Source organism: Rhinolophus sinicus, chromosome 10 (genome assembly GCF_057876585.1).
Source record: "Rhinolophus sinicus isolate RSI-liver-muscle chromosome 10, RSI-T2T, whole genome shotgun sequence".
NCBI lineage: Eukaryota > Metazoa > Chordata > Mammalia > Chiroptera > Rhinolophidae > Rhinolophus > Rhinolophus sinicus.
This window is the reverse complement of record NC_142510.1, coordinates 9970992-10043080: the sequence shown is the minus strand read 5'-3', so window position 1 is coordinate 10043080 and position 72089 is coordinate 9970992.

Here is a 72089-nt window from a genome sequence, read left to right as displayed (position 1 = left end):
TTTTTATTTACCTGTTTGTCCCAGTTTATTAATCTGAACATTTCTGAGTTTAAAACTTTTTTTACTCAAAAAAAAAAAAAAAACACAAAACAAACAAAACAAAGAAAAACTTCTGAACTGAAAAGAAGTCCCATTGACATAATGTGCTGAGATAGGTAATCACAAGTCCCTCCCTATTTTAAAATATCTCCTCCAGCTCATTTTCTTGATGCCTAAAATTCCCGCTTCTGACAGCTGTCCTTCTTCTGTGTCCCACGGTGGATATGCAGCAACCACGTGTAGCATAAATGAATAAATCCCAGATTCTCCTCGGGCTGATGCCACCCACTGTGTCCTCCCACAATTTCCCTTGGGTCCACATTTACATTAGCATAGCTGTATCTGCTTTCTTTTGAATAGCGTTTGCATGGCACATCCTTTCCATGCCTTTATTTTCAATATCGATTTACCCTCACATCTACAGAGTGTTTTTGTAAGCAGAATACGTCTCTATATCTATATTTTCAATTCTGACAATCTTTGTCTTTTAATTGGATTAATTCACCTATTTACATATAATATAATTTGTGACCTATTTAGCTAAAACTTCACTACTTTACTATGTTTTCTCTAGCTTATTGTTCTGTCTCTTTTCTGTCTTTTACTTCACTTCGGTTGGGATATTTTTTTGTTACATATGCCCCCTTCTACTGATATAGTAATTATGCATAATTTTACTATTCCTTTAATAATTGGAGATTACAGCATGAGTTCTTGACCACAGTACATGAGATACTGCTTTTACTCCTTTCCTGATATTAGAACTTCAGATTAGACCCTCACATTACAACCGTAAATCCACGTACTCCTTCCTGCCTTTTGTTATATCATTGTCACATATTTTATCTACACGTACTTTAAATCACATAAGACAATGTTATTTTTCTTTACAGTCAATAGATACACATTTTATACACATGTCTATTCAAATACATTCAACTTTTCCCACCATTCTTCATTCCTTTCTACTTCCATCGGGAATAATTTTTCCTGAGCCTGAAGAACTTTAATTTTTAAGTATTTCTTTTAGTGTAGGTCGACTATAAATTATCTCAGGTTTTGCTTTTTTGAAACTGTCTTTATTTTGCCTTCACACTTAAACATATATTTGCTGTGTGGAATTCTATGTTGACAGTTACTTTTATTCAATGTTGCATTCGGGTTTTCATCTTTTCCTGAGAATCAGCTGTCATATTTATTATAATTTATCTGAATATGATTCTTTTTCCTCTGTCTGCTTTTAAGGTTTTCAATGGTTTTACTATAATGCAGTTTTCTTTGTATGTATCTTACCTGAGTTTGCAGTGCTCCTTGAATCTGTGGGTTGATGTCTTTCATCAGTTATAGAAAATTATCAGTCACTTTTTCTTCAAATATTGCTTCTGTCCCTTTCTGTGTGTCATCCAATTCTGATATTCCAGATACATGCATGTTAGATCAAAACACTGTGTCCAAGTTAGCCACCTAAGTGCCCATCGATTGATGATTGGATGAAGAGGATGTGGTACATTTATACAATGGAATATTACTTGGCCATAAAAAAGAATAAAATCTTTCCATTTGTGACAACATGGATAGACCTAGAAGGTATTATGCTAACTGAAATATGTCAGACAAAGACAAATACCATATGATTTCATGTCTATGTGGAATATAAAGAACAGTATAAAAGAACAAACAAAACAGAAACAGATTCATAAACATAGATAACAAACTGATGCTTACTAGATGGGAGGGCAGGATAGGAGTCTGAGTGAAAAAGATAAAAGGGAATAAGAAGTACAATTGGTAGTTGCAAAATATTCAGGGGGATGTAAAGTACAGCACAGGGAATATAGTCAATAATATTGTAATAACTATATATGGTGTCGGGTGGGTACCACATTTAATGGGGAATCACTTAGTAAATTATATAAATGTCTAAGCACTATGCTATACACCTGAAACTAATATAAAATAATATTTAATGTTAACTGTAATTGAAAAAAATATATATAAAAAAATATGTAACTATGATTAGGGAAAAAAAGCACTGTGACTCATATGCCACTTTTCTTTTCTTCTTTTCTGAGCTTCCACCTGGAGGCTTTACTGATTTATCTTCCAGTTCAGTAAAGTTCTCTTCATATATGACTGTGGTGTGAGCTAAACATTATTGTAATGTGAATTTCATCATTTTCCAGCCTAGGGTTTTCCTTAGTTTCTCTACATTTCAGTTATCTTTCTAGATTTTCTATTTTGGCTTTCATTCTTTGAACATATTAATCATTGGTTTTTTCAGTCCATGTTTGATGTACTCTCCAGTACGTGGATCCCTCCTGGTTCCATTTCCATCGACTCTCTTTTCTGCTGGGCTTCTCTCTTAATATGCGTGGTAATTTGGGCGTGAATGCTACACAACACATATTCGGAAAGAACTTGAGAGTCTCTGGATACTGTTGTCTTTCTCCTGGAAGTGTTTATTTAGCTTCTAGGGGGAAGTTCAAGTGGTAGCAGATCATCAAAATGCAATCCAGAATGAATATGGTTCAAGGTATGTGTGAACCTTGTAAGAATATTTCTGTTTCATTTGAGCTCTCCTGGGGCGGTAAGTCTTCAGCTGGCCAGCCATGTTTACTAGACCTCTACTCTGGTGATTCCTATACCCCAGTCCTTATCTTCTTTCAACGTTTTAGCTTCTCAGCCTCCCAGCAATGACTTTCTGCCTCTCATCCTGTCCTCCACTTACAAATCAATAAAGAATTCAAGGGGAAAAACAGCTTAGACAATCAGGCGCCATTTCTGTACTTCTTTCTGGGTCTTGCCCACTTGGGTCTGGGTATTCTGGATAGCTTTGAGTGTTGTATTTGCTTTTTGGGTTTGGCTTCCGCAAGCCTATGAGACTGATGAAAGTTCTGGTCAGTTTGCCTCTTAGCAGATGCTTCCTGCTTAGGTTCTTGAGCTTACCAGGCTCACCTCAGTCAGTTTCCTTTCTCGCTAGAGCTTTGCCCTTCCACTCCCAAGTCACAGCTGCTCGGACCGCTATCGAGTGCTTTCTATTATAACACAGTATTTTTAGTTGATCCTAGTGGGAGTGTTAGTCTAATTTAAACTGGTTTGTCAGGACTGCTAGTGAATATTTTGGGCTGTATTTCAAGCTGTGGAATTTGTTAGCATGTCGAATTTCTAGCAAGGACACAATTGTCTGGGTCTCCAAACGGAGCCCCAGAAACCTGGTAGGTAATGGACTTAGAAGGTTTTCTAAGTCTTGTGGTTTCACTTAGGAACCCCTCTGATGAAACCCCATTCTGCTGCAGCAGTGGAAACACGGAGGAAGCCTCTGATTTTCAAGAATGCCGTCTGGGCCCCTGGCAGCTTTGTATCTCTCACACCCTTTCTTCTTCGGAGAGAGTGCCTCGTCCCATATGTTCTCCCAGACGGCAAGCTCTGTCCCGGGCCCCTTTCCAAAAGCAAGAGCATTTTCCCACATGGATAGTTTGGGAGTTTTGCTTCTTTGGGCTTTACTGTGAGTCATTCAAGGTCAGCTCTAGGGTTTACCTATAGTGTCTCTATATTTCAGTTATCTTTCTGAAACTGGAACCTGACATTCCAGATCTGCTCCTTTCCCTTCAGACCTACCAGTCAGGCATAGTTTTTGCAACGTGGTTCACAATAAAGACTGGAAAAACCCCAAATCATTAATTGATGCTGTTTAAATAAATCATGCTGACCGTAGCAAGAATTCCATGTGGCTCTTTTTGAAAAAGCATAAGGTAAAAAAAAAAAAGGAAAGAAAGAAAAAGCATAAGGTGGACACTTAAATGCTTTAGGGAGCAGTTTGCCAAGATATCTTTTTAAGTGAAAAGATAAAAAAGCAGGCCATAGCACAGAAGAGTGTAAACAGGGTCATTCTTTATACGTACATTTTAAAAGTGACAGGAAGATACGTTATACATTTCTTTATGTGTCGTCTGCCTTTCCACTCTAACACGTGACCTCCACGAGTACAAAGACTCTGCCTTTTCCGTGCTCTGTCCCCGGAATCTAGAAATAAGAAGTCCTCATTAAAACCTGTCGTCCCCTATATCAGAGAAAAGGGCCTGGGTGATTGGGGGCCTGTGGGGAGAGAGAGACTTGCTTTTCACTCTTTGCCCCACCTCTGTCCTAGAGGGGACAAGTTCCTGTCAGACTCATTTCCCATCCCCCACCGTGCACTCTGACCTCTGGCGACCTCAGCCTGTTCACTCTGTCCTGAACACACAGGGCGCATCGAGAGGGGGACACGCGAGCATCTGTACACTCGGTTTTCTCTGCCTTGGGCAGCCCTCTCAGCTCTTCACTGAATTCAAACTTACCCAGCCTTAATCACTGACGTGCCCTGAGTTGCAAATATACGTATTTCTTCCTCTGGATTTCTTTAGTCCTTTTCTTCAGCACCTCTCAGGTCCTCTAGACCCGAACTATAAACCTCTCCCTGAAGTGTGCAATCTTCTACCTGGACCAAGACCAACTCTCACTTATCTTCACATAAGGAGCCCAGAATGGTGCTCACCCAGCACACAGTAGGTGCCAATCAATGTTTAAGCATGAATGAATTTCATAAAAGCCCCCAAATGAAAACAACCCAAGTGACCGTCACCTGAATGGATAAGGAAAACATGGTACATCCATACAATGGAAGGTGTGAAAAGTGAACTAGCATCTTAAGATGCTTAACCGTAGAGCTGGGAGGACTGTGGGGTGAAGCTCTTGTTGACTCTCTAGCCTTGACCTCCTGTGGAACTTTATGGTAACCTCTGAGGGGAGGGATGTCAGTAAAAGGGGGAGACATGTTGGGCTCAGAGGTTTTTGCCACAGAAGACTGCCCTCCGGGCACGAGCGTGTTTTGCCCTCCGTGGTGGTTCCGTTTTTCTTTTCTTGTTCCTAACAAACTGTTTTTCTTTTGGTGGATTCTCTGGAGAATTATTTTGGCCAGTCGACAAAGGTTAGTTGGCAATACAAATAAATTAACTACCAAATACATAGTGCAGTGACGATGAACCTTGAAATCATGATGCCAAGAGAAAAGAACCAGTCGCAAAGGACCACGTATTATGTGATTTCATGTATACGAAATGTCCAGAATAGGGAAGTCCATAGAGACAGACAGTAGACTGGTGGGTTTCTAGGGTTGGGGAGGACGAGGGGTTGTGGCAAGGTGGGGGGCGTGGTGACAGCTAAGGGGTGTGGAGTTCCTTCTCAGGAGATGACAACATTCGAAAAGTTGATGGTGGTGATGGCTACACCGCTCTGTAAATATACTAAAAGCTTGGAATCGTGCCCTTCGAATGGGTGAATTGTTTGGTATGTGAATTATATCTCAATAAAGCTGTTTAAAAAATTGAAAAGGAAAAAAAAATGAGAGAGTGAAGGAGTGAATCTTGAAGCAGCTTCCAGGTAATGAGGCAGCTGAGCAGGTGAAAATCTCTCTCATCCAACTCCCTAAATTACGGAATTACTTACGCAACAAGTAGCATCACGTTTGTTACGCTTGGTCCTGGGGACGCAGGAGTGAATAAAACAGAAATCTTCTTCTCTACCATCCCAGAGCTAATTGCTTAGGATGCTAGCCTGATATTTAATGACGTATTACCCAAACAGGTATATTATTATTGCTATTGTTGTTGTTAATATTATTGCAGTTGTGTTAAATCCTAGAAAGGAAAAAGGTCCAAAGCCCCAGTAGCGAGTAGAAGAATATTGCTTGTCCAAACTCAACAGGACCCCCCCCCCCCCAAGTTCAGGTAATTTTCATGCCTAATACCACCCCCGCGTCTGGGCATTTTGTGAACACTGTTTGGCCTCTCCTTCTCACAAACTAACTGAGCTTTTAGGAAAAGAATGCGGAGCCAGGCAGTGTCTTTGGAGTCGCTTGCCCTGCCATGGTTGGGATGGACAGCCCTACCAGGGCCGCCGAGGAGCACCCAGGCCTGCGGCTGTGCCAGCCGTTCTTCAGTGCAAACCTCCATGTCCAGCTTTCCAGGCCTGAAAACATGGATAGATAGCTTTAATTACAGCAGCCCTTGAGGACACTTGCAGGCCTTTGCTGATGCATTTCATTTCCTCTTGCTGCGGGCCTCTGATGCCAGCTGATATAACTCAACAGAAGATTTCCCTGGGAGGGATTTCGAAAACTAAGCCTCCAACTTTGCTGACACTGCAAGAATTGTCTGAGCTGAGCCCACGTTGCCTCCTGTCTTAGAGCTGGTGATTCAGTGCTCCAGGAGCTCAGGAAAATCTGATCGGCCAGGCTTGGACAGAAACTCCCGTACTCCCCACTGTCTCCAGGATGGCATCCAAATTCTGACTGTTGTATCCACAGCCCTTTGAATTCGGTCGTCTGCCACTCCCTCCAACCACCCTCCTGAACGGTGCTATCTGGCCTCATCTCCACCACTAGCACTAACGCGTCCTTACCTGACACGACACATGGCACTTATCCCTGTGCCTGAATTATCTCATCTCATCCTCCCAACAGCCCTCCGAGGCCGAGAATGTTCTTATCTCCATTTTATAGATGAAAAAAACGGGGCTGAAATAACTTCCCCGAGTCTTACAGCTAATAAGGGGTAACATCGGCATTTCAACCCAGGCAGGCCGACTGCGATTTTAATCACGCCTCGATTTCGCATGGGCAATACCAAATTATGTGCAGTTCCCCCCAGTGTGCAGTTCTCTCCTGCCTCTGTGCAGGAATGGATCTGTTTTTTTGTAGGGCCGAAAGCTTATACAGTTTCGGAGGCCCTCTTTTAAGAAAGAAAAAAAAGTACCAGTAAAAATTTAGATACTAAAGGGGATACTTATTTTGAATAATAAAATGATGGCAAATTACACATTTTTAAATGCTGAAAAACACTACAAAGTTTTTTAAAATCCAGAAAATAACTGTTTCTATAATCTGTCTGACACATACGTCCATAATACATTTTTCTTACATTTTTTTGTTTGTATGTAACAATCACTTCTTTATATGTCCCAGATTTTGTAATGTCATTTTCTAGAAATTGAATGGAAAGATAACTCAGCCTTCCCCCCACCCAAGGGCAGAGGTGGTAAACTGAGTCCTGAGCCCAGCTGCTATTTTTGTAAATGAAGTTTGACTGGAATGCAGCCACACTTATTTACCTATTGTCTATGGCCCCTTTCTTGCTATAAGGAGACAGAGTTGAATGCTTGTAATAGAGAAGGTGTGACTACAAAGTCTAAAATAGGCAGTTTCGGCCTCTTTTACATAACAATTTTGCCAACTGTGCTCTAGGGAAAAGGTCTGAAGGGGAACCTTTAAGAAGGGAGCTCTGAAACTTACTCTTCGTACTTTGTCGCCTCTGGGCCAGAAATGTACCTGTGCTCTGGATGCTTCCTTTAGGATGTAGCTCAAACATGTCTTCCCCCAGAAATTGTTCTCTGAGCCCACCACACTAGCCCACACCACGGGCCTCTCCTGTGTGCTCCTACAATCTCTTTTAAACCCCCTTTCGGTTATTCTGGGTAAAAACCATTTCTCTAAGCTCCCCTCCGTTCAAGGTTGAGAAGATAATGGTGAGGTTTGACCAGGGTTGAGTTCCCCAACACTAAGAGGGTCCACACTCCTTTGAAAAGACTGACAGAAAAAATAAATAAATAAATAAAAATAAAAAATAAAAAATAAAAAAAAGAAGAAAAGACTGACAGAAAAAAAATAAAGAAAGAAAGAAAGAAAGAAAGAAAGAAAGAAAGAAAGAAAGAAAGAAAGAAGAAAGAAAGAAAAGACTGACAGACACTGTTGGCTGCCCACCTCATGTCCATTCTCCTCTTCTTACTTAGTTAGCAGAATTTGATTCTATTCAGAATATGGTTGTGTCAAGTTCAGAGATCACATTTTCCAGCCTCATTTATAGGTCTGGTCCATGAGATATAAATGGACGTGTTGTGTGGCATTTTGAAAAAAGTTACTGCGAAGAACTGTCACCACCCTTTCTCTTTTGGGCTTCTCATAACATGGACACAATGGCTGGAACCCCAGCAGCCATCTTGGACTATGAGGAGAGTTTGGGGATAGATATCAGTGTTAAGATTAGCAAAACATAAATGTAGAAAATAGTCTATTTGCAGGCTGACCCTGTGGAGGCACCATAAGAGCCCTGAACTATCTACCTTCAGACTACTCTTGTGTTAATGAATAAATCCTTGTGTGTTTAAGACATTGTAAGTGACTCTTTGCTCCTAGTAGCCAAATACAATTCCTAAGGGAGACTTAGAAAAATGTAGACTAGTATAACTAGATAGTGTAGGATTATCCATAGCCACTAAATAGCTGGTAAGATTTTATCGTTTTATTTTCTCAAGTGGGCTGGATACAAATACCAAATTTCTATGAGAGCCTTAGCTTCCAAGCTCCTTTATGTAATAATTACTGACTTCTTGTTTATAAGCAGGCCTGAAAGTTATGTCTCTTTTTAATTAGTTTCCTGATGACTTTCTTTTTCTTTTTTAATTAAAACAATGCCACAGACAAATTTTGAAGCTAAAGACACTTTAATGGATATGATCTGTCTGCCTTTCTTTTCCTGACTGTATTCATTATAGGCAAATCAATGAAAATTGATAAACTCGTGATGGAGAAAAGGAATGTATTTGTATTCATTACAGGGGATTGGAGATAGTAATAAAATGAAATGTTGTTATAGTGAGATATAAACCCAACCTACGGAATTGTTCAATATGAGAATAGCTAGATACATTTCATTACCATGATAGGGGGAAGCTCAGAAGCGAAAGCCAATAATTTTAAAAGTCTTGAGCACAGGGTATGCTGACTATACAGTTCAATACGTTAATTGACAATAAATCCTGCTTGCCTCCAAAAGGCATTTGACTAGTCATTTTCAAGATGGTCATGATTTTTTATGATGCGGAACTTTTAATTTACAGGGATGATAAAAATAGATTTACTTTCAGCCACTTGTATTTGATTTAATTACCTAATCAACTATAAATCGTCTACTATTGAAAAAGTAGTTTAACATAGGTGATATTTGGCTGTCATATTTTGGGGTTAGTGCAAGGGAGAATTTGGTGAGTGGAGAGGAAAGAGGCAGCGTAAACCTTCTACACTTTCCTCCAAAGTCTAAAAGAACTCAGCAGAGTTGAAATTAGATGGTTTGGCTCCACCTTCAAAAACACTCAGCATGTTACCTATTTATTTCTTAACCAGATAACCTTGCAGGGTTGTGATGGTGTGTCATCATAGCGGGAAAACCACGACTTTATTATTTTTCAGCTCTTTTCCAGCTCTTATATGCTATCCTATTGACTCTAGTGACAAGTTTGGTGTGAATCTAAAATGGTAGTTAAGATTAACTGTGGAAAAGAGAGGCTCAGCTCAGCAGAAGCTTTATATTAAATGTCTGATTGAAAGGTGATGGTTATGTATGATTAAAGAAGAAAGGCGTGGTTTTCTGAAATAATTGGAGGTTCTGAAGCCCCAGTGTCAGAACACCTGCTAGAATGTCTCTCTCCCAACTTGGTCAGACAACTCAGACACTCCCCTTTTCTATTTGCCTCTCCAGGAAATCAAAGTCTGCAGCCCTTTTTGTGACCATATGCTAATTACTAGCCACTTGCTTCTAAAAGGCAAATCTCACCTTGTCTCTTGTCTGCTCAGAATTCTTCAGTGGTTTCCTATCATGCTCAGGATAAACTTCAAACTTTTCAGCAAAGAATCTCCTTAACTCTTCCGACTCTTTGTCAGTAACCCCCAATTTGTATGTATGTTCCAAACATTCTTGGTCTTGCAAGAATTTTCTGCAAAATTATGATTTATTGGGTGGATGATGGGTGGGTGGGTAGGTGGGTGGGTGGATGAATGGATGGATGGATAGATGGATGGATAGGTGGATGGCTAGCTGTCTGGCTGGATAAGTAGATGGATGGATGCAAGAATAAATGGTTGGGAGAGTGGATAGATTGATGAATACATTAATTAATGCATTGATTTTCCTTCTCATTCCGAGAGGTGTTTAGCCCTCGTTCCTAAAAATCTTCCCTTGCTCTAAGACATTCTTCTCCATTCTCTATTTCAGACATGTGAGTGTGTCTGAATCATATTTACTTGCCAGGTACTAAGGTGTTATGCCCTTTGGTGAAGTTTAACCTTACTCATAGTTCTAACCTGCCATCTTGGTATAGTCTCTGAGGGCCTGGAAATCTTGGTGGGGGACACCATTTTCCGTGAACCGTGTTACACTTAATTGTCTCTCTCTCTCACAACCAGGCACACGATTCTTAGCTTTTTTCTGTTCCCAAACATCTATTTTCATTGGTGTCAACCCTTAATCCTCTTCACTGGAGATGGCCGCAGGTCTCGGCTCACCTGTAGGACCAAGAGGAGCGATGCATTCTGAGTGGAGTCAGTCAACAGATTTTCAACTTCTACCATGAAACGTTTCCCCAGGTTTTGTGATGATCTCCAAAGTTAATTTCTCCCAAACCTCATGTTAATTTTGCAATAATGCAAATGCCTTATGCAAAAAAAAAAGGTTAATGATTTTCAAAGCTGTATAATGGATAAATGGATTCGTTATTCTATTCCATTTGCATGGATACATGAAATGTATTCTTTTATCTGGTTGAGCTCTCTATATTAAAATGAGCAAAGATGTGAGCCATATCTAAAAAAGATGTGTGTGTTTACGTCTGTTGAAGGGAAGCTATACTAGCCCATTATATTTCAGTACAAAAATTTTATCCAAAACAAGAGTTATTTTCATTTCTATATGCCCTACCCCAGTCCAGTGGCATGGGCCCAGATTTTCACAGAAGGGCATTAATATTGCCCCAAATTGTCATTTCGTGTTCTGCCTTATTCATTTCATAGTTGATCAAAAAAACGTATTCCATATTTGCACACAGGTTTCATAATAATCATTTTTAATATCTGCAGAATATCTTATCCTGTTAATGGAACTTCATTTAGTTTATCATTCCCCTATGGATGGACATTTTTATTATTTCTATGTTTTTGTTGTCATTGAAATAATGTTGCAAAGACTAATAAAAGATGTTGAATGTAGAAAGTCTGATTAAAATTTCTCATCCATTTTTCCCTTCTCCAAAGCATATCTGATTATCTCAGAGCTCATTATGGCCTTAATTTCTATTTTTCATTTTTCCCCCCACAATTTTCATACCTATTAGTCGCCTCTCTTAATATTTTATAATCCCCCCTTTTCTCTAGCTTTAACCTTCAGAAACATATTAAATGCTGTTTGCACAATAACACAGGCTTGGAGTCAAACCAACCTGAATTTAAATGTTCCATCCACCATTTAATAGCTGTGAGAACTCAGAGCGGTGATTAAATATTTTTAGCCTTCAATGTTCTCATCTGCAAAATGAGAACAGTATCTACATTATAAGTTTATTATAGAGCAAACTTCAAGAAACTTTTTGACAAAAGTATTCTTACTATTTCGATGATCATTTTGTTTGAATAGGTTTAAAAGGTTGAACTCAGGGAGAGTAAGGGGAGGTCTGAACATTGCAGTGGAGAATTTCCTTCCTTCCTTCCATTTTTTTTTTTTTTTTTTTTTTTTTGGTTTGGTTTATTTGTCTGCTTGTTTTTGTCCTCCTTTCCATTTAAATAACCATCTAGAACACTGCTGGCAATAGAACAATCGTAGGGGGTCTCTAACTAGTGATCATAATAATCTTTCTCTGAGATGTCTCCCCATGTTATTACATAATAGTCATAAAAAATAAAGTTGGGAATAAATGGTAGCAGTTTGCCCCCAATGAATGGGTAGTTCACATTTTTCGTAACCATGGTGATTCGTTGAGAAGGTTTTAAAGTTGTTACTATTGTAAATAACATTGTGGTCAACAACTTTGAGTACAAAATATTTTCTTCAAATCAGTATCATTTCCATAGGAGGAATTCCTGCCTTTGGAATTGCTATGTCAGACAATGTAAAACATTTGAAACTTGATTCATCTTGAAATGTTTTTCCGAAGTCTTGTACTAATTTTTTTCTCCCTGCTAAACCCTCTTAGGTTCAGTAATCTGATACGAGAGGAAGAGAGTAGGAAACCTCAAAGAAACAAACTCGTCTGGTTCAATAATACAAGACTCATGTTCAGGAAGATGTCATGTGTATTTCTTTTTAGAACATTTTGTCGTGTCAGACTCTGTTGGTGTGTGAAATAACCAAATAAATATCGTTTTCATAGTGAAAAATACTGTAACTTATACAATATTTAAGCAGAGATGTACGTTAACCTGGAAAGGGCTTTATGACAGGAGAAATCAAAAGGACATTTACTTGACTAAAAACTCCCTAGATTGGGCGGGAATACAATCAGTCGTGATCAGCTTCAGTATAATTTTATCTTCCTTTGTGTGTCTCGAAAATGTCAGCCCAAGAGTCAGTGGCTTGAAAGGATGGTCTGTGGTTATACTTTTTGGTTCATGAAAATGTTTGCTTGTGGTGGTTATTAAGAAACAGTGGCTTTCCTTTGTCCATGGTAATGAAGTTTTTCCAGCGTAGTCAAAGCATGGAGGGGCCTAAGCTTAGCACGCCGCGCCCCCAACTTTCTCTCCCCCTTTCTCCCTTCTTCCCTCTCCCCCTCTCCGCTTCTCCCCATCTCTCCTTCTCTCTCTCTCCCTCTCCCATTCCCCACCTCTCTCTCGTAACCAGGCAGATCATTCCTCACTTCTATTCCATGAAATGTTCACCTTTGCTAATGAGTAGCTAATGGGTTTTAGCATCCTTGGAGGCACAGCGCAAACAGGGCTGTTGGACCATGGGTGGCCTGGGGTACGGTAACTGCACATATGGGAACCTCCAATCCAGCCTCTGCGCCATTTCCTAGTTTCCCCAATAGGTTCCGGGAGCCTAGAGTGTTTAGAAATACAGCTCTATTTTAAAACCACTTTCTCTGGCTGCACCCTCTCCTCTTGGAATTGATAACGTGTTAACTCAGAGTCATAATGCTAACTTTCTCGTGAACAGCTGACGTGAAATTAACAAAGACAAGAACTCCCCAACTGTTGAAACCAAGAAATGAATTATAAAAATGTACTTCAGTCACAATACCAGAGAGAATCCAGTTATGAATTAGTAACAGATGGGAAAGTACTGTTCACTTCCAGTTTTACATAAATGCCTTTAATGTTTGTTCTGATCGTAAGTTTTTATTTTTTTCCAGACCTTCATTATGGTTCTAGCAAGATTTGCCATTAAAAAATAATAAGAAGAAAAAACTTGGGGTGGGTAGATACTTTTTCTCTCTCTCTCTCTCCTCTCTGTTAAGTTTTTGAAAAGGTAAATAATAATTCAGGTGAAAGATAACACATATCATTTCATTGCTTCTTGTACTGCAATACAAGTGATTGTACAGTCCCCTAAACCATTTAGTCAAGGGTATTTTTTTTTTTTTAGATTAGCATCTGTGCTGTGAAGGGAATTATTAGTTAATGGAGTCTTTATCCCCTTTCTTATCTATACTAACTCCTACTTTCCCACAACCTTAGAAAGTAAAAATCTTTAGCGTTTGCAGCAAACTCTTGATGTAAAACCTGTCCCCATCGGCACTGTCCCTTGATACGATCAGGCACAATCACAAAGCCTTCTTCGATTTCCCTTGATAGCTTCCTTCTTCAGGGAAGTCCCATCCACCTTCTGGACCACTCAGCTGCCATCTTTGCTGGTGCTTTGGCCAAACTCCCTGAGTTGGCTGGGGTCAAAGTTGAAGCCCTAGGGCTGGATGACACTCATGACCACCCCAAGTCATCCCTCCACTTCTGTTCTTGGATGGAATGCTACACCTTGGGGTACGGGACCCAGCTTCCTGAGGAGTATTCAAGGACAGATGATATGACCTTGAAGTGTGGGGGGTCAGTTCCCCATAAGGAGAAACTTGACCAAAGAGAAGTAAGTGTAGAATGAGGACCTGGGCGAATACATTTCTCCTCCTTTCTCCATTTATGGAGTTTCCTTCTGAGAAAGTCCCGTCTGTGGAGCCACCATGCTTGCTGAGTAGACCTGATGCCTCCATCTCCTGAGCTTGCTATGGAGTGGCGTCCATCACTGAGATGCAATGCGTAGCATTACTTCTCATCTTTCCTCGCCTCATCCAATCTCTCCTTTCCCCTCCCTGTCCCAGATGTTCAACTGGCAAATAAAGCATCAGCGCTTTAATCCTTGCCTCAAGCTCTGCTTTCTAGATGGGCCACCATCTGCCATGGACTGCATACCTACTAATACATCCCCCTTTCACTTTTTAAAGTTATAGAGTCACCTTCCTTCTAGAAGAGAAAACTTGGGGTGGGGGGGAGGGAATGGAGTGTACTAGGTTGATTAGTGACCCCAAAGGTTTATGTCCTGGGAATGCGACGTGATTTGGGAATAGGGTCTTCGCAGATGGTATTAAGGACCTTGAGCTAAGGTCATCCTTCATGAGTGTTCTTACAAGAAACAGAGACACAAGAGGGCAGGGCCATGCGAAGATGCAGACAGAGGCGGGAGTGATGTGTCTATGAGACAGTGAGTGCCAAGAATTGCCACAGTCCCCAGGAGCTAAGATGAAGACCTGAAACAAATTCTCCCTCAGAGCCTCCAGAAGGAACCAATCCTGCTGACACTTGGATTTTGGATTTCTGGCCTCCAGAACTACAGAAGAATAAACTTCTGTAAGTCACCTTGGATGTGGTTCTTTGTTAGAGGAGCCCTGGAAAACTTACTAAAAAGGGGACAAAACTTTTCAGTAAGCTTTTTTTTTTTTCTGAAGACTGGTCTTGACTTGACGCATGCCTCCTCTAGATTTGGGGAAATACTCACTGCTAACATCCCTCAGATCCCTTTAGAAACATGTATTTCTCATAAGCAACATTGGTTAATTCACAGACCAAGAAAAGATAAACTCTTTGGTCTGCGACTTGGTACATCTCTGGTGTTTGCCCAGCCACGTGCATTCTCCTTCAGCTTAAAAATGCACTTCACTGAGGTTTTCTAGCTGTCGTCTGCAGTGAGGCAGACCTGTACTTTCCAAGCAGAAGGCATTTTCCAGTCTGGTGAACTCCTATTGATCCTTCAAGACCTAGCTCAAATGTCACCTCTTCCATGATGTCCTCCTGACTTCCCCAACCACTGAGCGTTTCTTCCTCTGTGCTCTGAAAGTAACAAATTGTTCTTTTTTTAGAGCACCATTCGTCCTTTACTGAAATTGTCAATTTAATTTTCCATCTCTTCCACTAAACTGGCATGCCGCAAGGTGAGCGTGTGTGATCAGAAGCCCATACATGGCTATACAAAATACACAGTAAATCTTGTTTGCAAGGTAGGATTCTTGAAACAGAGTCTGAGAACAATTCCAGGCTCAGAAATCAGGTGCCTCTCCTATCTTTTCCCTCTGGACTAAGCGGCTTACCCCCACAGCCAATCTTCCTTCTTAAAGGAGGCACTTTATTTGTGACAGTGCTTCTAAAAAAAAATGGGGGGATATCGGCATTATTTTAGACTTTCTAAAGAACCATAACAAGTCTATTTGAATCTTTTCTTTGGTATTAACTAGATATTTTATCATAAGTGAGCAGGGGTTCCCGGTTCACTAGTCTTTATTGCTTCCTCGAATGCGTTTCAACCTTTTCCATAGTTCAAATCTATATAATCCTCAGTCCTTTTTCCTGCAAATTTTAACGCCTCTACTACGTTCCTCATAACTCCTCCTGTTAACGTCTCTGAGAATTTACTGTTGGCTTGTCATGTTGCATATGGGATATGCTTTGAATTCAGGGTGAATTTTGCCTTTTCAGTAGGACTGGAGGAATTTGAGGACTTGAGCCTGTTTTCACCCTTAGCCCTAAAATGCTTGTTCCAGGATATTTGCCCCCTTGGTTCCGAGTGACCGAGGGAGGCCTGGTCTGCAGCAGTGGGGTCTGCTTTAGGACGAGTCTGCATCGGTGATCCTGGCCTAAGTCAGCAAATGGTCTTGGTGCCTCTTTTGAATTCCCACAGAAGGACATAGAAAATATTTACCACAATTTCCTGACTCACCTTCTTGCCTCTTTCCTGGCTTCCTTTCTTCTTCCTCGTCACATAGGACAGCGCATTTTTTTCCCTGGCCTCATCTATTACATAGTCTGTGCTTCAACTACAAAGAACGTCTTTGGACCTGTCTCTGTATGTCGGTATAGCCTTTGCTTTCTGAGTGGAAGGCGCTGAGAGGACGCCCCCTTCAGCATTCGGAAACCTCCCTTCACCATAAAGCCTGAATGCTGCTCGTAGCACCCTTTTTCTGTCCTGAGATCACCTATTGAGATGTCAGGCTGTTCCTGTTCTCTTTGCATGAAAGCTCCAGTGCATGAGGTACAGCTTTTTCTGCTCCATTGCAAGACTTTATTTTGGGTTGTCTCCTACCCTGCGTGGGGATGGGGTCAAGGGAAGATGGCCGTTCTCGACGTCCCACCACGTGCCCTTTCACGAACACTGTCTTAAATCTTTCTGAGCAGAGCAATAGCTCGTAGAAGTCGGCTACGGGGGCATCATTCATAGGATCACAGAACTGGGAGGGGACTGTCCTGATCACGGGGTCTTCTCAGTGGGGTTTATGATAAAGCCAAGCCTGGGTGGGAATGTCTACTGGAGGGGAAGCACTTATCAGAAGTAGGGCCGACCTTAAGTTGGTGTGCCGAAGGGGAAAGGCAGATGGGAAGATAGGAAACAGAACTGAATATCAGAGAGAGGGGGACAGGCCCAAACTCACCTGCACAGCTTCTAACATCTGAGTCAAAAATCGACGTCTGATCGGTGATATAGTTTCTCTAGATCTGCAAAGTGATGGGTCAGAAAAATGACCGTTTTCTGAGCACTTAACCTGTACTCCGCACGGTGCCAGGTAATTTGACCCCGTAATTTCATTGAATCAGCAAGTGAAGCTGGAAAGCCTGTGTTACTGCTCACATTTTCTCAGAAAAGGACACCAAGACTCAGACAGAGCATCAAAATAGCAGTTCGATGCCAGTGTGTCTGACGTAAAGGCCTTCTTGCTCATCACCACGGGATCTCTTCTGCTGAAGCCAGAACTCAGAGCTTCTCATTTGGCCAGACCTGGTCTCCTGTGGGCACCGCCTCAGGGGAATCAGCCTCTTTCCGTGGGAGGAAGAGCCCAGGACGAGCTAAGCCCATCTGCGTTGGTGCCTCCCCATGGAGTTCTGTGAGGTTTAGTTCAGTCTCAATCCCTAACAGAGGTTCCGCATTACCAAGCGAGGCAGCGGAGGCGTTAGAGACCTGACCACCTTGTAAGCCTTTCTGCCTCTCTCAGCCATCTGCCTCTCCCTAGGATGAGCAGTAAAGGGCCCAGTGACACTCATAGGCAGAGGACGTCCACCTCCCTTGTGAGGTTCAATCTTTGGCCAACCTTGTTGAGCGTCTTCTATCATTATTATCGGCCTCTTTTACAGCCCCCACTGGAACTTAAGACTCACTGTACGAGTCAGCCCAGTCAAAGGGTTCCAGAGGGGGCCATTGGAATTTTATGGAAACTCTTCCATCTGCTGAATAACCTTGAGAAGAGTTTAGTTATTGACGTCCTGACCCACTGCTCCACCTCCCCGGCCACCTGGAGTAAGAGTATGTGTTCTCTGACGCCAACTGTTTCCTGAGGCTCTAGCACCATTGTTGACGTAAAGCATTTATTTGATGACGGAAAAAGTTGTTTTGGAGTTTCTGATTATATTATTGTATTGCCATTGAAACACGTCCACATTTGGGGTGTAGGCCCCCAGCTCTACCTGTTCTGTGCCTGGCCCTCTCCCTCCCTTACATGCACACACATAGATGACATCCATATTTGTTCTCTTTTAGCGTCTGAGTAATAGACACATGGTTCCAAGGTCTAGCTCTTAAATCCCTCCTCATCCATTAACGTCCTCTGGGATTCACTATGGTTTAAGGACACTAGGCTTTAAAAATCGATTGATAAAATTGTAGATGGGAAGAATTTTCCAGGATGTGTGTTATTCTATAGGTGATACTAGAGGGGAAATTAGGAGTATAAATCTTCACCCTCCCAGGGTGCACCTGTGAGTGTAAGAGCACTTGGCCATAAACCCGCCATTTCCAACCACAAGTGGCAACGCTGCAAGAGATCTGGGTTTATAAGGAGTGGTTGCAAGCTGCCAAAAGGGTAATTAACATAAGTAGGCCAGGGAACATGGGGCATCCAGCAGATGGCACTGGCGTGGAACAGCGATGTGAACAGAAGTAAATACCCAAAATGTGGCAAAATTTCTGTAATAGACACAATGACAATGCTTTATATAAGTTATACTTATGATCTTGCCACATCTCCATGAATGGCTTTCTTATACCCATTTTACAGATGCAAGAATTGAATCTCATACAGTTTTTTATGGCTTTGATTTTTTTAGATCCTGGGTGAGAAGCTTGGCTTTTTCACTTTCTAGATGTGGGGAGGTTGGCTTGAGTTCAACCTTTATTGACTAGGGTTCAAGCTTGTCAAGGCTAATTTGAGTGGTGCTTCTGCTCTCAAGACTGTCTAGTGATTTTAATATTAAGCCAGGGAGCGCCGAGAGCCCACAGTAAATAGGCCCTGGAATCAACAGGTCTGGATTTGAATCTTGGCTCTCCCTTTTTATGTGACTTTTCTAGTCTAGAAAATGAGAAGTATAGTATTTACACATAGCTTCTGGAGTTTTATGGGGAATTAAATGCACTAATATTGTAAAATAGAGGCTCAGTAACTCTTGGACTCTCCTTCTCACAGCTTAGTGCCAAATATCCTTTGCCTCTCATATGACAACTGTCCCATCTGTCACCCTGTGAACTCCCACTGACATTTATCCACCCTATCTTATAGAACCTGGTGGTTTCTACCTTGTATTATGAATCGAACTAGACGTAGGGCCTGACACATAGTAGGAACTCATCCCTGAATGTGTTAGTCAGGGGTGTCCAGAGAGGCAGAACCAATAGGATACACACACACACACACACACACACACACACACACACACACAGGGAGAGAGACAGAGACAAAGAGAGATTTATTTTAAGGAATTGGCTCACATGACTATGGAGGCTGAAAGTCTCAAGATCTTCAGGGAGAGTTAGCAGGCTGGAGACCCAGGAAAAGCTAATGTTTCCGTTTTAGCCCAGATGCTGGAAAAGACCCGTGTCCCAGCTGAAACAGTCAAGTAGAAGGAGTTTCCCCTCACTCACTGCAGGGTCAGCCCTTTTGTTCTATCCACGCCTTCAACTGATTGGATGAGGCCCACCCACATAAGGGAGAGCAACCTGCTTAATTCACTCTACTCATTTAAATGTTAATGTCATCTAAAAACACCCTCCCGGGGACACTCAGAATAATCTTGGAGCAAATATGTGGGCACTTAAAATTAGCCGTCATCCTAAATAGGCGGGCGTCTGCACAAGGAGCCTCGTCAAGGACTTCTCTAGAAACAGGCCTCTCTCTCCCCCACTTGTGTGCTTCCCAGGCCATCTTGGTTGCTCCTGGCAGCCTCCAGCCGCGTTTCCTCAGCTGGCAATCAGCACACACACGTTCAAGATCTTAGGAGCACGTGGGAGTTTCTCAGTGTGTCAGGAGCCCCCAGTCAGCCTTGCTGCACCGGCTCCCATCTCCTCCTGGGTCTGATTTTAAGCCCACACACTTGATCTCTGCTCCTTTTTCTTTCCTTCTTTCCTAAGGAGCATCTGAACGCCACGCTTTTGCCGCTTAATATTTTCCTCAGAGCTAATCAGGGTTGTAAAGATGCACCTCAGTACAAGTAGAGAAATCTCAACGATCCGAGGGCCTCATCGCCTTCTGTTCAACCCACCCACCTCCCATGAATCCATAGCAATCCACAGACTGGATTTTTCCAGAAGGGCTTAGTAAGCAGCATTAGTGGACCCTCTCACCAACGAAATAGCTTTATAAGAACCCCTGATATTTATAAAACTGAAAGACAATGCGAATATGGCAATACAATAGACAAAGAACACACTGGCGGCCCGAGTTTCTCACCTTCAGCACTGGTGACACGTGGGACTGGGTAATTGCCTGTTGTGGGGGCTGCTGTCCTGTCCCCTGCAGGACACTTAATAGCATCCCTCGTCTTTACCTACGAGATGCCAGTAGCCTCCCCTCCCCAGTTGTGCTGATCGAACATGTCTCCAGACATTGTGCAGTTGTCCCCTGGAGGACACAGTTGCTCCGTGGAGATCCTCTGCTTTATGACATAGATAAATAGCAGAGTCCAGATCGCAGCTCCCTCACTTAACTCTGGAGATTGTATATCATCGGGGTATTGATGGCTGATTCTGGGTCCTTATGTATCTAAAGCCCTTCTCGCTTCAGCCTTCTGCCCACTAGTAACACTGGCCCCTCACCCCACTCCTGACAAGACACAGAGTCTCCAGACATTGCCACTTGGTCCCTGGGGGGACAGCATTGCCCTGATTGAGAACCACTGCAGTGGAGACTATGAAAAACCTACTTCTGGTCTCAAGGGTTACTCGCCGTCGGAGGCGCCGTGCTGTTACCTGACGTAGGACACCCCTGTACTCCTCCCAAGGTTCAGAAGGGAGATGAGACTGAGGCCGGGTCAGCATCTTCCCCAGGTCACCCAGCTAAGAGACCGTGGAGCCCACACTTACGTTTTCTTTCGCTCTGCTAGGACGTCTCTCCTGGATCTTGGAGACGCCATCATTAGAAGGCAAAGCGAAACAATGAAAAAAGAAAGGAAGGGAATCAGTAAGGGTTGGAATGGAATATAGGTTTCCTTCTCTGAGAGGTCTCTGGTTAATACAGCAGAAGGAAGAGAGGGTCAGTGTTTTTGTTAGGCTTAGCAGTGTTAGTAGTAGTGGCAGATTTTAAAGCCGTCACCAGGTCACTAGGTGTGGCTGGTAAGTGGAGATAAAGAATTCCCGATGGATTTTGAATCTGTGCAGGAGTCACAGTCTCAGGACTCACAGAGAATCCTGGGTTCTCCCCAGCTTGCCAAGTCACAGAGAGCTGAGAATCAGCCCCCATCTGCCCCCTCCACCACAGTGACAAATGGCCCCGCATTTGGATGGCTGTCCCAGCTCTGGTCACTGCTGAAATGTCCTGTCACTGTTGACATATGTGCACTCTGAGAGCTCTAATGCAAGCGGCCATCTGTCCAGAAGGCCAGAACCATCCTCGGCTTTGAAATTAGCAATCGCAACAGCTAGCGCTTCTCCAACTGGCACCTGGGGCCATGGGCTCACAGACACGGCCTCCCCAGTGGTCACGGACATGACCACTGGGAATGTCCCCAGTTCAACAGTAGGGAGAGGGCGGGGGCTGGGCCAAAGGGATGAGCACTCACAGCCTCACCTCTGGAAGGGCGCAAGAGAAATGATTTCCCCAAACGTGAAAGGACAAAGGGGAAAGGCCATGTCTGATGGATTCAGTCAAACTTGGTTTGACTCTTAGCCCCACCCCCTGTAGGAAGCATGAACTTAAACAAGTCACTTTTCCTAGAGACCCAGTTTCAGCAATGGGAAAATAACAGACCCTGTCCTTCCTCCTTCCCAGACCATTATGGCAATATTGGCAGGAAAATTGGCTTTGCCAGCTAGAGAGTGATCTGCTGGGGGGAGGCCTGTTTCCTGATCGCGGTCAGCTCAGCCCCCTGCACGGCATGGGTTTCACTATTTATGAAGAGGATGGGCGGGGGGCTGCAGATGGCCTGGGTCAAGCTTATTTTAGGAGAGAAGCAAAAGAGCATTAAGAGCCTCGGAAATGTTCGGAGAGACTCCTGTGAAAAAGAGGCGTCCGGAGAGCCTCGACTTTTAATGGAAAATGTAACTCATTATCAGAGAGAATTTAAAGAACACAATAAAATCCACGGCCTCCTCAGACGACCACGTCTCCTTCCCACAAGAAATCACTGTGGCTGGTTTCTTTGTATCCTTCGTGCAATAATCAAGGTTAGATAAGGGGAGCCTTCCACAAAAGAGCTTTTTACTTTGCCGTTTGTTACTGAATATAATTTGGTCCGTCTCAGAACGTATCTGTCTCCTGCTTTGCCCACATGCAATATGCCAGCATGCGTGGGTCCCGTCATTAATTTTCCCAGTTTCCCCTTCTGTGAGAACAAATATTTTGCTATTATAAACAATGCTGCAAAAGACACAAATTACAGAAATCATTCTTTTTGCACATGTAGGTTACAGAATTAGATGCAGGTCTGTGTCGTGAGATGTATACGTTTCTTCTCGATTTGCTAAACCCACCAGCAGTGCGTCCCTGTGACCCGTCTGCACACAGCAGCCCTCATCCAAAGCACTAACAGACCTCACTTTTCCCTTTGAGCGTGGCTGTCCGTTTTTATTTACTTACTGATTTTGGGCGGGAGGGAGATGATATTGAGACCAACGAAGCATGAAACCCATTTACGACTTACTCTCAATTGAGGCCAGTGAGGGGCTGCAGAGATTCCACTCCCACGTCCTCTACACCCCTGTGGCAATGAACGTCTGGAGGCAGCTGCCTGCAGGAGGCCTCCTGTGTTGTCTTTTTTTCCAAATAACCAGCAGGGAGGGAGGGGGTCCTCTCTGCTCTCTGCTCTCTTCCTGAAGAGAGGACACAAAGAGAAGAAGAAGGTACAGAGGACAGCCCCGGTACCTGAAGAATCGTGCCCCGAACCTGCCCCAGAAATAACCCAAAGGTCCGTCACCACCTGCAGACAGGGATGGGCTTCCACGAAAGCCCACTGGAGCTGAGCAGTGAAGTTTGCTCACTGCAGATGCTGGGAGGAAAACGAAGCAATTGTGAACTCTTTGAAGGTAATTTATCCACTGCTCCCTACCTGCCTTCCCAATCCTGTGTTTGCCATGAGCTGGGAAGAAAGACAAGATGGGCAGCAGTCCCTCCGAGCCCGCCCCGGGTCAACTTTATCAAAATGATAAAATGTGCTGGGTCTCGCCGGCCCCGCAGGCCTGGCTCTGGGATGGGCTTCCCGAGGCACTGAGGGGTGAAGGAGGTGAATGCACCGCTCTCCCTCGTGCCGCCCAGGGGCACTGCTTGTCGCTGCTGATAGCAGTTTTATCAAGATAAATCTAGTGCTGCTCTGGAAGGATATTAATAAATTATCTACTAATGAAAAATGTGAGAGGAACCATACTCTTACATCGGGCTTGTGATGATTACTTTGATAGATGCACTGGCAAGATTTCCTCGACACGGCAGAAATGAGAAACATGACACGTGGACCTTTAAGGGTGACCTCAGAGGAACACAGAAGTGCCGAATGATACAGGCGCAGAAATCCGCACCAGCGGAGCTCTGAGGCGCTGCATGTCAACTGCCAGAGAGCTGGGCTCCGGTCATCAACTGCTCCTTGAGTTCTGTGTCAGATGCCAGAAGGGGAGGAGAATAAACAAAGGGGGAGGGGGGTGGAGATGACACATGCCACTTGAGTGTTGTCCTCAGAGCCTGGGCTCTCGATGGGCACAGATGTGGCCTGGAATCTTGGCTCTTTCCGGCAAGTCACTGAAAGAAACATCCTCCGCCTCAGTTTCTTTGCCTGTCAATGAAGAATACAGCAGTAGCGCTGAGGTATCCAGACCAGGGAGGGTTGCGTGCAAGAATAATTGGAAAGTTCTAAGAAGCAGTACGTACTCAGTCAATGCTAAGTTAGTCACCGGGAGAGGTAGGGTGTCGGTGTGATGACTGCGAAAGAAGCAGGATAAAAGTAAGGTGAGGAGAGGAACCGGAGACCTCTTTTTATCACAGTCCTTGACCCCAAGTAACTGAGTTTCTTGTGCTCGGATAGATTCGGGGGGACGCTCGCTGAAATCAGGCCCGGGTTCAGCCCAGACGGAACACCACACCTCGTGTGGAAGACACATTTGTACTCAAATCATCCAACTAAAGCATGACAAGGGCTTTGAGAAAGGTGAGCACGCGAGAACTTACAGGTTGGCCTTTTGAATCTGACGGAGGGAAGGCGCGCTGGATGGGGTCGATGTGACGTGGACTCTTGCAGGATAAAGAGGAATCAATGGAGTGGTGAAAGGGGAATGTTAAAGTGTTCTTTGGGAGCAAATGACAAGGCACCTGGAATCGCCTGTGATTCCGCACAAGGATGGAAACTGGAGCAGAGGGAGAGAAGAAGCTTGGAGAGGTGAGCCCGGGCCCAGATGAACCCAAGTTACTTTTTCAACACGCGTGGAGACTGGAAAAATGGAGCCAGAATCACTGGTTTCTTCGCCTCTGTTTCTCCCCTATTTTAGCAACTGCTTTTTTATCACTTTTCGAAACTTGCTCTCCAGCGTTCCTGTTGAATTGTGAGCTGCAGGCTGCACACAGGAGGCTGGGGGCAGAGTGAGGGGGTAGGCAGTCACCTGAGGCTTAGGCACCTGCTAACTCTTTCCACTTGAGCCTTCAGGGAATTCATGGTGCAGCTAACCGAAGGCTGCAGGGCTAAGATGCATCTTCAAACACCTGAGAGTCCGCAGGTGGGCTGGAGCACAGAGAGAGTTCTCCAAGGTTCCACAGAGCTGGAGCCTGAGAGAGAGACAGAGAGAGAGAGAGAGAGAGAGAGAGAGAGAGAGAGAGAGAGAGAGAGAGAGAGAGAGAGAGAGCTATGAAGTCTTGCTGACATGCAGATCCAAAGCCCTGCTGAAGGGAGAATCTGAGCTGTAAAACATTGAAAACCAATGGTGAACTGAAGCCAACGGCAGCTGCAACCCAGGCCAAACCCAGGTTCACTCACAAATGAGCCTTCCCCCTCCAGTGGGCTGAGAAAGGAAGACCGAAACCCTTTCCCAGGGTAGATAGTGTTTAATTTGGGCTCTGCTCTCCTTTGAGATGCAATGTCTTTTATACACAATCACAAGATTTAAAAAAAACAAAACAAACACACAAAACAGGAAAACGTGACCCACAAATTACAGAAAAAAAAAGGGTTTGGAAACTCACAGATGGTCCAAATGTTAGAATTAGCATAAAATCTCTTTAACTATTATCAATATGCTAAAGCAGTGAGTGAAAAAAGTGGACAATGGGCGTGAACAGAAGGAGAATCTCAGCAGAGAAATCGGGCCTGAGTTCAGCCCAGACGGAACGCAGCATCTAGGGTGGAAGACACATTTGCACACACATCATCCAAGCAAAGCAGGACGAGGGCTTTGAGAAAGGTGCGCACGCAAGACCTTACAGGTTGGCCTTTTGAATCTGCTGGAGGGAAGGCTTGCTCGATGGGGTGGACGTGACGTGGAATCTTGCAGGATAAAGAGGAATCAATGACACATGGCCAAAGAAACAAATAGAAATGTTAGAACTGAAAAATATAATATCTTCAAGGAAGAATTCAGCAAGGGAGCGTCACCATAGGTTGGACGTAGCAGAACACATATCACAGAAAAAAATAGAAGTCAATGGCATGACCTAGATTGACTTCTCAAGAAAACAAAACAGCAGCAGAGACCTATGGGGCGGCATCACACGGTATCACATGCATGGCTTTGGGGTCAGGGGAGGGGGACACTGTCTACTTTCTCGCCCCTGTGTCCCCAGGTCCGGGCACAGTGCCTGGGGAAAGTTCTCCCTTCCTTCTGATATCTTAGGGGGCCTCGTTTGTTTGGCTGCAGGTGTAACTCAGGGTACCCAAACATGCTTAGAAAGACCTTTGTGTACACTAGCTCATCTTCTCTCCATCCATCTTACTTATAGTGGAAAGGATTTTGGAATCAAAGAAAATAGAGTTCAAATCCTATTTCCATGTACCTTGCTACTGGCGTGGCTTTTTGCACAAACTGCTGAGCCGGTCTGAGCCCGTTTCCTCACTACGGAAGCTGAAATGGTCATCACTGCTTTGCAGGTGTCGGAGGCCGTGGTCGGATACCCTGGGGAAGGAATTGCATGGTCCTGCCAGGCTCTCCCCTGTCCTGTCTCACAGCTCACCCAGCTTTCCTACCACCTCTGTTCCTTGTTCCCATCAAATGCCCCGCCCCTCTCCTCCTCTGCCCCACTTGCCCCTCCCTGCCACTTGCCACTCTCTGCGTGTGCTTTATAAATGCATTCTCTACTATCACGTCCCCTGACACCAGGGATGGTGGCACCAGAGTGGTGTTGGAGCGAGAAGAACACCTCATGCCGGGTCCAGCCTTGCCCTGCTTCCTACTTAGAAACGCAGTATCAAACCAGGGGGCTCCTTAGAGACCATCTAGCTTAGGGGTCCACAGGTGGAGGTCCAACTGCTAAGCCCCCACGGGTTCCTTGAGCTGAGAGGCAGTGCAGCCTCACACAGGCTCCACTGTAAGTGGAGAGAAAGCTCCGAGAGCACCACTTCACAGCCCTTCCCCCCACCCCCATTCCTTCCAGATGTTCTCTTACTTAATCTGGTCACCGACTGTATTGTACGGAGTCAGGAGATACCAAAATCCGCCTTAGTTCTCCAGATAAACAGAACCAAGTGGAGACAGCGAGCAAGGGAGGGAGAGAGAGATTTTAAGAAGCTGGCTCACGTGGTCATGGGGGCTGGCAAGTCTGAAATCCACAGGGCAAGGCTGGAAACTCACGTAACAGTTGCTGTGACAGCCTTGAGTCTGCAAGTTGGAAACTCAAACAGAATCTCTGTGCTGCAGTCTAGAAACAGAATTCCTTCCTCCTTTCAGAAACCTCAGTCTTGGCTCTTAAGGCCTTCAATGGATTCCTACATATTTCCTTAAATATGTTTAACTTCCACATAGATAAAAACAAGGTTATGTTTCCTCTTAACAAAATACAACTACCATGCATACAGCTGGAAACACACTAACCTTTCTCAAGAAGAGAATGCAAAGCCTATGGATGTTGTTCACGCTTCTCCTTGATCTGATGTAACTTCAGTACTTTAATAAAAAGTTAACAGTACTCTAACACTATGACATAGTCAACTATACTGGGGGTATTCACACCACATAAAATTGGCAAGTATTACAAATAAGGCCTTTTTTTGTGTGTGTGTACGACCTATTTGTTAAACATGACTGCCCATCACCCAGTATAAGGGGCGTGACAACGGGGACATGCCATGTGGATTGTTGTTGTTTTCAGCCTAGCACCTAAAGCAGTACCTTGCACAGAGCAAGTATTTAACAAATGTTCACTTAATTAGCTTAGCTAAGCTTAATGCTCCCATTGTACTGCTGGGAAAGTTGAGGCTCAGAGAGGTCGTCCCTTGCTTAAGGTTGCCTAGCTCATAACGAACCAACTGAACCAAGATTTAAATTCAGTTCACTCCAAATTCAGATCTAAGCTCTGTACCGCCACAAACAGAAAGGGGACCCAGGAGCAGAGAGCCCCTCTGACATTTTGACCATCCCTCCAAGAGGACTCTGATGGGGTGTCACCACAAAGAAGACCCAGGGTGGCCAGAGGAACCACAGGTACCAGAGGCCAGCTTGCTTCATAAACATCATTGACATGGTTCCCTCTCTGCCATGTGTTTGACAAAAACAAATTCTCAGCCCACACTTCCTAATTAGGCGGCACTCAAATATCTCCAGGCTTCAAAAACACAGTAGAAGCAGATTAAAGCCACTTGGAGCCAAGAAGGGGTAGAGGAGCCGCTGGCAGCGTTTCTTCCTTGTTCAGTAACCCGAGTCTCACCCTAAATCTATACTATTCTTCCAGGACGACAGTCATGATTAAAGGATTCCTTCTGCAGCTGAGGCTCAGTGATAAGGGCTTTCTGTGTAGACCCTCTGAAACAACAAAAGAGAACATAAATCATAATTTTGCATCAATGTCAGTTCTAGCTTTTATTTTATCTTTACATGAGGTTTTGGGGGCTTGGAAAACTGGGTTCAGGTAAAGGAAGTGTGTCCGTCATTTGATTGATGAGTTTTTGATGGTGGGAAGCGTCCATTACATAGTATTATTGATTAATCCCTCTTATTTTTGAGACATACAAACCACCTTGCAGGGAAGTTCCAGGTATTTACAAAGTATAGTGCAGTGTGGCCTATATACTACCTCTCGTTCACATAAAAATGTGCAAAGGTTGATGTTATCAACCCCATTTTATGGTGAAGAAGCTGCCCACGGGAGGAGTTAGGTGCTTTGTGCAAAGTCACATGGCTGGTGAGAGGTAGAACTTGCAAAGCAGCATAGGCATTCCACATCCGTGGCTCTCATGGTTTCATCTCATTGGTGTCCCTTATCAAGAAAATGCTCTGTAGCAACTCTGAGTCCGAGATAAGGGTTTCCCTAAACAGAATCTGGAGGCAGTAACTTCAGACGTTGGTCTAGGCAGGGGTTCTCACCTGGGGGAAGGGATGATTTGGCCCACTGCCCCCCCAGGGGATACTTCACAACGTCTGGAGACATTTTCGGTTGTCACAACTGAAGCGGGGAGGTGGCATCTAGTGAGTAGAGACCAGGGGGCTGCTGACCAGCCTATAATGGAAAGGGCAGCCCCCACCACAAAGAATTACCAAGCCCAGAATGTGTACAGGTGGAGCAACCCTGGTCTGTAGTGACCACATGAGTTTCCTCTTCCCAGAAATAATCTCCCTGGATAGGAGAGTAATGAATCATCCAGTCCACACAGTGGGGCACAAACTGGGGAGCTATTTAGGGATCTCAGAATCTTACTCTAGTCTACTTGCAGACCTTTAAAAAGTGGCTTCCAAATCTGTTTTCTGCACCCATCCACCCCCATCTCTCGCCCCAGTTACGAACTGAAAATTCTGACAGATCTTAGGGTTTCATAAAAAATACTATATACAGTGTTTTCCATCAACTCATTGACATTGAAAATGCCTGGATTTGTACGTCTTTGATTGTGTCAAAAGTTAAAGCAGTCTTTAAAACCAAAAAGAAAAACAAATCTTTAATGTTCTCATTACCAAATTAATATGTGTTCATTGTTGAAATTTTAGAAAACAGAAATAAGCAGAAGCGGATAAAATTCTATGGCAAGCCCATCACCCAGAGATAACTAACTGTTTATTATAGTTTGGAGGAGGAACTGCTTAGTCTTTTTTTTTTCTTCCATAAATACATATGCAAATGAAATTATTCAAATAGGCCCAACAATAATCAAGAAGGCATGTAAATTTTGGCAAATAATAATAAACATAGTAAGTAACAGCAGCAACAATAGCGGAAATAAGAGCCAATGCTGACACAATACAGATTTGATGCCAGGACCATCGTCAGAAAGGACCGACCGACTTCACCTGCACCTGCTCAGGAACACACCTGCGCTCAGGAAGATGCTACACGCTTTCCTTCTCTTTTCCCCAGCCATTTTTTCACTTCCCACTTCCTGACACCACACGCTGAGTTAGTGTCCTGTGGCCGCTATAACACGTGACCATCCACTGGGTGGCTTCAAACAACAGAAGTGCGTTCTCTCACATCCGTCCAGAGGCCAGAAGTCAACGTCAGGGTGTCGGCAGGGTCACATCTCTGGGGCTCTCCCTTGCTTGTTCCAGCTCCTGGACGCCGTCTGCACCCCTTGGCTCTTTGCCACATCTCTCTCTGCTACAACTTCCCGCTGCCTTCTTTTCTGCAGGAGACTCCAGGACGTGTCTCCAGCACTTGCCCTCTCTGCTTGCATTTCTAGTCTCCCTGTGTATTCTCAGCTTCATCCTGCCACACGTTCTTGAGCCCGCAGGTCCCATTCTGTGTGTCCACCCCTGCGATCCGCATTAACTTACAGTTTGTCTCTCGGTCTCAAGAGTCTTCCGAGAGTGACTCTTAAAAGCAAACTCAGACTTCTGTCGCTGCTGTTGGTTGCTTCTCATCACATGGCCGAAGGCGCTTTCGCTTCCCAGAGTGAAGATGGGGAACGATGAACGAAGAGTGCAAAGGGAGGCAGAGAAATCTGGCAAAAGGAAAAGAAATTCTTCCTTTCCTATCGATGAACCCAGTTGGCCAAAGGACAATTCATGAAACCATCTCAGCACCTTTCAGGGATTCTGCTGTCTCATTGTTCCCCTTAAGAAACCACTGGAGAGGAAGAGATAATTATTGGAGAGGAAATTACATGGTCAAACAGTAAATCATCAATACAAATTCTCCTCCCTCGGGCGTCCTCGTCTCTACTTCCTCAAACCTCAGAGATGGCCAGACAAGGAATTTCCTGGTTTTAAAGTCAGTGTTATGGGCCCTTTAATTCAGATAAGCAAGAACAGGACTACAAAGAAGGCTTTCATGGGATGACACAGCCATTCTCGTTTTGGGGTCTGCCATCCTCAGTGACATACCTGGGAGGGCAGATCATTAAATAACAAAGCAGAAGCGATTGAGAAAATGGTGTGGGTGGCTTGGTGGGGCCAGAACTCAGGGCCTGTAGCAAATGGGACGTGAGTTTGCCTCATGTGACCTGCACTCCTGAGTTCCAGTTGATTGCAAAACGGGCCCAGTGTCCAACCGCAACCAAATATTTTATACGTACACCTACATCTTTGCGCTTTGAAAGTGAGAATGTGTTCCTGGTCTTAACTGGAATTAAGTGAACAGTGCTGGGGTTTCATTTGCATAATAAAATGCTGTGCAGGAGGCGTTGCGGGTTAATCAAAGGTTTTATCACTCTTTTTAATTATCTTCATTTTGCTGGAACAAGATGTAAATTTTAATTCTACCTTGTTAGCTAGCAGATTCCCCCAAACTTGGGATCTCCTAATCATCTGTCATTTTTAATAGGCACAGATGCCAGTGGTTGTAGCAAACGAAGTGCCCTAAATATTGTAAGCTTTATTAATCTGATTGATATGTCATTTAATGTAATTCAGTAACTATTAATGTTAATGCGAGCATCCCAGATGGAGACCCCTATGAACCTCAAACCGGTCCCCCTTGTTTTTCTTTCCACATCCTGTTTCTTATCCCCTCTCTCTCTCTCACTCTCTCTCTCTCCCTCTTTCCTTCCCTCCCCCTCCCTCTCTCACTTTAGGCTTCCCTTTCTGTGTAGAGCAGAGCGAGCTGTAGTTGACTTCAACCCCCACTCCTCGCTTGAAAACATTTGGAGAAGCTGTCATATCACGTGGTTGATCCAATCGCTGAATGCCACGTCCAGGCACCATTTTTGTTTTTTTGTGTGTTTTTTTTTTAATTTATTTTTTAAATTTATTGGGGTGACAATTGTTAGTAAAGTTACATAGATTTCAGGTGTACAATTCTGTATTACATCATCTATAAATCCCATTGTGTGTTCACCACCCAGAGTCAGTTCTCCTTCCATCACCATATATTTGATCCCCCTTTACCCTCATCTCCCACCCCCCACCCCCCTTACCCTCTGGTAACCCAGGCACCATTTTGAATGGTAGAAACTATAAAACTCAGCCTCGCTCCATAAGGTATATAAATATCTAATGACTACATCGTACACCTGAAACTAACATGATACTGCTTGTCCACTGTAATTGGAAAATAAATTTTAAAAAATCCTCACCCACTCTGAGAATCTGTCATAGTTGCTGGGATCAGGGACTTTCGATGCACCTGTTATTTCACCTTCAGGGAAGCACCCCCCGCCCTACCCCCCACCTCTAAATGTGTGATATCTTTATGGCAATAGCACAAAATCAGGGCCCTGTTAAAATCCAGACAGTCTCTGAAAGTTACCCCAAAAAGGGACTTTCTTATTACTGTATATGGAAATTCCCTTGCAACAAATGTCTTTTTAGAAAAAAATCAGTAAATGCTTTTTTTTTTAACAAAATAAAAGTCATTGGTGTTTGGGATAGTTAATTGTGCGTGTATGTGTTGTGATTTTGTGAGTTAAAAATAAATGTAGCGTTGAGGGGATGGACCAGTTACTAAGATGAGAATGGAATCTCTTTGCAGAGACACGGAAGCCCTATGTCAGCACTGTCTGATAGAACTTTCTGTGACAATGAATGTCCTATAGGTGTGCCATCCCGTGTGGCAGATACTGGCCCCATGGGACTGTTAAGTACTTGAAATGTGGCTAGTGAAACACAGGAAATGTATTCATAATTTTAATAAGTGATGAAATTTAGTTTTATATAGCCGCAGGTGGCTATCCGCTACCGTCCCAGACGATGTCACCCTGTGTTCCTTGCAGCCTGCAGCTGAGCTCTTTCCCTAAGAGAAAGTGGACTTTGTCACTGCGGCCCAGTGATATACCGAGCTTTTCTCAAGGTCCAGGGGCACCACCATCTGCCTCGTTTTTCATCATTTCCCTCATGTGTCCGTCAGTGAGTGAATATCTCACCTAGTTAGCTCTGTGCTGGATGCTGAGAAATCCAGTGACGTGATGGTTCCAGAACGCACAGATCATCGGGGATGACAGGCTAGGACAGATGCCACCCAGGAGTTCCATGATCGATACGGAAACCCAGGTGTGGAAGTTCTCCCAATTCAATCTAGAAAGGGGGGAGGAAGGCTCCTGGAACTAGAAGGATGGCAATGAATTGGCCAAGCTAGGAGGAGGTGATTCTGGTTAGAGGGTTGGGCCTGTGCAAAAGAATGTGGCCACATAAGAGCTTACAAAGTTGTACGAGTATATATTTTCAACCACACATGGTGCAAGAGAGAAAAAAAAAACACTACTTGAAAAGAAGATACTTGTTTCTAGCTAAATCTAGATGTATCTGAATATAACTCTCCATCCTTGTGGATTGGCAGGAAATTTAATCTCTGCTATTGTCATGGCTGTTCTTCCAAGGTCACCCACCGTCAAGCAACATTCTGGGGCTCTTCCATGGTCTATTCTAGAACCTTTGACAAAGGGCCCCCAGTCCATTTGCTGCACTGGTTACCTTTCATAGGCTATTTGTCCTGCAATGTCCTGTGTTCCTCAAGACCTAAAGCCCCAGGGCCCTGGGTGTAACATCCCTCATTGTCCTTCGCAGACAGGCCTCTCTGGTGCTGCAAGGGCAGTGATGCTGTTTCCTTCCAGGTCCCCCCTAAATCCCCATCTCCTTGTCTTGGGGAAGCTTTCTCGTCTTCCCCATGTGTCAATGCTTCCTCCTATGACCTTTTGATTGGGGAAGATAACATACATTCTTTCTTTCTTTTTTAAAGATTGTATTGGGGAAGGGGAACAGGACTTTATTGGGGAACAGTGTGTATTTCCAGGCCTTTTTTCCAAGTCAAGTTGTTGTCCTTTCAATCTTAGTTGTGGAGGGTGCTGTTCAGCTTCAAGTTGTTGTCCTTTCAGTCTTAGTTGTGGAGGGCGCAGCTCAGCTCCAGGTCTACTTCCCGTTGTTAGTTGCAGGGGGCGCCATCCACTATCCCTTGTGGGAGTTGAGGAGTCGAACCATCAACCTTGTGGTTGAGAGCCCACTGGCCCATGTGGGAATTGAACCGGCAGCTTTAGGAGTTAGGAGCACGGAGCTCCAACTGTCTAAGCCACCGGGATGGCCCCAGACATTATGTCTTATCAGCAGACTCTTCAATAGCCAGTGTTGGTTCCAGGGATGAGGGGATGAAATGCTCAAACCATTAGATTGTTTTTCTCAGTAAATCATCTATTACAAATTACTTAGGAGGTGAGTACGTCTTAGATATCTATACATCGTAGCGCCTATAGTTAAGCATATTGTGTTGCATATATATACACCCTAACTTTGGACTCGTGGCCTCCAGGACAGTGAGACAATAAATTTCTTATACTAAGTGTTCTTATCACCAAATAGCAACAAGAATAATCTCATGATAATAACGATAATAATAACACAGAACAGGAGAAAACGTTTGGGGGCGATGAGTAGATGTCTAACATAGATTGTGGTGATGGTTTCGTAGGTGTGTACTTAACGCTGAACTTATCTAGTTGTATACATTGATTATGTCCAGCTTTTTATATTTCAAGAATTTTTTTTTAACATTCAGGAAGTGGTAGGTAGTTCCACATAACAGGCCAGGGAATATCTCAGGGAGTGGCAGGAGACAAGAGGAAGAAAGAGGGAGCCAGGTCAAGGAGGAGAACTTTAAATGCGATGCTAAGAAGCTTGGAGCACTGGATCCTTAGGGTGATGGCATCACGGGTATTTTCAAGCTTTTTGTCAGTATGTTTTGGCTGCCTGTATCTGAACCCCACTGTGTGTGTAAAAGATTCACTGCGTATAACATAGAAGCCTTGGTAGCCGCTGTAATCTCCCTCCTGCCAAATAAACTAAAAGGAGAGGGTCATGGATTGACTTATGTCCCCCAAAAAAGATGTGTTGCAGTCTTACCCTCAGTACCTCAGAACGTAGCCTTATTTGAAAATAGAGTATTTGCAGATGGAGTCAAGTTAAAATGAGGTCGTTAGGGTGGTTCCTAATCCAATGTGACTGGTAATGTGGACCCAGAGACAGACGATGTGAAGAGACACAGGGAGAAGACAGCCCAGGAAAGCCTGGGGTTACTGGAAGCTCGGAGCAAGGCTTGGGACAGAGGGAGCATGGCCATGTTGACACCTTAACTTCGGACTCGTGGCCTCCAGAACTGTGTGACAATAAATTTCTGTTGTTCGAAGCCCCCATTTGCAGTACTTTGTGACAGAAGCCATAGGAGACAAACACAGCCATTACTCACTTTCTCAGCCTCCCTTCTAGCTATAGCACAGGCACGTGACTGAGGTTTAGCCAACCAGGTGCATCCACCCAGGATGTGAACGAAGCAAAGGGGCACAGCAGTGACATCCTTCTTCAGTATGAGAGCTGTGCTCACCTGGGCACCAAAAGTCCTCACTTCCTGCTGCTGGGGCGTGAATGTGCCCGTGGTTCTGACTGTGTTCCCTTCCTTTATTCCCGTCTATTTCTTGAAGTTGGCCATTCTGTACGCTGATAGTCTTCCAGTAAACTCCACTGCTGCTTAAAACAGCACGCAATATTTCTTCTGCTTGCAACTAATAACCTGGCAGCACAGATGGGGAACCATCAAGACTGTAATACATCTCTGAAGTCATAAGTAGTGGACAGGGGCCAAGCGGGTGTCAGGTTGCTCCAGGGGGAAGGGGAGAGGATGGGAATTAGGAATAAGGGAGATTCTGAAAGAGAATGGGGATGCATAGTAGAAAGTGTGAGTGTGGGTGGACATGCATGAACATTTCCACGTTTTCAGCCACAGATCTTCCCGAGGGAGAGCAGCCAGACATGCCCGTGGGGTGAACTTCGGTGGCCCACTAAGCAGTGCATTCAGGCTTCACCAGCACCGAGCAGGGCAAACGACAGTTTCCAAGTTTGAAAAATGAGCTGCTCCACTCGCCTGGTGCAAATGCCTTTTTCGGAGAAACTTGCATCGTGGAAATGTCATGACACATTGCAATCACGGAGAACACAGCCACAGTCATTGGAAGTGTTTCCTCAGGAGCAGAGCGTGTCGAAGAAGATACATGGCTCGCGGCAGAATTTCCCGCAACAACGGTGGGGCGAGGAGTGGGGGCGGGGTGCGTGTACCGGAAAGCAGCCTTAGAAATAAATCCTGGTGGGGCTTTCCTGGGTGACGGAACTGCTTTGGGAGTCAAGGAGGCAGCATTGGTCCTGGCTGGCTACAAATCCGTTGTGTGTCTTTGTCCATCCTATAGGTGGCTCTGTGACTCAGTTTCTCCACCGTTCCAGTGAGAACAGCCTGACATGCATTCCATAGTATGACACCCTATGCGATCAAATTCTAATGACCTAAAAATCATTACAACTTACTGCTCATGTACTACTTGGATGAACTAATTTAAAGCAGACAAGAACCCCATGAGATGGACACCATAATTACCACCATCAAAAAGAGGAGGAATCGAGGCACAGAGAGGCCAGACAGCTTTCTCAAGGTCATAAAACTAGAAGGTGCCAATGTCAAGATTTGAACCCAGCCCAGGTCTGGAGTCTGAATTCATGCCCGTCACGAGTCGCCCATCACCACGGACACCGTACTGTTATGAAGGTATTAAATGCTAGTGACTACATCGCATGGTAACCCCAACATGTTGGGCCTTCTTTGAAAGAGAGAGTGAACAAAACTAGAGTGGGTTTGCTTCCATCTGTGACAATTCTGAATGAGCTGTCAAAGCAGCAGTGACTATAATAGTTCCACACTATTGAGTTCCCACTATTGAATTGCATATGCCAGATCCCAGTTTATCCTCCTAGTAACTGAGTAAGGGGACATGGTGCCCATTTTACAGATGAGAGAGTTAAGGCCCAGAATACGTAACATTCCAAGAGTATCCAGCAAAATAAGCGGCCACGATGGAATTCAAATTCAAGTGGGCAGATTACAGAGGCTCTGTTCTTTACTCTCTAAAATGCTGTGGTGGACCAGCTTCCCTCAAAGGAACATCCATTTAAAATACTTGAACCCTCGGGCTCCTCTCTCAGACAGAGACAAAAAAGCACAAAGATGTTAACAAGATAATGTAAATATTAACATTCACTTTAAGAGGTTAAATTACCTGGAAGCCCTCATTTCTAAAGGCCAACCTTCCCTGGTCTGCATTCTCCAAAAAGCGCTATATGTGACCTTTTCCGTGAGGAAATTATGCAACTGATACTGCTTTGCATAGACCTCAGGGTTGCTGGGCTGTCGTCTGGGGAATGAGGAGAAAGGAGAAAACGGGCTCTCCATCACCTGCCTGTGGGCATCGGGTCCTTTCCAGGCAGGCCTGGCCTGGCCTTTCTGTTCCCATGAGCACCCCACGCTCAGGTGACAAAGGTATTGTGAAAAGATGAAGAGTTTGGAATAGCAACTCTTCAGTAGGCAGTGAGATGTACCAAGAAGGTAACATAATGTGGGACTGGATATAAGGCCTTTAGAAACCCTGCTTTATTTCAGTAATTGCCAAGACCGATTTGTACTGAAACAATCAGACTTTGTGCAGAAGTATTACAACTTGCAAGCATGCTCAGAAACCTGTGGGTTGGCTGTCTTTAGTACTTGTCTGTAATATTGGCAGCATTTCCCTCTGGACGGCAGAGGGAAGGGTTGATAGTCACAAGACAGGAGATTGAAATGAGCGATGGCTCTGAAGACACGTACATGTAGATGACAGTGCTATCCTGTTATGGCATTTCCCAGTTGTGTGACAATTGAAGTCACTTCACTTCTAGAGTCAATTAGCTCTCCTGCTAAGTGGAATAGTAATTCCTTTAAGCCACTATGTTTTATTTACCTGTCTAAATGCAGAACTGGACATAGTAGGTGCTCAGTTAACGAGTGGTAACTAATCAGAGTTGTGAGTGTTACATGAAAGAACCAATTTTGAAAAGGCCTTGCTGAATTTCTGGTACACACCAGGTGCCTAATAAATAGCTGTTTTTGCTTCACTCAGCTTTAGCCTCTCATTTGTGTCTTTAAAAAAGACACTTTAGATTTTGCTTCTGTGAATTCCCTGGATACATATTTGGAAGCTTAGCACCTATCTCAAATATGGTATATTTCATACTGGACCCCTGATCCTCCTCCAAAACTCTCTCTACCCACAGCTTTCCCCATCTCAAGTGATGGTAATGCCATCCTTCCATTCACGGAAAATAAAACTACAAAACGCAAAGCAAACAAATTTTAAACTCCTTTGATGATTTTATGTTAAAATACGTAATTTGGTAGGTAATCATGGCCCTTGTATTTTTATTGCAGATTGCACGTTTTAATCAATGTAAGATGGTCCTTGTTGCGTTTCATGAACTTGGCTTTGTATCTTACCTTACATAAAAGCAGAATATCCGACTTTCTTTTTGTTTGCTTTCAGATAAAGTTTTGCATGTCATTGATTTTAACATTTTATGTCATTTTCCTTTACAACTAGTTGGATTTGATTTCTTTTTTTCTTTTTAAAAAATCGCATTAGACTCTATTTAACTAAAACGTATATTATTTTTTGACCCCTACTATCAAAACATATCTTAACATAAATTTCTATTGTATTAGTTTTCACACTGTATTGTAATCCTTTATTTGCATTTTTGACATCCCACAAACGATGTGGTGTGTTTTTTTTAATTGTTAAATATTCGAGACCATTCCTGGCATAGAATAGATGCTGAAAATTGTATGGAATTGAATTCAGTGACCCTTCTGACTATCGTGTCATTAGGGCTTTTAATTTTTTCAGTTATTTTATCAGTTATAGTGGGTTGTTCAAATTTCTTTTTTTCCCTTAGTATGAGAATCTTTCTTTTAATAGAGGAGTTTAAGCTGTGAAGACTTACTATCTTACCTGATATTTACTCTTACATGTGTCGTTCTATCCTTCTACTCTGTCTGCTTTTTGTTGTTTGTTTTGTTTCTGGTACTTCCTGAAGCTCTCTTTCATTTTTCTGAAGCTTTCCCATATGGATTACATATGGAGTGCAAGGGTGATATTGTGATTTATAAGAAGAGTACTGGTTTCTGGCACAGAGCTCCTAAAACCCTTGGAATTTCCTATGATACGAGCAATAAAGGTGTCTTTTATTACGTTAGTGTGGTGGCTTTTGGAAAGTCCTTAGATAACCTACAGATGGGGGCTGGTTGCCAGGAGAACCAACCAGGTGATTAGAGGTTTGAACTTTCAGTCCCACTCCCAACCTCAGAGGGAGGGGAGAACGCCTAGGAGTTGAATCAACCACCAATGGCCAGTGAGTTCATCAAACACGTGGATGTGATGAAGCCTCCATACAAACCCAAAAGAAGGGGTTCAGAGAGCTTCCCGGTTGGTGCACATGAACAAGGAGATTTGGGGAGGGTGGCCCGCATGGAGAGCACGTTTATCAGCCCCTTCCCCATACTTTGCCCTCTGCATCTCTTCCATCTGGCTCTTCCTGAGTCATAGTTACATCCTTTTATCATAAACTGGTGGCCTAGTAAGTAAAATGTTTCTCTGAGTTCTGCGAGTTGTTCTAGGAAATAAATCACACCCAAGGTGGGGGTCTGGGAATCTCTGATTCATAGCCAGCCAGGCAGGGTCAGAAGCACAGGTGACAGCCTGATCTTGGGACTGGCGTCCAAAGTCTAAGAATGAGGTCATGAGAACCTGCCACCTGCAGCCCATTGTTCACGAGCACAGGTAACAGCGTGGACTTGGGACTGACTTCTGAGGAGGGGAGAAGAGTGCGTTCTTCCCGGCCTGAACTCTTAGCCTGTGCAATCCCATGCTTTCTTCGAGCAGATAGTGTAGGAATTGAATTGAATTGTAGGATCCCCAACTTGCCTCTGAGAATTGCTTGTTGGTGTGGGGTCTCCCACCACCTTAGAATTGGTCCCAGAACTGACTTGTCATCTAGGTTTTCCACCCATATGAAAAGCATGCATCTTGCTTTCACTCTGTGATTGGCTAATAAGTTTCTCAGGAACATCACTGAAATGATATCCTCACGTGTGACTCATCTCCACAACTATATAGTTTAACTTCTTTCGAGTCTGTCTGCGTGACAAGATGAAAGTCTCATGAGTCGGGGCCTTTGTCTTGTCCCCACCAAGCAGGGGGCCCTGCACACAACACATGCTCGAGCACATTCCTGAGTTAGAGAAGAAATTTCTTCATCTCCTCTTCTCAGGCTTTGTAGCTACGAGCTGAGCGTCAAACCCAGATGGTTTTTATGTCATTATTTCCATATCAATAATTGTTTAAGAATTGTTTTTGGCCTTTCTGTACAGTTTTGTGACCAGACTGGCGGTGACCCTCCCCCCACTTACCAGACACCAGCCCCAATTTCACTACCTCTCATTCTGCTTTTAGACAAGAACAGGTATTCTCCTTTCTTCAGGGACAAACCCTAGTCTTAGAAAGGTGATCCATCTCAGTCCCCTGAGATCTATGAGAAAAGGGGTCTGAGGGGACATTTTATGAGGGCAACTCTGTGGGACAAGGGGTTGTACCCACCTGTGCCCTGAGTAGTTCAACGCAATAGGTGCTAATTCTGCATCTAGTCTGTGCTGGACAGCACACCAAGTACATGATTAATATAAAGGAAACGTTAGCAAATGGGAATAGGGTCCCTACTTACTCTGTGACACACGCTCTACTGAGCTCTGGGGACGTGATAACGAATGACATATTAGCGTTAGCGATACACTTCATGTCATGAGTTGCTCATAGACCCAACTCTACCTCACCACATCTGACTGCCATGTAGCAAAACAGGAAAGCATGGTTTTCTGCCTTTAAAAACAAAAAGAGCACCGAGGCAGATGAAACAAACAAAAAAAAATCATTGCAAAAAAAAAATCTAAAAAGTACCGACTACCTTTCACTGAAAACTGGGAAAAGTATATTCTGAGCCAAGTACTCAGGTAAATCAGTTCGAAAGACAAATTGCCAGTAATCCAGTTAAATTTTAAACAGCATTATCTAAATGAAAAATATCGAAGTGTGAGATAGCTAGCAAGAATAGCTCCAATTTCCTGCCTGGATGCTAAGTAAGGCATAGACTGCTTAATATCATCTTGATAACATTTTTATAGGTTCATGTCGGCCCATCAGATTGCAATTTGTCACCTGGCTACCTAACAATTTTCTAATTCCTCATCACTTTACAGTGTAAAATAATAGACACGGAATTGCATGGCTTTTTTATTTATTTATTTATTTTAATAATAGCAAAGTAGATTGGGAGTGAGGGGCTTTATTTCTACCAGATGATATTTTTTTTTTTCCCGGTTGAAATAAGAATGGTTGTCAATAATTCAAACACAATATGGTATTGAGCTCATTTTGCTCTTTCCACTGAATTAATCTGTGAAAGATAACACACAATGAATATGAAAATCCCTAAAGCTCCTTCCTCCCCTCTCACCCATCCCAAGTGTTGGGGGTGGGGTAGCGGTGAGAAAACACACACATGGATGTGTAGTGCAAGGAGTTTGGGCATCGAAGTTACAGAGTCTTGGGTTTGAAGCCAAGGTCAGGCACAAGCAGTGTGACCTTGGGAGACACCTGATCTCACCGAGCCCTTCGTCAGTAAAATCAGGACCATGATTCCTACTCACGAAGCTCCTGGGGCAATGGGGTTACAGGGTGGAGTCTCCTTTAGAATGAATAATACCGTCGGCTCCCACTACATGACAGGTTTTCACGTTGCAGCGTGGGGCAGAGTTTAGTCCCTGCTCCTGGATACGCTTTCTAGTTTGCCCTTTAGGGTATCTTACTCCTAAATGTCCTCTCACCTCACCATTCACTCCACTCGGTCTCCTTCACCACTTCTTCCCTTCTCCCCTCTCTTTTTCTCTTAGTATTTGAGTGACCCAGGACTCAGTTCTTGACCCTTTCCTCTTCTCCACCTACATTCACCCTCTTGAAGATCTTATCTGGTCTCATGCAACACTATGCTGATAACAGATTTAGGTTTCCAGCCTAGAACTCTCTCCCAAACGCCAGACTCACAGATACACCCCGTTTCTCTACATCCCTACCTGTAAGTCTAATTGATATCAAACCCCACACATCCAAAACTAAACTGGATCCTTCCCACAAATCCTCCTTTATCTCTGGCCTTCCCCATTTCAGCTGAGGGAGCCCAAACTTTGTAACTGCTCAGAGCAAAAACCTTATAGGCACCCTTAATTCCTTTGTAATTCAAGCACCTCAATCCACCAGGAAATCCAATGGGCTCCACCATCTTGTCACCCTAGAACTGGATGGAATAACAATGAAGCAGGTCTGTAAAGAAACAAGTTCAAAAGAAACTTTACACAATGTATGTGGTGGTTGGATTCACTCCGTTGCCAGTTACTCAATCATATAACTTGTCTTTTGTTCCCTGGTTTCCGTTGTGATCAACACTAGATTAACCCAGTTTGAGTGTTTCACCATCACATGCCTGTTTTGATGGAGAAAAGGGATGGTGCAACTGTTTCCCCTTCCGTCATTAGCAAGTGGAGGAAGAAGCCAGCTCCTGGTGGACTGCAGACGGGCTGTAATTGGTTTACTGGCCATTGTTGCCTTAGTGGGTCACCGGTGGATAGGGGACTAGAGAAATACAAGCCAAGGCAGAGGGTCATAGCTCTGTTCCTTTCTCTCTTCCAAAATGTCATGTCCTAATTGCTACTGGCCAAGAACCAACAATATTCCCCTAGTAACAGATGATCATTTACTAGGAAAAACAGCAGGATAGATGTGTCCTTTGGTGTACCCCAAAAGCTAAGTGTGTGTGTGTGTGTGTGTGTGTGTGTGTGTGTGTGTGTGTGTAGCTTTTGAAAACAACCTTCTAATTATTACATCTTCTGACTTTTACAAAATAACTTAAGAAACTCTTCCACCTACATTTCATTTGATTTTCAGAGCAATCTTGAAATGAAAGTGGAGCAATTATTACAATTTCTATCTCATACCTCATTCCCTTTACTTGGCATTTTCTTCTTTCTATATATCACTCCTAACATAGCACTTAAGGTACTTGTTATTACCTGGGTTTGCATATTTTCTCTCTTCTGCTAGAACAATAGTAGAAATCATTATTTACTTTACTCATTAATCCAGAGCCGTCTCTAGCATATAGTACATACCCAGTAAGTATTTGATGAATGAATGAGCGTCTGTCAAGTACATATCGGTATCTGTGTCATCATTACCAGCCCAAGACTGTAATTCTTCTGGATCTTTATTATCATTTCCCTCTGAATGGTATTGTTTTCCAGGACATGCTCTGTCCCGCCTAATATGTAGACCTCAGCTTTAATGCATCATTTCCCAAGTATCTTTTGGTTATGAGGAAGCTCAGAGGTAGATGTATTATTCAATCCAATCAGTTCTTCCCTTCTGGCCTTTATTCTATGTGCCTGTGTGCTTTCATTTCTTTTTGCAAAGTAGATATTGAATGTTAATGAGATAAATTAGGTGAGACACCAAGGAAGAGATTTCCAAAGCAATCCTCTTCATACCAAATTGTGATGTCCAAATCATAACCCAAAAACAAAGAACTTAAAATATATGGGACACTTAATAATGGATCAGACTTACCACCCCTCTCTGCTGTATCATACTCGACCCACTTCTCCAATGGATGGGACCTCCCTGACTCTTGAAGGTGTGGGAGTTTTAAGCTCCTGCCCTAGATGTCAGATAACTTTTGAGACTTGATTGATTGCATGGACTGGAAGGAGTTTGGTGACTACATCTTTTTAGGTTTAAAGGGACATGAGTGGGACAGAGAGCTTACACTATGGAAAATATAGGGGCTCTTAGGACCTTAAAAAAAACCCTCTAATCCAGTCCTCTCCCTCCTCATGTGTACTCACTACCAGAATGTTCACGTCTTACGTACATCGCTTTATCCTGGTTGCCCAAAGTAGCGCAGGGTGTGGCCTCCATTCTGTCAAGCTCTGTGCTTGTTGAAAAGTCAAGATCTGGAAATGGCTGGTGTGATGCTCGCTCTCTCCCAGACTTTGTTATGTAGATGCGTTTCCATGTTGTTGTTTGGTGTATCAGTTGAATCCTGAGTATTTTCATAGCTGTAAAGCTTCGCTGACCTGAGGGAGACTTTAAGATCCAAGATGTTAAATTGACTCGGCAATAATATCTGGCAGCAAATGAGGGTCTGCCTCTTCTTTCTCCTTTTCCTCCCTAATAACAAGGAGCTGATTTTTCCTATTCGTATAACTCTCATATGACAAACTCCGCAGTGGTCCAGGCTAATTCGTCTTTAATTAATGTGCCATCTTTTCAACCTGTCCCCGTCTAATTATAAGAGCTAGTGAATATGGACCTAAGGATTGGCTGGTGGTTGGAAGAATCGAAGGAAAACATTAACTCCTGGCATTCTGTAGAATGGGAATTCTTTTTCCCACGGAAAATCATAAGGGTGCAAAGCACTTGCAAGTATTATGTGTCCCATGCAATACCCATTTCCCATATCTGCTACTCTGATCTCTGCCTTCTTAGACCCTTTTTAATCAAGCCTCATATTTTTGTTTCTTTCTCATAGGACCCTATGTGAATCACTTTTGAACCTTATATGCTTATCTCTCTCATTTTAGAGGATTTTAAAAAATTAAAATATAGATAACATAAAATTTACTATTTTCACCATTTTTGAAGGTGTACAGTTCAGCGGCATTGAGTCTATTGACACCGTTGTATCACCATCTCCACCATCCGTCTCCAGAAGGTTTTCATCATCCCAGAATGAGCCTCTGTCTCTGTTAAACGGTAGCTCCCCATTCCTCTTTGCCCCAGCCCCTGGGAACCATTATTCTCCTTTCTATTTCTATGAATTCAAGTATTTTAGGTACCTAGGTATCTTATACAAGTATTATATTTATCCTTTTATGACCGGTTTATTTCATGTAGCACACTGTCTTCAAGTTACCTCCATGTTTTAGCATGAGTAAGGATTTCATTCCTTTTCCTGTGTGTGTGTGTGTGTGTGTGTGTGTGTGTGTGTGTGTGTGTGAGTGAGTGAGAGAGAGAGAGAGAGAGAGAGAGAGAGAGAGAGAGAGAGAGAATGAATCACATTTTGTTTATCCATTCATTTATCAATGGACATTTGGCTTATTTCCACCTTTTTGGTTATTGTATATAAGGCTGCTATGGATTTGGTGTACAAATATCTCTTTGAGTCCTTGCTTTCAATTATGTTGTGTATGTACCTGAAAGTGGAATTGCTGGGTCATATGGTAACTCAGTGTTTAATGTTTTGAGGACCTGCCATACCGTTCTCCGCAGTGGCTGCACCATTTTACGTTCCCACCAACAATGCACAGGGTTCTAATTTCTCCACACCCTTGTTTTCTTGTTTTCTGTTATTTTTGATAGTTAGCCAACCTAATAGGTATAAAGTGTTGTCTCATTGTGGTTTTGATTTGCATTTACCTAATGATTGATAATGTTAAACATCTATTCGTGTATCTATCAGACAGTTGTATATTTTCATGAAAACAATATCTGTTGAAGTCCTTTCCCCGCTTTGTAAATTAGGTTTTTGGTTTTGTTGTTGTTTTGTTTGTTTGTTTTTTAGGGGTATGAAGTTCTATATAGATTATAGATATTATTAATAATCCCTGATCGGATAGATGACTTGTGACTATTTTCTCCCATTCTGTGGGCTGCCTTTCACAGTTGACAGTGTCCTTTGAAGAGCACAAGTTTCTAATTTTGATGAAGTCCAGCTGTTCTATTTTTTTCTTTTGTTGCCTGTGCTTTTAGTGTCAGACCTGAGAAATCACTGCCAAATCCAGTGTCATGCAGCTTTTCCTCTATCTTTTCTTTTCTGAGTTTTATAGTTTCCGTTCTTATGTTTATGCCTTTAATGCATTTTGAGTTTATTTGTGTATATGCTAAGGGTCCAACTTCATTTTTTTGTATGTGGATATCCAGTTTTCCCAGCATCATTTCTTGAAAACCTGTTCCCTTCTCCATTAAATCCCCTTGGCATGCTCGTCTAAAATCACTTGACCACATATGCAAGGGTAATTTTAGAGTTTTAGTATACTTTTGGTAGCATTCTGCTTTGGAAAGAAACGCATGGGTTTTGTGTTCAGACAATCCTGGGTTTAAATCCTTACTTAGCTAGCCAGCTGGGCAAGCTCAGGTAAGTTATTCAACCTCCCTGAGATTATTTTTCTCATCTGTAAAATGGGTTGGCAATGCCTGCCATTTAGGGTTGCTGTGAATATTATATGAATTAAAGTATTCAACACAGGGTAAGTAATCATTAAATGACTGCTTCATTTAAAGCCTCTCTACACTCTGTTTCCTGTCTGCATAATGAGGAAATAAACACTTTCCATATAAAACCTAGTTCACTGGTTAGTAAGGATGAGAAAAGAGAGGGGGGGAACATCTGTCAAAATGCCAACTCTAAGGATATCTGACATATTGGCGTGGCTAATTTGAATTGGAATGTTTATGCAGCTTCCAGGACAACACTTAGATGATTTGCTCTTATATTTCATTCGCAAGCATCATGCACAGCTGACAGTTACATTTCATCCCCAAGATTTACCCCATCCTTTGCCCAGCCTGACACTTTCCATGCCCAGTCAGCAATAATGAAAACTCGGGTACAACTGAAGTGTCCTTTGATACATTATTGGATAAAGAAGATGTGGTACCTGTAACACAATGGAATACTACTCAGCCATAAAAAAGATGAAATACTGCCATTTGCAACAACATGGGTGGATCTTGAGATTATCATGCAAAGAGAAATAAGTCAGAAAAAGTCGAGAACCATATGATTTCACTCATTTGTGGGATATAAAACTGAAAGCAACAAACAAGATAAACAAACAAAAACTCATAAACACAGACAACAGTTTAGTGGTTATCAGAGAGAAAGTGGGGAGAGAGGAAGGCAGAAGAGGATAAAGAGGGTCAAACATATGGTGATGGAAGGAGAACTGACTCTGGGTGGAGCACACAATGCAATATATAGATGATGTGTTATGGAATTGTACACTTGAAACCTATGTAATTTTATTAACCAATGTCACCCCCATGCATTTAATAAAAATAAAAATGCGGGGATGTTTTTGGTTCATCTTATACGATAAAATGTTTTTCCATGTCAATGTGGCTACATAAAAGATGTTTGCATCGATTGGCATAACCAAAATCCTCTTGTGAATTAAAAGAAAAAAAGGCAATACCTTGTCTGACAATAATGCAGAGCAACTGGCCCTCCTACATTAAGCCAACATGACACAGCCACGATGGAAATCAGGTTGGCCTTTTCTTATAAAATTAAACGTATATTTACAATATGACCCAGCAGCCCTACTCCTAGGTATCTACCTTATAAAAATGAAAATTTATATTCATACGAAAACCTGGAACCAAATGTTAATAGCAGATTTATTCACAATTGCCAAAAACTGACAAAAGAATCCAAATGTCCTTTAACTGGTGAATGAATAAACTGTGGTATATTCCTCTAGTGGGATATGAAGTAACCAAAAGGAATAAATTACTGATAGATACAATAACATGGATAAATTTCAAATGCGTTATGCTGAAAGAAGCCAGACTCAAAAGGCTACAAAATTGTGATTCCATTTATAATTATATTCTTGAAAAGGCAGGTGTAAGGGGATGGAGAATAGATCATTGGTTTCCAGGACCTGGGGAAAGGGTTAACCACAAGGGAAAAATTGGGAGGGGGGGGATACTTGAATTTGGTAGTGGTTACATGACTGTAGGCATTTTTCATTGTTCTTGGAACTGCGCACAAAGCATGAATTTTACTGTACGTCAATGATGCCTCAATTTTTTAAAAAAAAGGATAAAAGAAATCTCTTTGTTGACTTTCAAAAATTTAGTGCTCAGAATATGCAACTCATCTTAGATGTTCACCACTAGCTTTCCCATATTTATTGCTCCCATCTATACAGTGCTTTTTTTTTTTTCATCAAATGCATGGTCATCTGTTGAACTTTTGCTCCATGCCCTGTCAAACCTGCGACAATTTGGAGAGAACTGCATGCTTCAGTGTTCCCATGCAGGGAGAAGTATCCATAAAGCACCCACAAAATTTCCAAGATACCAGGACCCAGTTTTTCAGGAGACACAGTTTATTAAACAGTTGCCAATCTCTTATGGCTGTGAACTGCTAAGTATGACGGGTGAGTCTGACAGTTACAATTTGTCAACAACCGTTTCCAGTGCCTTGACTTCATTTTGAGTGTTGCATGTTTCATTATGAAGGGCGGACTGCACATAGCTATGACTTTGATAACTCAATTTGCTTTGTTAGTAATGGCTTCCCAAGTAGTTAGAACAATAACCATCCTGAGGATAAATATTTCATAGGGAATCCATTGTTATTTATTTATCATTTATAACATGTGTTCCAAAAGCATAACAGAATATTTATTAAACATTTATAGATAATTTTATGCTACTAGCATGTGATATAAATACATTATTAATTCTCTTGAATTGTTGACGGACTGAGTTCAAAATAAAGCTATGCCAACTGGAGTTCTTGCCAATAAAGTGAAAGAAAAAGGGAAGCCATCGACGGTGTTTGAAACTGTCAGAAGCACAATATTGGTCCCTTAAAAGGTTTATTTGTTCCTCATGGTCCTGGGTTCCAGAAATCTCTTAGCCATTGAGAACAAATACATGTTGGAGTGGATTAAAGAAATCTCAGATCTCGAGGCGGTCACTTCTTAATAGCTGTTGCTTTGAAAACTGCCTACAATCGCACGTTAAGCCATCAGCTCAGACGGACAAGTGTTCCGGCAGTTCAGGGAGCAGATTTCCTCAAAGCAGGGGTGAGGGATCAGGATGGTTCTGCAGTTTTTCTCTTTGACCTTAATTGCACCACTGCTGCAGCTTCTGGAAACCCTCCTTTGTTTCCTGTATGAAGCAGAGCTCTTTGAAATGCCAAAGTCCAAATCTCCTTCCCCATGACTTGCCGTTTCCCTAAAGGGAGGATATTGTTTCTTTCTTTCCTCCAGATTGATTGCGATGTAATTGACATATAACATTGTGTGAGTTTAAGACATACAGTGTGATGCTTTGATATACATATATGTGGCCAAATGATCACAATAAGCTTTATTAGTACATTCCTCACCTCACATAGTTATCGTGTGTGTGTGTGTGTGTGTGTGAGAGAGAGAGAGAGAGAGAGAGAGAGAGAGAGAGAGAGAGAGAACTTTTAAGATCTCTCTTAGCAAATTTCAAGTATACAATACAGTTATGAACTGTCGTCACCATGCTGTACATTACTTATTCATCTTATAAACTGGCCATCTTCACCCAGTTCCCTTCCCCACCCTCTGTCTCCTCTCTGTCTCTGTGACTTCAGTTCTTTTTAGATTCCGCATATAAGAGACATCATACAGTATTTGTCTTTCTCTGTCTGGCTTATTTCACTCAAGCTCCATCTATGTTGTCATAAATGGCAAGATTTCTTTCTTTTATGACTGCATAATATTCCACCGTGTGTGTGTGTGTGTGTGTGTGTGTCTTTCTCCATTCACCCATTGGCGGACACTTAGGTGTTTTCTAGGTATTGTGAATAATGCCATGATGAGCGTACAGACAGCAATTTCATTTCCTTCAGATGTACACCCAGAGGTAGGATTGCTGGATCATATGGTAGTTCTAACTTTAATTTTTTGAGAAACCTCCATACTGTTTTCCGTAATGGTTGCATCTACATTTTTTTTAAAAAATTAAATTTATTGGGGTGACATTTGTTAGTAAAATTACATAGATTTCAGGTGTACAATTCTGTATTACATCATCTATAAATCCCATTGTGTGTTCAGCACCCAGAGTCAGTTCTCCTTCCATCACCATATATTTGATGCATCTACATTTCCACCAACAGTGCACAAGGGTTCCCTTTTCTCTGCAGGCTCCCCAGCACTAGTTACCTTTACCTTTTTGATAGCAGCCATTCTAACGGCAGGAAGTGACACCTCGTTGTGGTTTTGATTTGCATTTCCCTGGTGATGCGCAACTTTTCATGTACCTGTTGGCCATCTGGATGTCTTCTCTGAGGACATTCTTTTAAATTGATCCCACATTTCTGCTGCCCCTGTGGGGGAACTGTGCCTGAGTTTGGTGCTATATGTAATGGAAGTAAAGCTATTATTCCTTTTTTCTGACGCCCCTTTTTCTGCTGCTGTGTTAGGAGGCTCCTCTCCTCCCCCCCCCTTTTTTTCAATTGCTCTTTTCTTTTAAAGAGATTTATGTCTATACACAGAGAAGGGAGCCTTGGTAGGTTTCCAAGGTCTTAGGTTAGCACAAAACAACCGCGTTATAACAAACATAAATGAACACAAAGAGAAGAGGTACCTCTCCATTAACTGAACGTACAATGCCTCGAGCTTTGCTCTGCAACGTGCAAGTGAGCTCTAGACCTGCGTGGGTTTGTTCGGGTTCATTTCTGACACGGGTTAATATTGACATTAGCTAAGCAATTTTGAAAAATAAAGATCAATATGCCCAGCAAAGGCTTCAATGGACAGACACACTCTGACAAGGGTCATAGCCACGTCGCCGGCAGTGATCGGACGCCTGCCAGCTAGGAACGCAACTGTTTGTGCTCAAGATGACTTCGCCACTTCAAAAACTCTAAAATGCTGCGGAGGAAAGAGGAATGTCAGGGTGGTTTTTCAGAGCCGTGTATGCAGATCAAATGCAATATAAAAAGAGTTTCTGACTGTTCAAAATAGATCGCATTTTCTAGGCCCAGCCATCCCGAAACCCAATAGGTCCCCCAGCTTCAATGACACCAACTGGGTTGGACATTGTATAGTAAGCAGGCCGACGTGTATGTTCGCCAGATGGTGTGGAATGCTGGTGCTAAATGTCAAGGTGCAGAAAGAAAGTTCATTGTATTTAGTTGATCCGGAACTTGGTGAATATTCACTGTGTGCTACATGTGTGGTCACCCCCCTAGATGTCTGGGTGCTGACCACACAACACAGTATACTGGGGGTGCCAAAAAAATGTATACACCTGACTTGTATTCCTCTTTTGCTATCGGTATATATTGAGTATTACAATTTTAACAGTTTTTGTCCTTTCTTAAAATGCGTATACATTTTTTGGGGGCACCCTCTGTATAGATGCCGTATTACAGAAATGTACACTTGAAACCTGTGCAGTTCTACTAACCAGTGTCACCCCAATACATTTTAATAAAAAATAAAGAATAATTTAAAAAATACAAAGGCACCTAAGAAAGCCCTTTCCCCCCAGGAATTTCTATCTCCTGGATTCCATTAGTCTCTGATATTTTATGGGCACTCACAACAAGGATTTAAACCTTGAGCATCTACGTTCGGGTGCCAGGGAGCCTGGCTCAGCAGAAACATTGGTTGCTCAGCAGCCATCACTGATCTCTCCAGAGCTAACTCTTGTACTAGCGTTACCGATTTTATAGATATGTATGTTGTTTATATAGCATTTGATTTCAGGGCCTTGGTCCCAGAACCTCGGATTAATTAATATTTGGTCCAGGAGGGGCTTAACTCCTTGTACTTACAATGTGGAAATTCAAGGGAGAGGTGGAAATGAGAGACAAGTCATGCATAATACATCACCCAGACCCCTCGCTGAGTGACCATTACACTGATGGGTGTTATTTCATTGTTTTTTTTTTTAAATCAGCACACAGTGCCAGGAACCTGGCATTTTCAAACACTCATTAGTGCTCTCCTCTGGGGCTTAAGATAGCAGTTATTAAGGAATGACGTCTCAAGAGACAGAATGAAACCACAGTAGCTAACAATGACAGAAGTTCAGGTGTATCAACCCTCAGCGCTTACGGAGCCATCGCATGGCTAAATTAGCTTTCAAAGTCTTAAACCGAACATGCGAGGCCCGCAAATGCCATGTGATATATTCTCTGGAGGTTAAATTTAGGTTTTGCATGGCTCCCGCTGCCAATTTGAAAGAAAGGAAAATGTCAGCGGGTGTGGAGTTGAAGCGGAGGGTAGGAGGCTGCCAACATGGAATCCAGTGACGCTGACATTAAACTGTCTCTGGAAATCCAAGCGGAGCAGCGTCAGCTGTCCCCCGACTTCCCCAGATTGCTTGTTAGCTCTCCAGTGTGCTGCCGTTGACTTGCCTGGCCGGGCTATCACTCGCCTTTATGATAATGGAGTGTATTTAGAAGCACTTGGCGATCTGCCAGGCTAGCATGAAAAGAGCAAGGCAAGAAGAAATAGGACTCCTCCGGCCACAGGCATGGCAGCACAGGAAATGGGCAGTGACTCCTTGCTGTCCCTATTAGAAAGGAAGCCTACAGACGGAGAAGATGCTTACCTTCCACCCTGAGGTCCTGTGAAATTACCTCTAATACAAACTGACTTCTCGTGGGGATCTCAATTTAAGAGACTGGTGGGGAAAAACCCCGTCTCCCCCACACCTAGGAGGTGGGACGTCTTGGCTGTGGACTCTGTGTAAAGAGATGTATTTATTTTCTTGAATAAGTGATTGGCTGCATTGAGTGAAAAAAGCCAAAAGGATGGGGGGCTTAAATGAGGTGGAATCTTTTTTTTTTCTCCATATTAAAAATAAAGGTTAGCTCATAGAAGCAGAGAGTAGGATGGTGATTGCCAGGAGCTATGAGGAGGGGGAAATGGGAGATGTTTGTCACAGGGTACAATGTTTCAATATGCAACATGAATACATTCTGGAGAGCTCATGTATAGCAATGCGACTGTCGTTCACCACTATATTGTGTACTGGAAATTTGCTGAGAGGATAGATATTATATATTCTCACCACAAAAAAAAAAAGGAAGGAAAAGAAAGAAAATGGTAACTTTGTGAAGTGATGGATATATTAATTAGCTTGACTGTAGTGATTATTTCACTCTATATATGTATATAAATACATCATTCTACACCTTAAATATATAAAACTTATATTTGTCAATTATGCCTCAATAAAGCTGACACCCAAGTATAGAGGTGGGCAGTTCAGGGCTGATAAGTTGGTTTAGGAGTTCAGGCTTTCATTCTCAAGGTCACTCCATGGTCCACGATGGCTGCTGGGAGTACAGCTATCGCATCCCCGCTCCAGACATCAGTCACAGCGAGGAGCAAAAAGAATCCACTTCCCAATGTTGTCAGTTCCTTCTAAAAATCTTTCTCATGATTTCCACGTACATATAATTGGAGAGAACTTAGACACAGAACACAGCTTGCCACAAGGAAGGCTGCGATACGTATTGTGGTAGCTGAGCCCTTTAACATACCAAACATAGTCGGAGTTTTGCTACTAAGTAACAAGGGGAGAGTAGACATTAGGTAGGCGCAGTCTCTGCAGCTGCCATCAAATAACACCTATTGTCTAGAACCTGGGGGACAATTTTTTAAGCGCGTTTTCAACAGGACATACAGTATAGAGGGCAGCACCATCTCTGACACTTACCAGGTAGACGACCTGGGGCCATACGATTTCGTGCCCTGCAGTCTTGTCTACATGGGAAGTATCTGCTCAGATAGTAAGTGCAGAAGCCGTGTGTCAAACGGGGGTGTCAAACAGAAGCCGGGGTGCTTACCATGACTAGGACCAACCCGCGCATTTATAGTCTTTACGAAAACTCAATGAAAACCCTTCATTTCTCATAGAATTATTGTTTATACTATATGTCATAATGATAGCCCCTTCCGCATATTCTACACTTTACAACACATGTATCACTTTTATACATGGATTTCATTTCATGCCCATGAACTCCCCCTGTGAATGGCAGAGGGAAGGAATTGCAATTTACTGGTGATCCAATCCAAGTTCAAAGAAAGAAGTGGTTTGGCCGAGCTCACACAAAGCTGCCTGGGAACGAGAGCCGCTTCAAGTACGAGAACTCATGCGATGCTAGCTTTTAAAAATGATGCATGGCTGAATTGAAGGGCGGGGTTTCCGATAGAGCCCAGCACCTGATTCCCACCTGTCCAAACTGAGAATCATTTTGTTTCCTCTCCCTCCCATGCGTCGCCTCCCTGGCTCTGTCTCTGCAGAAGTTCTCACCTTCCCCTCAACCAAACCCAGGACTGAGACGCCAGCCTGGGCTTCACACTCACTTCCCACCCACCCCTCGTGGGTCATCACATCATCGGTTTCTTTGTTGGTTTCTCTATCCTCACAGCCCAGGAAGGCAGCCTAGCCTCCTCATGAATCTTTCCACATCTTTATTCTCCCATTGCTGAAATGTTCTCCACCCCATGGTCATAGGGAGCTTTATAAAATGCAAGTCTAATTCTACGTTCCGTTCTTAAAACCCCTCCATGGCTTCTTACTGTCCTCAAGATAAAACCCAATCCTTAAAAGAAAAAAAGAGAGAGAGAGATTGTATGAGGCTTGTGGTTTGGCACTAGCTTGCTGCCCCAGCCCTGGATCTCACTTCTTGCTCATCTACCATCCTCTCTTCCCAGAAAGCGCCATGCTCTTCCTCTCAAATTCAAGTCTTGGAAGTACTAATACTTCTTTGCCTGCTGGATTCCTTCTTGTCCTGTAAGCTCATCCTCCTCCAGGAAGACCTCCCTGCCTCCTCAGGCTGTGAGAGGCAACCTGCCCAACTGTTCCAAAAACACACGGTGTTTCTCATCATCGCAACACGTGACATGCTGTATTATGATTTCTGTTTGTGTGTCAACCCTCTGTCTAGATTATAACGCCTCCAGGCCAAGGACAGCAATTTTTTGACCTCTTACTTTATGCCAGGGACTGTTCTAGGCACGTCACATGCATCTTACAGCCTAGAGACCCTTTTGTCTCTTATACAGATTAGGACACTGAGGCACTTAAAAGTTAGGTGTCATGAACAAGGTCTCACCGCCAGTGTCAAAGCTAAGAGCTGAGCATAGAGCCAATGAACGCCAGAGAAGTGTGGGTCAATCTACACTAAACTTTCTTTTTTTAAAAATGAGATATGAATCACGTACAATAAAACTCACCCTTTTAAAGTGCATGATTCGGTAGTTTTCTTGCATAGTCACCACTATCTCATCCTAGCATATTTTCAACATCTTTCCAAAAACTCCATACCACTTAGCAGTCATTCCTATTCCTCACTCCCCTCAGCCCCTGGCAACAATTTATATACTTTTCTGCCTCTAAGGATAGCTAGTCAAGTGGAATTACACAGCACGCGGACTTTTCTGTCTTCTTTCACTTAGCAAGTTTTCAAAGTGCATCCACGTTATGGCAAGTATCAGTATCCATTCCTTTTTATGGCCAAATATTATTCTATTGCATGGGTATATTGCATTTTGTTTATCCATTCGTCAGTTAATAGATAATTGGGTTGTTTCCGGTAGGAAATGTGAGTCTGCCAACTTAGTTCTTTTCGAAGATGGTTTTGATTCCTGTGGGTTTCTGGCATTTCCACATTAATTTTAGTATCAGGTTTGGGCGTACAAGTTTTGCACTTCTTTTGTTCATTTATTCCCAAGCATTTTATTCTTTTTGTTGTAAAAAAAGATGCTGTTGTAAACAAAATGATTTTCTTAATTTCATTTTCAGAATGTGCATTGCCAGTGTGTAGAAATACAACTGATTTTTATAGAGAGATATTGTATCCTGTAAACTTGCTGAACTCCTTTATTAGCTGTAATAATTTTTTGTGTGTCTGTGGATTCCTTAGTATTTTGTCTGGGCAAGATCATATCATCTGAAAATAGAGTTTTACATTTTTCTTTCCAATCTCGATGCCTTTTATTTCTTTTTTTCGGGACTAATTGCCTACACTGTATTTTAACAATAATTGCCAGCATTTTTAGTGCTTGCTATGTGCCAGGTATATTTTTTTTAAATCATTTTATGTCCCTAGTGAATGTCTTAGTAGTTTATGTGTACTAAATATTCACAGAAGATCTTAAAATCATGGGATGGCTTTCACAGATGAAAAGCACTGAATGTGAATATATGCAGAGTAATTATACTTGGGGAGGCCTTGGGAAGGGACAGAATGTGGTCTCTGAAAACTAACAGGTTACCCCAAATCCTGGGGCTTATAGTGACTCTTAGGAAAAGGATGGAAACTGCTGAAGACCAGAGTTGAAATAAACTCTCCAATGGCAAGTTACTTGGTTGTTTCCCCTCATCCTTAAAAAGCTAAGGCAAACATTTATATGATTTTCCTGACCTTATGGCTTATGCTCCATGGGCTTTAGAAAAAGTTATTTCAACTCTCTGGGCCTCAGTGTATGCATCTGTACAATGGGATGACTGAGACTTACTGTGAGAATTGCATGGGATGATGTATGTTAAGTACCTCCCAAGTGCTTGGCACATAGTGTGTCCTCAATACATAATACAAAGGCTGATGTGGGCTAGTACTTACTGAGGGATTACCATTGCAAGTGTTCTTTTTATTCAGTTTTCATACCATCGTATGGGAAAGTGCGAGGGATCGGGCTATTGGTGTAATTCATTCGAGGTATTATAACTAGTGAGTCTGTAATTGAGATACTGTGACACCAGCGCCCATGGGCTTACACATTATTTACCTTTCTTTTCATCCCCCTTGCCTGATACCTCACCCATGTCACCCCAGGTTCGGGAATAGAGGCAAGTATAACTCACAAAATAAGACACATGGTTTATTTATTCATTCAATCAACCGACCAGAAATGATGAGCTCCTGTTACATAACCAGCTCTAGAGAAGTCTCTGAGAGGAAATGCATGAAGAAGACACATTCCCTGTTCCCCAGTCTCAAGATTCATGAAGGAGAGAGGAGAGGACAGTGCAAAAATAACAGCTCATCACGATGCAGCCTTTATGAGTTTGGCCGTCATCCGATAGCACTGGGGATCTCTCCTTTGTAGACTGTATCCCAACTGCTGTTTTGCACGTGCCTGTTTTATTGGCTAAGTTTGGTTTCCTCTCTAGACCATAAACCCTGTAAAGGTAGAGAGAGTGCTATGTAGACCACTACCATGATCGTAACGCCTCCTAAGTGCTTGCCCATAGTAGGTGCTTCATCGTTTCTGAATGGGATCACTGAGAGAGAGAGAATGAAGGGCTTTAATATGGAAAGAAGAATGTCTAGATTTGCACTTTGGAAAGGTTATTAGTCTGACCAGAGGCAGGGGTACCTGTGAGTAAGAGGTCATGAAGATTATACATCCTTGCCCTATTCAGCTCAGGCTTGCTCACGTGACTTGCTTTGGTCCATAAACAGATATATGTCAATTCCAGGCACAAGCTTTGGTAGCCTATGTGTGGCTCACCGGGTAGTCTTTCTTCTGTCACGGTGACCAGCGATGCTCCAGATAGAGACCACTCCAGCAGTCTGGGTCCCAGAATGAGGGTGCCATGGAGCAGAGAGACATCTGGCCCACGATGAGCACAGAGTGTGATCGAGACAATTAAACCTCCGTTATTAGAAGCCACAGAGGCTATGGAGTCACTTGTTACAACAGCACTACTTAGTCTATCCCGACTGATGGATGACATTATGGGTTTGGTACGAGGAGTCAGTGAAATAACAGTGTTACAGAACTATCTGGCACATAGTAGGAGGTTTCCATAAATATGGACTTCCCCCTTTAGGTTGATGCCGTGAGTATCTCTCTTATCATGTGAAAAAAGTTACGTATATTTTCTTAGCCTATTCGGGGTGCCATAAAAGAATACCATAGAGGAAGCAGCTTATAAACACTGCACATTTATTTCTCATAGTTAAGGATACTGCAAGTACAAGATAAGACACCAGCAGATTCAGTGCCTGGTGAGGACCGACTTCCTGGTTCCTAGGTGGCGGTCTTTTCCCTGTGTCCTCACATGGTGGCAGGGGTGAGAAAGTTATCTTTTTTTTTTTATTTCTTAAATTTATTGGGGTGACAATTGTTAGTAAAATTACATAGATTTCAGGTGTACAATTCTGTATTACATCATCTATAAATCCCATTGTGTGTTCACCACCCAGAGTCAGTTCTCCTTCCATCACCATATATTCGATCCCCCTTACCCTCATCTCCCACCCCCCACCCCCCGCCCCCCTTACCCTCTGGCAACCACTAAACTATTATCTGTGTCTATGAGTTTCTGTTTCTCATTTGTTTGTCTTGTTCTTTTGTTGTTTTTGGTTTATATACCACATATCAGTGAAATCACATGGTTCTCTGCTTTTTCTGTCTGACTTGTTTCGCTCAGCATTACTCTCTCAAGATCCATCCATGTTGTCACAGATGTTCCTATATCATCTTTTCTTACTGCCGAATAGTATTCCATTGTGTATATATACCACAACTTCTTTATCCATTCATCTATCGAAGGACATTTTGGTTGTTTCCAAAAGTTATCTTTTATAAGGGCATTGATCTCATTCGTGGGGCTCTACCCTCATGATCTAATCTCCTCCCAAAGGCCCCACCTCCAATTACTATCACATCAGTGGTTACGTTTTAACATATGAATTTGGGGGAAGACACAAATGTTCAGTCTATAGCATACACACACACACACACACACACACACACACAAATCCCAGCATATTCTCTGACACATAGTAGGTGTACATCTACTAGATGCCTTCTTTCCCTCATTCTCCTGCCTCAGTGAAATCTTCTCATATAAAGAATATCTCCCAAGAAAATTTATCCATTTCCTTATTCATATGGTTTTCCAGCTACTTCTTCCTGTTTTCAGCTGTGAATCATAGCATGTTTCTAGGCATGCTTTATCTCCTATTTCCTGAATAAATAATTGTCCCGGATCCAAGGGGCAATGTGTATGCAACGGTCCCAGGGCTGGCACAGCACTTAGCGAGCTCCTAATATGCAGTGCGGTGAAAAGCGGTGTCAGGTTGGGAGAGAAACCTCATCTACCATAGTTCGGGCCACTTACATTCATCTGAAGAGAGAGAAGGGATGCATTTGGACTGCAATCCTGCACCTTATAAATAGACATATACAGCATTACATCCATTATTAATACGGGCTTTATTGCTAGCTTTATTGAATCCACAGTGGTGCTTCTCTCGGGAAGCCATACAACACAGGAAGATTGCACACACGCCTGCATTAAGGAGGACCACGGTATACCAAGCAAATAAGGCTGTGCAAACAGCAGTATCCATGCTCCCTGCATCCTCCAATTCAAGGAACATGATAACAAATATTGTGCACCTTATAAATAGACATATACAGCGTTACATACAAGCAAGCCCCACAGCTGGTATTTGAAGTATTTTGTGCGTTTCTTATCTATGTCACTCATGCTAGACAAGAGTCAGCAGGGCAAATGTATTTTTTAAAAGTTCCTGCGCATAACCTTCCAAGCCCTGCCTTCCTCCATAACCCCACCTGTCCCTGGACTCTCACCCCCACTCACTCTGATCAGGTGGCCTAGATAAGCCTGAAACAGGCAGAATTCTTTCCTGTGTCTAGTTCCTCACCCTGACACACACCCTGGCGCCCTCTGCTCCACACACAGCTTCATGTAACTGACCCTCTCCCATTCACTTTCCGTCCCTTACCCTCTTTATTAGTAGTGTTTATTCCTAGCTGTCCTGTTCTTATTTATGTCTTCCCATCCTTAGCACCTGTCTCCCCAAGTAGAATGTAAACTTGATGGAAGCAAGGAGTCTTTTTGTTTTGTTCATTGCTGGCTCTGCAATGTGGATAATAGTGCTTGGCACGTGGTAGGTTTGCAATAAATATTTGACTGGATGGATGGATGGATGGATGAATGAATGAATGAATGAATGAATGAATGAATGAACGAACAAATGAAAGAATGAACATAAATCTCCATGGAGCTAAGTCCCTTCGTCTTCTTTGTCTAGTATGGATCTCCCTTGATGTAAGCTTCTCGAAGGGCGGTCCTCTGCCCTGTTTGCAGCTCTAATCCCAGCGTCTGAAACTGGGAATGGCACTTAGTAGGTTCTAATAATTAGTGATTGAATTGAAGAGAACTCAGATGTGTTCTAGAAGAAGCAGTGTGGTCAACAGTGTTTCATTCCATTCCATTCCCTCATTCTGCATTTGGCCTGGTAGAGAGGATGGAGTCCTGATAACGTGGCTGGATCGGCGATTACCACGCTAAGTGAAATAGTCAGACAGAAAAAGTCGAGAACCGTATGATTTCACTCATATGTGGGATATAAAACTGAAAGCAGCAAACGAACAGACAACCGTTTAATGGTTACCAGAGGGTAAGGGAAGGAGGTAGAAGAGGGTAAAGGGGGTCAAATATATGGTGATGGAAGGAGAACTGACTCTGGGTGGTGAGCACACAATGTGTTATATAGATGATGTATTATAGAAATGTACATTTGAAACCTACATAATTTTATTAACCATTGTCACTCCAACACATTTAAATAAAAGAAGAGCAGTTTTTCCTGCCTCCCTTTGACTAAGGAAATTAGATTCCCTTTTTCCAGAAACTGGTTTCACAGAAGGTGTGTAAACCTCATTCTGGCCAACCAGCTATAAGGGAAAATTAGCTGGATGTGGCTTCATGTCACTACCCCCAGCAATGTAAGAAGCATCACACGTGTAGAAAGCCTTTGGGGGACCCCTTCACCCCTCCTGCTACTCTCTTTGGAAGTAGCCGAGTGAGGCTGTGATGCTGAGACATCCACCTGGTGGTCATGAAGGGAGACCCTCCAGGACAGATGGCAAAACGGAAGTAGAGAGGCCTCTAACTTAGATGGAGTTGCTCAGAGCCAGACCTAACTCTGAGACCACTGAGCACTGAGCTTCCACTTAAGCAAACATTAGATGTGGTGGGGTCTCATCCAGGGTTGTTCAGGAGTTGTCACTTGTAGGCAAATGGACCCTAAGTGATACACACACCCTGTGCCAGATGTGTGCTAATTTGGGGAAATGGGAGATGAGTGAATGAATGAGTGAATGAATGAGTGAAGGAGCCTCTTTCCGCCCTCAGAGAGCTCCCAGTCTAGTGGGAGGGTGGAGAAGTAAACCCACACTGGCAAGAGGGTGTAATCTATTCCAGGACAGGAGCAAGCATGGAGAGCTTTGGAGCCTGCGGGAGAGATGTACAATCCAACTGAGGGCGTCATAGGAGACACCCACAAAAACAAAACAAACCCGCAAATCCTTCATTGGATTAAGGAGGAGCATGAATTAGAAAAAGAGGGGTGCATTTCATTTTTAAGAATGAGCATTATGTAGATTCGTGAGTTTTAGGGTAGCTGAATGGTGTTTTGTGTGTCTCCCATGAAGATAACGGAGGAAAGACTGAGCCTTCAGAATGAGTTTGGGGGTGGTCATGGTGCCCTTCATCCAGGAGCACAGTCGCGGCCACATCCTGCCCTTCTCAGAGCACACTCGACACACGCGAGCCACTGAAACAAACTCAGCAGCTCAGCCAGCATGCTAAAACCTACCTCTGCATAGCTCTGGTGACAATAGCAGTGAACTCACCTTTGAAAATGCTCCCCTTTGAAGCTACAATAGTCAGAATGGCAGAAGATAAGAGAACCCGTCCACATGTGCAGTGAAGGAGGAAACAGAACAGAAGGCAGACCGGTGAGGCGAGGGGCTCCTACCGCCTGGGCTCGGTCATTGCACGAGAGAACTCACCAGGGTCTCTCTATTTACGGGAATTCTATTTACCAACACCAGCTAGTCCCAGCTGCGGCTCACCCCTAAGGTAAGAGAGACACATTTTAGGAGGATGCTAAATGTGGCATGGAAATGTGGCATAGAGCTAGAAATCCCATCCTCAAAAAAACGTCAAGCACTGAGGCTCGTGCAGCAACTCCTGACGCCACGTTAAGGAATTTGGATGTGACCACTGGGCAACAGGAGCCAGCGGAAGACATTTCAGCAAGTGGGAGGACAGACAGGAGTGCTCAAAAACACTGGAGTCGCTGTGTGGAGGAGGACAGGGAATTTAGGCAGGGCCTCGCAGGACCTCGTTGGGAAGCAAAGCAGGTGCCAATCGAGCTGTCCCATCAGGGCCTTTCCTCTTCTGGACGAAATGTTGCCTTCAGCTTTCAGGGGGTTCTGCATTCTGTGGGACTTCAGGGTCAGTCTCCCAAAAAGACAGAACCTCCGGTATTTAAGGATTGTGTCAAATAATGAGAGGGGTCGGCCAACTTTTCCTGTAAGGGGTCACATAGGAAATATTTTATCCTTTGTGTACCATACGTTCTCTATTACGACTCAACTCTGCCATGATAGCCCAAAAGCAGCCATACAGTACATACATGAACGGCCATGGCTGTGTTCCAATAAAACTTTATTGACAAAACCAAGTGGTGGGCCAGGTTTAATCCACGGGGTGTAGTTGAGTTTGTAGACAGACCTCTGCTTTAGAACTGCACTGCAACCCTGCTTCACCTTCACCTAACTGTGTGCCCTCAGAAGAGCGACTGACCTCCCTCAGCTCCTGTTTCCTTTTCCGAGAATGGCATACGATACCCAACGTGTCACCACTGTGAAGACTAATGAGATAAGGCTTATTGAACATTTAGCACCAGGCTTTGCGCAGAATAAGTGGCGTAAGAGGTAGTTGTTTTACTACGGCTGCTGCTGCTGTGGGTGTTTGTTTTTTGGTTGTGGCTTTGCCTACCAGGTGGGATGCAAAATGAAGCACAACCTCAGAGCCAGCTGCACTGGAGAAAAACAAAAATGTTCGCCAGAGCTGAGCCAGGAACGACGTTACTCTCTTTCTGGTGGTGCTTTTCTTTAGCGGTGGCTGAGGCTGCAGCTTCTAATTCCTGAAGGATGTGGACCATTTAAGTGGATTTCATTGGCATTAAGTATTAAAAACAATTATTTATTAATACATGAGAACTCTTAAGCCTGCACTTGTTCAGTGCTTTATAGTTTTCTTTTATTTTTTTACTTTATTCTTTTCAAAGGACTTTTTAAAACTGGGGCACACAGGGTACCAGGAGGCATGTGAAGATACAGGAGGGAGAGACGTCTTCCTAGAGAATCAGCTGTGCTCAATGTGGGGGGAAAACAACACTATTTTTTATTAAAACAATTTTGAATATATTGTAGAGCAGAAGGGAGAATTGTATTTATTTATTTTATTTTTTTATTTTTTATTTTTTATTTTTTTATTTTTTTCCCCCCCAAAAGAGAAAGCCTGAGCCTTCAAAGGTATTTCAAGGTTGAGAGCCAGCACTTCGGGCTGAGCCCCAGATGGCTGTGATATAAGGAGCACGCTTGTATCTTTTCGGCACAGCCTCCCCCTGGAAAGTGTGTGGGGAAGGAATTTTTGCAAATTCTGCAGATGAAGAAACTGCAGAAAAGTTGATGCTCTTGCTCAAGTCTACCCAGAAGTCCAGCTGCAGGAAGAGTCCTCACATCTCAGATTTCTAGCTTCCTCTGTGCATGTGTGCACGGCAGTCCCGGTTAGGCAGGGGCAGAGATGAGGTGCCAGTGACACCGTGAGTCAGGCACCGTGCTGAGTGCCGGGGGACACCATGGTGAACAAGGGGCTCCTCAACATCCTTGTCTGGAGGGTCCGGAAAAATACCTGGCATTGAGTCAACTCAGTCCCCAGGTAACCTTGAGTCATACCTTTCATGAACGCTTCCTCCCCCAATCCCAATGCATTCACCTCAGTTTCTGCCTCTGTTTCCCCACAAGGCAACAGAATTCCCCACTAGACTTTAAGGTCTGCCATTCCCTCGCTTTGCTGGGGCACAGAATATGGCCGAGAATAGACTCCACTGCCATAAGCACATATGCAGTAATTGCCCCCCACCCCACCATGACTCACCTGCCATCTGGATCTCCTTTGCAGGACATGGTGTGATTGTCTGTGTCTGCATTTCTGAACCCCATCAGGGGGCATCTGACTCCTGTTGGAATCTCAGCTTTGCCTTTTCCTCCTATTGAAGGTCTTGGCACCCTCCTTCCCACTCCCCACCCCTCCACAAGGGCCATATTTGCAGCCCACTTGCCTCCTCTTTCATATCCTGTTACCGGTATGGATTCAGCTGCTGTGAGTCCCAAGTCTCGACCCTGAACACCACTTAATGCTGGTGTGAACTTTGGAACATGTCTCAGCCCCCCCAAGACTTCAGTGGCACCTCTGCCTGTAACATGGGAACAGGGTGCCTTCTCCATGGTCTTAACGGGAAGATGGTACTAGCTCATGTGAGCGGCCCAGCACAGGGGCTGGGCGATAGTAGGTGCTCAGGACATCTCGGCCCCCAACAAGCCCACCCACTCTCAGTGAGCTGAGGTCCCAACAGATAGATCTTTACTCATGGCAGATCTGAATTCTTTTTTCTTTTTCTTTTTTTAGTTTCAGGTGTACAAAACAATGCAACAAAGGGATAACCCCCTCCCCCAATCTATTGCCCCTTCGGCATCTATTACAATTCCATTGACTCTATTCCCTACGCTGTGCTCCATATCCCGTGACTAAATTATAGTGGACACACAATATTATTCAACTCCAGCTTCAGGTCTACACCATCCAGGAAGTGGTCTCCCTAATAAGACATCTGCCCATCTGACCCCTACACAATCTATGCATTATTGATTACATTCCTCAAACTGTCTTTGTTGCCCTGTGGCAATATGGTAGTTACCAATTTATGCCATCTAATCCCTTCCCTTTCTTTCTCATCCCCACCTTCCTCCCTTCTAGCAACCCTCAGTTTTTCCTCTGTGTCTCTGAGACTGTTTCTGTTTACTTTGCTCATTTATTCAGAGCTTTAGATTTCCACATATGGTATTTGTCTGTCTCCGTCTGACTTATTTCACTTAGCATAATGTTCTCTAGGTCCATCCATGTTGTTGCAAATGGTAAGATTTCTTTCTTCTTTGTGGCTGCGTAATACTCCATTGTATAAATGTACCACAGTTTCTTAATCCAGTCGTCTACCGATGGGCATTTCGGTTGTTTCCATGTCTTGGCTATTGTGTATAGTGCTGCAATAAACATAGGGGTGCATAAACTTTTTCGAATTAGTGTGTTGGATTTCTCCGGATAGATACCTAGGAGTGGAATTGCTGGGTCATAGATATTTTTTGAGGAACCTCCATACTGTTTTCCATAGTGGCTGCACCAATCTGCAATCTCACCAACAGTGCACAAAGTTCCCTTTTCTCCAAATCCTTGCCAGCAATTGTTTGTTGATTTATTGATGATAGCCATTTTGACTGGGGTGAGGTGGTATCTCATTGTGGTTTTTACTTGCATTTCTCTAGTGATTAGTGAGGCTGAGCATTTCTTCATATGTCTGTTTGCCATCTGTATGTCCTTTTTAGAAAAATGTCTCTTCATGTCCTCTGCCCATTTTTTAATTGGGTTGTTTGTTTTTTTGGAGTTGAGTTGAGTGAGTTTTTTTATAAATTTGTGCTATTAACCCCTTATCAGATACATCATTGGCAAATATCTTTTCCCATTCAGTAGGATCCTTTTTGTTTTATTGATGGTGTCCTTCGCTGTGAAAAAACTTTTTAGTTTGATGTAATCCCACATGTTTATTTTTTCTCTTACTTCCCTTGCCCGAGGGGATATATCAGTAAAAATCTTACTCCGGGTAATGTCTGTAAAGTTTCCTCCTGTATTTTCTTCTAGGAATGTTATGGTTTCAAATCTTACATTTAAGTTTTTAATCCATTTTGAATTTGTTCTTGTATATGGTGTTAGGAGGTGGTCCAGCTTCGTTTTTGTCTGTCCAGGTTTCCCAGCACCATTTATTGAATAGACTGTCTTTACCCCACCGTACATTCTTACTTCCGTTGTCATAGATTAAATGACCATATAGGCATGGATATATTTCTGGGCTCTCTGTTCTGTTCCATTGAGCTATGTGAAAACAGACTGAATTCTGGGAAGGAACACGCAGTCTGAAAAGATGAGGTAATAGTCTCCTGTCAATCATAAATGCCAGTCAAGAGACCCCACACCCAGAGAGGAGTAGCCCATTCTGGTAGAAAAGGAAATGAAAACTCCAAGTCCTTTCCAGTCAGCGCCTTTTGAGCCACACGGTTGCTCGGCCTGCTCCTTTCCCTTTGGAATGTACTTTTACTTCTAATAAGCTGCTCTGTCACCCCTGCCTTCTGGTGTCCTGCTCAATCTTTGTTCAGGATACCGACCACCTTCACACCACGCCGAGGCGAGTCCACGCTGCGCTAACAAAATTGATGCAGGTTATGTTGGATCTGCCGGCAGTTTCTGAGTGTGGGCCGGGATCGTGTCTCGTGAAGCCGGAGAATGGAAACACAGACCAGGGAGAGGCAAAGAGTTTTAAAAAGAGGATAGTTTATTAGAGGCAGGAGAAGAGGTTGCAGCTCCCAGGCCAGCGGGAGGGGGTCCCGAATGGGGGTGCACCATGACTGAGGCAAAAGCTCTTACTTTTGTATCTTCTCTTGCCTGCTTGGGGAAGGTGAGCTGTTTGAAGAAGGGAACTGGCGCCTTCTAATGAAATTCGTCTACCAGGTTTGTTCTGCTTGCCCATCCTAAAGGAATTAGCAAAGTAACCCACTCTTATCCATCAGATCTGCTCCATTTGTCAGGCCCAAAGGAATCTTATGATTAACCTCAAGGCCTTGGAGCGAAGGAGTGATTTCAAAACCTGAAGTTTTAGGATATGACTGTCTTTGTTTATTCCACCATGAACCTCCCTGTCTACCTAGGGACAAGCTAGCTAACCTGTATCAAAATGACCGGAGGCAACGTAAACCAGGAAGCCTGCCCTCTACCCCTACACAGGGCCCTGTGCGTTTGATAACAGTCTTCAGAAGCGTGCCCCCCACGCCCCCCCCCATTGTGAGCGATGGCCACTAGGCAAACAGCTCACCTGGGGTGATAAAATATTTAGAAGTTAACTTAGCACCCCCATGCTTTATAAAGAACAAGGCTCATGCATTTTTAAGTTATTTAGTAAATCACGTTGAAGGCTGACAATGCAGATTTACCACTATGGCTGCGACTTAAATACCACGTTATACCCTCATTATGTTAACAAAGTGAAGGGTGGCAGAGTTAGTCCCTCTGAGCTGCCAAAAACCAGTGTGACTCCCTTTAAAAAAGCATCCCCCCCCACCCCTGCCCCGCCGCTTCTGCGAGATACTCCCCACTGTGGTGTGAGAGGCTGAAAGAAGCAATGATTGGATGCTTTGGGAGAACTGGCTGTATTTGGGGGAGCAGGTCAGAAGGGGTGGGGGTGAGGGGCTGGTGCGTATTGACTAGAACAGCATGGGGGCGTCTGCGGGAGTGGATTTAAGCAAGATGCATCTTGCTTTTTTACAATTTTTTTTTTTATCAGAACTTAAGGATTCCTTCAAAAGAGAAAGTGTGTGTGCGTGTATTTGTATGTGTGTATGCGTTCTGGGTAAACAAATTCCTGTCCGAAACTTTCAGGAAAAAGAGACTTGGCTTGGCAGATATCATCAAAGTCATGGGAGGGGGAACTAATAATGTTAAAAATAGCTCACAGGCCTCACACCTCTTATTGGGAAGAGACAGGGTAAGGTGGTAGGTCTAGAGTCAGATACTGTTTACTAGCTGTTTACAGATGTGTGACTTTAGGTAAGTTCCTTAACCTCTCTGGGCGTAGTTTCTTTTTCCAGAAAGTTGGGGCAAAACTAGTATCTCCCTTAATGGTCTCATTGAGGATCAAAAGACAGCACAAGACAGGGGCTGAGTTAAAGAGCTCAGTGCTGGTTGGATAAAAACACAAAATTTCATGATTTTAAAAAAAAAAAAAAATCTTACTAACCACCAGGCATCTTGTTTGGGTTTTACCTATGTTATCTCATTTTGTGTTCACAACAAACCCAGGGGGATGTTTCCAATTCATGCCCATTTCACAGATGAGGGAACCGAGGTTCAGATAAATACTGAGGCTAAAATTTGAATTACACAGGCCCTTATAGGCAGACTGAGGATTTGAATTTGGACCTTCCTGACACCGAAGCCAGGACATTTCTGCTTTCCCATGCCACCTCACTTAGCGAGCACAGACTAACCACAGTCTCCCCATGAACTCATTTGGCAAATGACCTTGACTTCATGTCTGGCTCTGGGGATACAGACTGAGAAAAGATGTCTGGTGCCCTGGAAGACCTCCTAGTTTCATGGGTTTGGAAGCTTTGAGGGCCTGTGAGATGAATCATGAGTGATAAACATTTATTAAGCACCATTTGTGTACCTGTAATGAGTTAAACACAGTGCAGACTATAAGGGTAGGTCATCCTCCATTCCTTTTTTTTTTTTTTGGTATTGTGCAATTTGTATTGTGCAAGGTGAGTTAGTTCTGCCCCAGGACCTTTGTACTTGCTGGAGCGCTCTTTCCCACTGTCTGGGCACCCTGGCTCTTTTTTGTCTTTCAGATATCACCCTCCAGTGTCACCTCCTCATCTTACAAAAGCAGTGCTCCTGCCTTGTCACTCTGTCGGGCCACCCTCTTGTCTCCCTGCAGTTAGTACAATCTGTAATCATCATGTTTAGTGATTTATCTCCCATTTATTGTCCCTTTTCCTCCAGGAGACGGTAAATGACTGTCTTCTCCCTGTTGTTATCTATAGCCCTGGAGATGTCATCTTGCTCAATAAATATTGTTGAATGGATGAATAAAGAGATCAATAAAGTCTTTAATCTTCCTGAGCCCCAGTTTTCTCCTCTGTACAGAGGGGGATGGCTGTGCCTGCATCGCAGGGTCCATCTGGGGTAGTTGCACCCCACGGTTACGCACACTAAGGCACCCAGCACTGTAAGAGCTCAGTAAGCCCTGCTCCCTTCTCCTCTTCACACCTTGGGCCTGGTTTTGCCCTAGGAAAGGGCGAGAACAGACAACCTGTGTTCCTGGCTCACTGGGGTAGCTGGAAGACCCCGAAACACAGGTCACATTGAAGGGTTATGCTCCTTGTTGGTTTCATTCAAACAGGGGCAGGAAGGAGAGAGCTTTGGCTGCAGTTTCTGGGCTGGAACCACCCTGATGTCTCCTGGGCGTGTGGCCTGTTTCTTTTCTCTGAGCAGGCTTCTTTTCCAGACTGTCCCTGCAGCTCAGAGAGAGCCCCAACCTCTCACACGACAGCCTTGCCCCCTCTCTTCCTGTTCTTCTACCTCCTCAACCGGCCTCTTCTTTTTCTCTACCCCATTCTCCTCTCCCTTTAATGCGATGTTTTCCTCCCTTCTTACGGTACTAATGAGTATTCACAGGGCCCTGAGTGTGTGCCAAGTACCAGGCTAAGCACTTTACACGGATGATCCAGCTTAATCCTCAAAACAGTCCCCAAATCTAACCTCACTTGTGGGGGAGTGAAGCCAAAAGAAGTGAACTTGAACCCAGGCAGTCTAACTTCAGAATTTGCACTCTTAACCACCAACCTTACCATCTTTGTCTCTTCTTAAGAGTCAAAATTCTAACTCCTGGGAGCCTCACCCCAACTGTTCCCGTCTTCCATTTTCTCTTCCCTCTTATTTTCCATTTCCCACTGTTTTCCTTTCATTTTTTTTGGATTCACATATCATAAAATGTATCCCTTTAAAGTGTACAGTTTTGGTATAGTCACAAAGTTGGGTGTGCAGCCACCATCACTATGTAACTGCTGAAACTTTTCATCACCCCAAAAAGCAACCCTGTACCCATTAACAGTCACCTCCCTTTCTCTCTGTCCTTCAGCCCTGGCAATCACTAATCTATTTTCTGTGTTTATGGATTTGCCCATTCGGAATATTTCATACACATAGAATCATACAATACTTGTCCCGTTGTGTCTGGCTTCTTTCCCAAATCTTCATACCCTAAATTTAAAGTGTTGATGGGAGAATGTTCATAGGTTGGTGGGAAACTAACATAACCCACATCCATTCGCTTTGCTTGTATACCAAGGAATGGGTGAGTGTTATTTGGTGTGGGTGGATGGAAGCTACAGTGGAAACTGGAGTGATGGGTAGACGAGAAACGTAGGTTTCAGGCCATAAGGCTTTCAATTTATGCAGTGACTTGGGACCCATCACTCTGTTCATCCTTCTGCTTTTGGTCCTTGTTCAGAGGTGCCCTCAAATTTCCTTTTACAAGGGCCGCCTCAGTGGTTGGGGTTCACATACCCCCTTCCTGAAAGCCAGTCATGCCATCCTTTGGACGACTAACCTGTCCAAGAGGAAACGGTTAGCCACCATTTTCCTGCACTTTTAAGTAGGCTTAAGTAAGGTAGATCCAAGCTGCACCAACCTTACACCTGCAGCCACCGTAACCATTCCTCGCTCCAGCAGGATCCTGGGAGGACAATCCCCATTCTGCCTCAGGTTTCCCATTTGGAGAGTAATTTTTGATTGCCTACTATGTGCCCATGCTCTGCTTTACTCATGGTGTCTCACGTACTCTTCAAAATGGCCCTGAGAGGTCTGCAGTTTTATGCCCATTTTACAGACCAGGAAATCAAGTCACAGAGGTATGAGGTAAAAGGCTCTACCTAAATTATTCCGCCAATAGGCAGCTGAGCTAGAATTCTAACCAGGGGCTGATTTCAATGCATAGACTCTTTCCACTCACCACATAGCGTGGGACTCGATGGTCATACTACTCGGTCCACTTTGATTGCTTTTACCCTCTCCAAATTTTATTGTATTGGTTAAAGCTACTGGTTTGCAAGCAATAGAAATAGACTGTGGTGAACTTAGTTTTAAAAAGAGGGGCTTTATTGGGAAGGAGCCCCAGAAAGTAATGGATAATGAGGAATCAATAAAGGCAGGCACCAGGTCTATTCTGCAGATGTCAGCTCAAGAATCCATGGGGTTTCGCCATGACTCAGCTTCAGTGACATATGTCTTCTCAATCTTCGTCTTCCAAATGTCATATTCCCAGTAGGGAATCCAATTTTCCCAGCTTCGCTTAGGTTCTCATGCCTGGGGTCACCCAGCTACGGCTGGGTTGGCAGAGGACGAGGTATAACAGTCCCCCTTTCCAGAGGTCTCATTATTGTGAGCCAGACAGACATCCCAGAAGGTCTCAGGATGCTCATGTCAAGGGTTTTGTCCCCACTGCTGTTTTTCCTTCTCGGTTCCCAGCGCGGACCACCTTAAGCATAGCCTCTTGCTTTGAGACATATCAAACCATAAACCAAGAAAGCAGGAGCTCAAAGGAAGAGCTATAGTGGGATCATTTACATTTTCGGGTACACTGATCCTACCCCCTAATAAACTTGGCTCAGAAACTGGATCCATAAGATAATAAGGCGGAAGAGAAACAAGGAGTAGGGTATGCGAACGGAGTGATGCGAAGGACCAAAAATCTCTCCCCACACCAAGGACTCCAGATGCTAGTCTGCTCTGAACACATGACCCATCCTGTCCTGGGAGGAGGAACCATGGGGACCTCATTTGGAATGAACACGGTCTCATCTTGATAGTGCCACAGAAGCAGATATCGGGTCTGTCAGCACAACTGGATGGTCTTGTTTTCCTCAGTCACAACATGGTAAATTCAACCCCCATGTCCATTTGTTAGATGGCAAACTTGATGACCAGTAAGGCAAAGCACCATTAAAGGACCGGACAGTTTCATCAAAGAAAATCTGACCAATCACATATTGCTGTTTGTCATCAAGACCCTTAACACTCAGGGGCTGCTCCCCAAGCTCCCACAATCAATTTCTACTAATTTGCCCATTCTCGGGCTCTGTGAGGGTGATGGTCATTTCCTATTGTAAACCCCCACAGAGGTTCCGGTAATTGATGCAGTTCTGGAAAGTGTTGTAAAGACTTTGCATGAACTTGAAAGGTTTTGCATTTGTTTTCAGAGGCTGTTAGAGAGAGTGATTCAAACTCTGCCACACGGGCACAATTTGTAAAGGTTGGACATGAAAAAGACTCTGCTTAGCTTTTCTCCGAGACAGGTATCTTCTCGTTAGAACGTCTCTGCTCACGAGGCAGGCTGGGCTCGCCACTGAAACACTCCATTTCCTTTTTATCTGTATCTTGATGGTGGCAGAAATCATCTCTGAACATCTGAAGGAAAAAAAGGCAATTATTGAAAAATTCTCCTAGAATGACTTAGCTTTCTGAATTCTATTTCTTTAACAAACACCCAAAAAGTAAGTTGGCAGAGGTGAAAAGTTGTAGAAATTTTCTTCTTGACTTTGGCACGTCTAAAATGAAATATATATATATATTTCCAGCCTAATCCTCAAATCTCTCTCTCTCTCTCTCTCTCTCTCTCTCTCTCTCTCTCTCTCTCTCTCTCTTTCTCTCTCTCTCCCCCGCCCCCAGAGAGAGAGAGAGAGAGAGATAGAGAGAGAGAGAGAGCAAAAAAATGTATACACATTTTAAGAAAGGAAAAAACTGTATTAAAATTGTAATACTCAATAGATACCGATAACAAAAGGTGAATACAAGTCATGTGTATACATTTTTTGGCACCCCCGGTATATATCAACTTTATTCTGCTCCTGAGTTACATGTCCTGTCCTGAATATCTCCTTTAAGTGGGTCAGGTATGACAGTGAAGGGGACCGCAGGGAAAGAACCCTTTACCCTCTTGCACTGGTACCAGGAACTTGGCTATTGTAATAGAATTGTTAGAGAGTGTCTCCTGTGTGCCTGACACTCTGGTGAGTGCTTTGCACAATGGGAGCATTTAATCTGAATGAATCCCTTTGAGGTGATTCAACCCTTTTTATACCATCAAGGCTCAGCAAGGTTTAATGACTTGTTCAGCTTTCCCAGGCGGTCTGGTTCCAACCCTTGTGCATTTAACTACTCACCCACTCTGCGGTCCTAACATTGATACGCTGGTAAACGTAACAACCAGCCTTTTGTAAAACCAAATCTA